This window comes from Salmo trutta, chromosome 2 (assembly GCF_901001165.1).
Source record: "Salmo trutta chromosome 2, fSalTru1.1, whole genome shotgun sequence".
Lineage (NCBI taxonomy): Eukaryota > Metazoa > Chordata > Actinopteri > Salmoniformes > Salmonidae > Salmo > Salmo trutta.
Window position 1 is genome coordinate 43,400,922 of NC_042958.1, and position 72,089 is coordinate 43,473,010.

Consider the following 72,089-nt stretch of genomic DNA (forward strand, 5'->3'; position numbering starts at 1 on the left):
TCTCAAAATCAGCATCAGATATTTTTTGTTGTGCAGTCATGATAGCGAAGAGGGCTAGGGATAGGGTTAGAAGTTACCATGGTTACAATAACACTGCTCTGTCTCCCCATATTACAAGGTTAAAATAACAGTCCTACTGCTCTCTGTTTGTCTCTGTCCCGCAGTCATCTCCTTGTCAACCAGAGGAATCAGACTTCCCAGAACCCTTAGCCTTTTCAGACTGCATAGGAGACCAGTGTAACCTACGGTGTGTGTATTGGACACAGTTTCACTCTCACAATAGAACTAGAGCTAAAATAGCAGCAATCCCATTATCTTGGTAACGTTAATGAGCCCCTTTCAGATTTTTGACAATAAACCACTAATATGCTGGTTCACATCCTCTGCTCTGATACTCAGCAGACAGGATAAACATAAACAGGAATCTTGAGCCTCAGGTCACACCGCTGAGCTCCTGCTGCTGTGTAGTGAGCAGGGGAGTGTGTAGTGTGTGCAGGGTAGTGTGTAGTGTAATCTGTGTAGTGTGCAGGGTAGTGTGTAGTGTAATCTGTGTAGTGTGCAGGGGAGTGTGTAGTGTGTAGGGTAGTGTAATCTGTAGTGTGTAGTGTAAAATGTGTAGTGTTCAAGGTATTGTGCAGTGTAATCTGTGTAGTGAGCAGGGTATTGTGCAGTGCAATCTGTGTAGTGAGCATGGTATTGTGCAGTGTAATCTGTGTAGTGAGCAGGGTATTGTGCAGTGCAATCTGTGTAGTGAGCATGGTATTGTGCAGTGTAATCTGTGTAGTGAGCAGGGTAGTAAGTAGTGTAATCAAATCAAATGTTATTTGCCACATGCGCCGAATACAACAAGTGTAGACTTTACCGTGAAATGCTTATTTACAAGCCCTTAACCAACAGTGCGGTTCAAGAAGAAGAAAATATTAACCAAGTAGACTAAAATAAAAAGTAATAATAAAAAGTAGCACAATAAGAATAACAATAATGAGGCTAAATACAGGGTAATGTGTTATGTGCAGGGTAGTGTGTAAAGTGCAGGTTAGCATGTAGTGTGCACGGTAGTGTGTAATGTGTGGTGTGTAGGGTAGTGAGTGGTGTGTAGGGTAGTGAGTAGTGTGCAGGGTAGTGTGTAATGTGTGGTGTGTAGGGTAGTGAGTAGTGTGTAGGGTAGTGTGCAGGGTAGTGTGTAGTGTGCAGGGTAGTGTGTAGTGTGCAGGGTAGCGTGTAGTGTGCAGGGTAGCGTGTAGTGTGCAGGGTAGCGTGTAGTGTGCAGGGTAGAGTGTAGTGTGCAGGGTAGTGTGTATTGTGCAGGGTAGTGAGTAGTGTGGGGGTAGTGTGTAGTGTGCAGGGTAGTGTGTAATGTAGTATGTAGTGTGCAGGGAAGTGTGTAGTGTGCAGGGTAGTGTGTAGTGTGCAGGGTAGTGTGTAGGGTAGTATGTAGTGTTCAGGGTTGTGTATAGTGTGCAGGGTAGTATGTAGTGTGCAGTGTATTGTGTAGTGTGCAGGGTAGGGTATGTGTGCAGGGTAGTGTGTAGGGTAGTGTGCAGGGTAGCATGTAGTGTGTAGTGTGCAGTGTAGCATGTAGTGTGTAGTATGTAATGTGCAGCGTAGTGTGTAGGGTAGGATGTAGTTTAATCTGTGTAGTGTAGTGTGCAGGGGAGTGTGTAGTATGCTGGGGAGTGTGTAGGGTAGTGTGTAGTGTAATCTGTGTAGTGTGCAGGGTAGTGTGTAGGCTAGGTGTGTGTAATAATGAGGTCCATGTGTGTGTAATGATGAGGGCAAGGTGTGTGTAATGATGAGGTCAAGGTGTGTGTAATGATGAGGACCAGGTGTGTGTAATGATGAGGACCAGGTGTGGGTAATGATGGGGATCAGGAGCATGTAATGATGGTTGCCAGGACCAGTTGTTAGTAGACTGGCGACATTGAGCGCTGGAGAGGGGGGAGAGGGAGTTAGCATGACAGTACCCCCTCCCGAAGCGGCTCCATTCGCAGGACGACGCCGGCCAGGAGTACGGCCCCGAGGGCGAGGAGCGGGCCGGTCCGGACGGCGGAGATGGAAATCCCTAACGATGTTGGGGTCCAGGATGTCGGCCACCATGACCCAACAGCACTCCTTCGGACCTTACCCCTCCCAATCCACCAAATACTGAAGCCGTCCCCCACAACGCCGAGAGTCCAGTCGGGACCTGACGGCATAGGTGGTGGTTCCATCGGTTTACAGGGAGGCAGAGGGGTGTCGTGGGTGTATGGCATCAGCCAAAAGACCAAGAACCACCGGCCTGTGGAGGAAAACATTAAAAGAGGATGAGATCCGGTAGTTGGTGGGGAGTTATAAGTGATATGTTACCTCTTTGACCCTCCGGAGGACCTTGAAGGGCCCCACAACCTGGGGGCTCAGCTTCCAGCAGGGCAAGCGAAGCGGGAGGTTCCCGGTGGAGAGCCAGACGCGATCACCAGGATGGAACACAGGAGCCTCACTGTGGCAGTGGTCCGCCTGCTCCTTCTGGAGGTGGAACCCCTCATCCACCGCAGGGGCTTCGGTCTGGCTCAGGGTCCACGGGGCCAGGGCCGGCTGATATCCCATTACGCACAGGGATATCAGCCCGGTGGAGCAGTGACGAAGTGAATTCTGTCCGTACTTCGCCCAGGGAAGGAACCGGGCCCACTCCCCCTGCCGGTCCTGTCAGTGGCTTTCTTGGCGCATGGGTCCCACTGTGAGGGTGAGTGGTGCTGTGATGTGCGTGATTGCGCCGGATCCCAACGGTCGATTATCCAGGGCTTGGACCGGAAAGGGAAAGGAGAGCAGGTACGAGGTGATGTTCAGGGAGAAGGCGAGGGCCTGGTCAATGAAATTCCCACAGCACCGGAGTCCACTAGAGCAGTAGAGACAACACCTGAGGGACAGCCAGCCAGTGAAAATGATGATGATGGAATACTCACGCCTACCCTGTGAGACGGAAGATCACGGGGCCGCCCCTCTGCTCTAGTGGACCTGGGGTTGGGACGCACCGGACACCGCTTAAGCTGGTCCCCCTCCTGGCCGCAATAGGGACACAATAGGAACCCAGCTCTTCCTCTCCTCTCTCCCAGACAGCTGTAGCCACTCAAATGCCCTCCCCGGTCAGCAGGGAAAATACTGTGTCAACCTTGGACCTCTCGGTGGTGGGGGTTCCCATCTGATGGACGAAATATGGGGAGAACTGGAGTAGGAAGCCACGGCATTTGGATGGAGTCCTGTCATACTTGTCTGGGAGGGACAGTCGGGGATTGCCTCCCTGGGCGGAGAGCTAGGTAGGTTGGGGGTCTGGCTCGCTGAGACGACTCATGGTAGGAAGCCCTCCTAGCGCCGACTGCTGGCTAAGCTGGGGGGCTGGCTCGCTGAGACGACTCATGGTGGGAAGCCCTCCCTCCCTGGGCAGACTGCTGGGTAGGCTAAGGGGCAGGAACCCTGGGTGGACTGCTGGGTAGGCTGAGGGGCAGGAACCCTGGGTGGACTGCTGGGTAGGCTGGGGGGCTGGCTCGCTGAGTCGACTCATGGTAAGAGGCCCTCCGCTCGTTTTGGGCAGTGTCGAAGCGGTGGAGGACCTCATCCATAGCCACATCCAGTTGTGCCAGCTCATCATGGTGTTAGTGGAGTAGGTGTCCCTGTTCACCGACTGTCTGGGAGATGTCTTTCTCTTCTGCTGCCGACTGTCTGGGAGATGTCTTTCTCTTCTGCTGCCGACTGTCTGGGAGATGTCTTTCTCTTCTGCTGCCGACTGTCTGGGAGATGTCTTTCTCTTCTGCTGCCGACTGTCTGGGAGATGACTTTCTCTTCTGCTGCCGACTGTCTGGGAGATGTCTTTCTCTTCTGCTGCCGACTGTCTGGGAGATGTCTTTCCTTTCTGCTACTTCCATATAGTGAGGCAATATTCTGTAACGTATACGCTGGTAGTCATGTGAGTTTAATGACGACAGAAGGCAGGTAAACAAAACAGGAGAAGCGTACTGAACGTGACCAAAATAAATTCTGCCTGACGACTGAGGATACTGAGGGCTAAATAAAGGGAGATTAATCAAGGTGATGATGAGGTCCAGGTGTGTGTAATGATGGTGCCAGGACCGGTGGTTAGTAGACCGGTGACATCAAGCGCTGGAGATGGGGAGCGGGAGTAGATGTGACACTTCTAAAGAAAAGTCATCTAGATTCTACAGCTCTTAGCAATTTTCAGTCAATCTCCAACCTTCCATTTTTAAGAAAAATTCTGGAAAAATTGTTTTTCAAACAGCTAAATTATTTATCAAGTGGAAATTGTATGTTTGAAAAAATTCCAATCTGTTTTTTGAGCCCACCACAGCACAGACAGCCTTAGTTAAAATGCCAGTGCCAAACTATCTCAAAGTCTAGGACCAAGAGGCATGGAGAGGCAGCCTTTAGTTACTATGCCCCCTGCTTCTGGAATAGCCTGCCAGAGAACCTGAGGGGGGCCAAGAGGCATGGAGAGGCAGCCTTTAGTTACTATGCCCCCAGCCTCTGGAATAGCCAGCCAGAGAACCTGATGGGGGGCTGAAACTGTAGACATATTTAAAATAGATCTTAAATCACACCTTTTTAGCTTTGCTTTTTAATGATTATTTTTAATTGTTATTCTTTAGTTTTTTATCCTCTTAAGTTTGTTGTGAAGTAATATTTCTGTTTTTATTTTCATAGTTTTTTCTTCGTTTTTTTTCCTGTGAAGCGCATTGTGTTGCATTCATGTTGTCTGAAATTAGCTAAATAAATAAGTCTTGATTTGATTATTCACTTAGGGGGCTGATTCAGACTTAGGAAATGTACACCTTTCCTATGCACGCCTCAGTATTTGGTATTCAGACTTACCTTATTCAGTCGCGTAACGCGTTCTACAGGTGTGGCTACCGATTTTGAATACATTTCAGTCAACTGCTGAAAACCCTCCCACTTGCTGACCAACATATTTTCTCATGGAGTTTTCATTCAGTAGGGGTTTCAGTAGTTTTATCTTAAGCCATCCCTTTAAGTGCGGTGTACCTTTAATTAGAAGTTTGCCGACAGACAATATTAGGGATCAATAAAAGAAAGCCATCTAAGTATAGGCATATTCATCTCTGTTTCAGCACCGATTGGTAGATTTAAAAATACTCTGATTTTGTAGATTATTTAGTCAAGTATTTATCAACCAATAACAAACAGGTTTAGAAATCAAATCAAATGTATTTATATAGCCCTTCTTAGATCAGCTGATATCTCAAAGTGCTGTACAGAAACCCAGCCTAAAACACCAAACAGCAAGCAATGCAGGTGTAGAAGCATGGTGGCTAGGAAAAACTCCCTAGAAAGGCCAAAACCTAGGAAGAAACCTAGAGAGGAACCAGGCTACGAGGGGTGGCCAGTCCTCTTCTGGCTGTGCCGGGTGGAGATTATAACAGAACATGGCCAAGATGTTTAAATGTTCATAAATGACCAGCATGGTCAAATAATAATAATCACAGTAGTTGTCGAGGGTGCAACAGGTCAGCACCTCAGGAGTAAATGTCAGTTGGCTTTTCATAGCCGATCATTGAGAGTATCTCTACCGCTCCTGCTGTCTCTAGAGAGTTGAAAACAGCAGGTCTGGGACAGGTAGCACATCCGGTGAACAGGTCAGGGTTCCATAGCCGCAGGCAGAACAGTTGAAACTGGAGCAGCAGCACGGCCAGGTGGACTGGGGACAGCAAGGAGTCATCATGCCAGGTAGTCCTGAGATATGGTCCTAGTGCTCAGGTCCTCCGAGAGAAAGAAAGAAACAAAGAAAGAAAGAAAGAAAGAAAGAAAGAGAGAGCATACTTAAATTCACACAGAACACCGGATAAGACAGGAGAAATACTCCAGATATAACAGACTGACCCTAGCCCCCCGACACATAAACTACTGCAGCATAAATACTGGAGGCGGAGACAGGAGGGGTCTGGAGACAATACCCTCGGACAGGGCCAAACAGGCAGGATATAACCCCACCCACTTTGCTAAAGCACAGCCCCCACACCACCAGAGGGATATCTTCAACCACCAACTTACCATCCTGAGACAAGGCCGAGTATAGCCCACAAAGATCTCCGCAACGGCACAACCCAAGGGGGGCGCCAACCCAGACAGGAAGATCACGTCAGTGACTCAACCCACTCAAGTGACGCACTCCTCCTAGGGATGGCATAAACGCACATAAACGCTCACTCATTCGGGAATAATTGCAATCAATATATATATTTACGCTCAGTGTGTCATCGTGATCTCTGTTGGAAAGTTTGTCCGCCCTCGCTCTCTTTCTCTTCCGTGGTTAGAATGGATACTTCAGAGTCCCATTTAGAAATATTCTTATAGGTAGATGTTTCACGTTTAATGATTCATTCATGTCGTTATAGAATAGATGTTTCGGCGGTTGTCGGTCTTCGCGTTCAATGATACCGAATTCCTAGCTGCAGACTAGTAATTACTATCAAAGATTTGTTCTTATTCTGTCGGTATCGATAGTCTCAGAGTTTCAACAACCATTACAACCTTAGCTTATACTCAGGTTTATGGTAACTACTCAAACCTTAGCCCTCTCGGTAAACGAGGTAAGCTGGTCTAAAGGTAAATCCTTCAGGTGAGGGTTATATTCGTAACAGCAGAAAAGGGCTGTCCCATGACGCCAGGTCAATGTCTGTGCTCATGGGGCGGGCCTATGACTTAGTTAAACTCCAAAGGGAATTGGAGTTTCCTTCATTAAGCAGTTTATAATCACATTACATAATTGCACAAATAGTTTCATCTTTACTCATTCATTTTATACAACAATTAGATGCAAGCCTCACAACTGAGACTCTTGTATAAACAGAGTTATGGTAATGTGGCTGTATTGTGTCTCATGAGTTTCACAAACATTAAACGAAATGGACAGGTCGTAGCTGGATTCACCCCCGACCGTGTACACATTCTCCAAAACATGGACATTGTTCAGTTCTCAAGTTCTGTGATGTGGAAGAGGTTCCTTTGTCCTCCTGTGAAACTTTCTCTCTCTATACAGTCTGGCCATGAGAGAGACTCCTCTAGGAATTGATAACCTTCCTAACAGAGCCTGGGTGTAGGGGGAAGAGAGAGAGGTGGTGAGAGAGAGAGGGGTATGATGCAGAGAGAGGGGGATGGTGCTCGCTGTACCCAAAGAGGTCCACGTCATGACAGTAGGCAGACCATTCCATAAAAATTGAGCTCTATAGGAGAAAGCCCTGCCTCCAGCTGTTTGCTTAGAAATACTAGGGACAGTTAGGAGGCCTGCATCTTGTGACCATAGCGTACATTTAGGTATGTACGGCAGGACTAAATCGGAAAGATGGGTAGGAACAAGCCCATGTAATGCTTTGTAGGTTAGCAGTAAAACCTTGAAATCAGCCCTTGCCTTAACAGGAAACCAGTGTAGGGAGGCGAGCACTGGAGTAATATGATCACATTTTTTGGTTCTTGTCAAGATTCTAGCAGCCGTGTTTAGCACTAACTGAAGTTTATTTAGTGCCTTATCTGGGTAGCCGGAAAGTAGAGCATTGCAGTAGTCTAAGTTTGGGAAAGGCGTGGCGCTAGCGGGACACCTCGACAACATCCGGTGAAATTGCAGAGCGCCAAATTCAAATTAAATTACGATAAATATTTAACTTTCATAAAATCACAAGTGTAATACATCAAAATAAAGCTTAACTTGTTGTTTATCCAGCCGCCATTTCAGATTTCAAAAAGGCTTTACGGCGAAAGCAAACCATGCGATTATCTGAGGACAGCGCCCCGCATACCAACACATGAAAAACATATTTCAACCAGGCAGGTGCGACACGAAAGTCAGAAATAGCGATATAAAAAATGCCTTACCTTTGATGATCTTCTTCTGTTGGCACTCCAAAAGGTCCCAGTTACATCACAAATGGTCCTTTTGTTTGATAATGTCCTTCTTTATATCCATGAAAACTCAGTTTAGCTCGCGCGCTTCAGTCAATAATCCATCCAGTTTCCCTCCATCAAAATGCATACAAAATTAATCCCAAATTTTACTAATAAACTTTTCCAAACAAGTCAAACAACATTTATAATCAAACCTTAGGTATCCTGATACGCAAATAAACAATACAATTTAAGAATGAGAATAGTATGTTCATTACCGGAGATAAATAAGAAAGAACACGCTTTCTTTCACGCGCTTGAAAACACTACAGCCAAAATGGGAGCCACCTAGAAAAACTACAATTTCTAGGTCATTTTTCCAAAAACCAGTCTGAACCTCTTTCTAAAGAAGGTTGACATCTAGTGGAAGCCCTAGGAACTGCAATCTGGGAGGACTTGGGGTTATAATTATAGTACTAGCCATTGAAAATAGTGGTAAGCTGAAAATATTTGTGGGGGGGATGGTTTGTCCTTGGGGTTTTGCCTGCCATATCAGTTCTGTTATACTCACAGACATTATTCAAACAGTTTTAGAAACTTCAGTGTTTCTATCCACATCTACTAATAATATGCATATCCTAGCTTCTGGGCCTGAGTAACAGGCAGTTTACTTTGGGAACGCTTTTCATCCGGACATGAAAATACTGCCCCCTATCCCAATGAAGCTAACCTAGAAGTGACAAAAGCATGGATTAATTTTTCTACATTATTTTTGGGCAGAAAGTTTCTGATTTTTGCAATGTTAAGTAGATGGAAAAAGCTGTCCTTGAAACAGTCTTGATATGTTCGTCAATGGAGAGATCAGGGTCAAGAGTAACGTAGAGGTCCTTCACAGTTTTATTTGAGACGACTGTACAACCATTAAGATTAATTGTCAGATTCAACAGAAGATATCTTTGTTTCTTGGGACCTAGAACAAACATCTCTGTTTTGTCCGAGTTTAAAAGTAGAACATTTGCTTATGTCTGAAACACAGGCCTCCAGCGAGGGCAATTTTGGGACTTCACCATGTTTTATCTAATATTTATTTATGTATCGATACTTTACGACATGTAATTGTTTTAAAACCAGTCGGGATACTTTTCCTATTGGAGTTTCGTTGTTTAGGTGGGATATATAGCATTTTGCCACAAAACATGATTATTTGTCTATCTAAAATTAAAACATGATTATTTGTCTCTCTAAAAGTAAAAACATGATTATTTGTCTCTCTAAAATTAAACATGTAACCTCAGCAAAAAAAAAAAGCCCCTTTTTCAGGACCCTGTCTTTCAAAGATAATTAGTAAAAATCCAAATAACTTCACAGATCTTCATTGTAAAGGGTTTAAACACTGTTTCCTATGCTTGAACCATAAACAATTAATGAACATGCACCTGTGGAATGGTCGATAAGACACTAACAGCTTACAGACGGTAGGCAATTAAGGTCACAGTTATGAAAACTTAAGACACTAAAGAGGCCTTTCTACTGACTCTGAAAAACACCAAAGAAAGATGTCCAGGGTTCCTGCTCATCTGCGTGAACGTGCCTTAGGCATGATGCAAGGAGGCATGAGGACTGCAGATGTAGCCAGGAAAATAAATTGCAATGTCCGCACTGTGAGACGCCTAAGACAGCACTACAGGGAGACAGGATGGACAGCTGATCGTCCTCGCAGTGGCAGACCACGTGTAACAACACCTGCACAGGATCGGTACATCCGAACATCACACCTGCGGGACAGGTACAGGATGGCAACAACAACTGCCCGAGTTATACCAGGATCGCACAATCCCTCCATCAGTCCTCAGACTGTCTGCAATAGGCTCAGAAAGGCTGGACTCAGGGCTTGTAGGCCTGTTGTAAGGCAGGTCCTTACCAGACATCACCGGCCACAACGTTGCCTATGGGCACAAACCCACCGTCGCTGGACCAGACAGGACTGGCAAAAAGTGCTCTTCACTGACGAGTCACGTTTTTGTCTCACCAGGGGTGATGGTCAGATTTGCGTATATCATCGAAGGAATGAGCATTACACCGAGGCCTGTACTCTGGAGGGGATCGATTTGGAGGTGGAGGGTCCGTCATGGTCTGGGGCAGTGTCACAGCATCATCGGACTGAGCTTGTTGTCATTGCAGGCAATCTCAACGCTGTGCGTTACAGGGAAGACATCCTCCTCCCTGATGTGGTACCCTTCCTGCAGGCTCATCCTGACATGACCCTCCAGCATGACAATGCCACCAGCCATACTGCTCGTTCTGTGCGTGATTTTCTGCAAGACAGGAATGTCAGTGTTCTGCCATGGCCAGTGAAGAGCCCAGATCTCAATCCCATTGAGCACGTCTGGGACCTGTTGGATCGGAGGGTGAGGGCTAGGGCCATTCCCCCCCAGAAATGTCCGGGAACTTGCAGGTACCTTGGTGGAAGAGTGCGGTAACATCTCACAGCAAGAACTGGCAAATCTGGTGCAGTCCACGAGGAGGAGATGCGCTGCAGTACTTAATGCAGCTGATGGCCACACCAGATACTGACTGTTACTTTTGATTTTAACCCCCACCTTTGTTCAGGGACACATTATTCCATTTCTGTTAGTCACATGTCTGTGGAACTTGTTCAGTTTATGTCTCAGTTGTTGAATCTTATGTTCATACAGATATTTACAAGTTTGTTAAGTTAACTGGAAATAAACGCAGTTGACAGTGAGAGGACGTTTATTTTTTTTGTTTGCTGTAACAAACAATCATGCTATCACTTTGCTGTAGACCCAACAAATAATCATGCTATCACTTTGCTGTAGACCAAACAAACAATCATGCTATCACTTTGCTGTAGACCCAACAAATAATCATGCTATCACTTTGCTGTAGACCAAACAAACAATCATGCTATCACTTTGCTGTAGACCAAACAAACATCATGCTTTGAGACATTCTAAAGATCTGCAACAACTCTTTTCTGTGTGTGTGTGTGTGTGTGTGTGTGTGTGTGTGTGTGTGTGTGTGTGTGTGTGTGTGTGTGTGTGTGTGTGAGAGAGAGAGAGTGATTGTAAGGAAGACATTCAGTGTGTGGTTGTGGAGAATGAATGAAGGAGTGCCTGAGGGGTGTGGAGCTGAGCGTGCTGTGACCTGCTGCGAGGGAGAGAGATATGTTTATTTATTTTCCCATTTGTACATCGTTAAAACACTTTATATTTACATAATATCACATTTGTAATGTCTTTATTATTTTGGAACTTCTGTAAGTGTAATGTTTACTGTTCATTTTTATTGTTTATTTCACTTTTGTGTATTATCTACTTCACTTGCTTTGGCAATGTTAACATATGTTTCCCATGCCAATAAAGCCCTTAAATTTAATTGAATTGAGAGCCAGAGAGAGACAGAGACAGACAGAGACAGAGAGACAGACGGAGACAGAGAGACAGACGGAGACAGAGAGACAGACGGAGACAGAGAGACAGACGGAGACAGAGACAGACGGAGACAGAGACAGACGGAGACAGAGACAGACGGAGACAGAGACAGACGGAGACAGAGACAGACGGAGACAGAGAGAGACAGACAGAGAGAGAGTCAGAGAAAGCGAAAGAGACAGACAGACAGGACCCTGATACAGCAGCCTAGCTGAAGCTCAGACATACAACACTACAGGCTCTGAGGAATGAGGCCAGCATGAATGGATTTCTCTGTGTCACAATGACTGTAACACTCAGGGTATGTACACACACACACACACACACACATATCAGGAAACACAAACATACACCTTGCAAACACAAGCATGCACACACGCACACACACACACCTCAGGGAATGGTCAGAGGGCCCTGCATGCTCCAAGCGTGTGTGTGTCGTGTGAATGTGTGCAGTGTTCATACTCTAAGGAATGACTCAGAGGAATGTCAGGATACATGCCAAAGACAAAGAATGTGATCCATGTTGTGCTCTGCCTTAAGCTGTTAGAATACGTTTTTCCCTTGATAGATTTCCCTGACAGCAGCGAAGGAAAGCTAATAACAAGTCATCCTAATAACAAGTCATCCTAATTAGAGGTCGGCCGATTATGATTTTTCAATGCCGATACCGATTATTGGAGCACCAAAAAAGTCGATACCGATTAACCGGCCGACATTTATATATACTGCTCAAAAAAATTAAGGGAAAACTAAAATAACACATCCTAGATCTGAATGAATGAAATAATCTTATTAAATACGTTTTTCTTTACATAGTTGAATGTGCTGAAAACAAAATCACACAAAAATAATCAATGGAAATCCAATTTATCAACCCATGAAGGTCTGTATTTGGAGTCACACTCAAAATTCAAGTGGAAAACCACACTACAGGCTGATCCAACTTTGATGTAATGTCCTTAAAACAAGTCAAAATGAGGCTCAGTAGTGTGTGTGGCCTCCACGTGCCTGTATGACCTCCCTACAATGCCTGGGCATGCTCCTGATGAGGTGGCGTATGGGCTCCTGAGGGATCTCCTCCCAGACCTGGACTAAAGCATCCGCCAACTCCTGGACAGTCTGTGGTGCAACATGGTGTTGGTGGATGGAGCGATACATGATGTCCCAGATGTGCTCAATTGGATTCAGGTCTGGGGAACGGGCGGGCCAGTCCATAGCATCAATGCCTTCCTCTTGCAGAAACTGCTGACACACTCCAGCCACATGAGGTCTAGCATTGTCTTCCATTAGGAGGAACACAGGGTCAACCGCACCAGCATATGGTCTCACAAGGGGTCTGAGGATCTCATCTCGGTACCTAATGGCAGTCAGGCTACCTCTGGCGAGCACATGGAGGGCTGTGCGGCCCCCCAAAGAAATGCCACCCCACACCATGACTGACCCACCGCCAAACCGGTCATGCTGGAGGATGTTGCAGGCAGCAGAACGTTCTCCACGGCGTCTCCAGACTCTGTCACGTCTGTCACGTGCTCAGTGTGAACCTGCTTTCATCTGTGAAGAGCACAGGGCACCAGTGGCGAATTTGCCAATCTTGGTGTTCTCTGGCAAATGCCAAACGTCCTGCACGGTGTTGGGCTGTAAGCACAACCCCCACCTGTGGACATCGGGCCCTCATACCACCCTCATGGAGTCTGTTTCTGACCGTTTGAGCAGACACATGCACATTTGTGGCCTGCTGGAGGTCATTTTGCAGGGCTCTGGCAGTGCTCCTCCTGCTCCTCCTTGCACACAGGCGGAGGTAGCGGTCCTGCTGCTGGGTTGTTGCCCTCCTACGGCCTCCTCCACGGCTCCTGATGTACGGGCCTGTCTCCTGGTAGCGCCTCCATGCTCTGGACACTACGCTGACAGACACAGCAAACCTTGCATTGATGTGCCATCCTGGATGAGCTGCACTACCTGAGCCACTTGTGTGGGTTGTAGACTCCGTCTCATGCTACCACTAGAGTGAAAGCACCGCCGGCATTCAAAAGTGACCAAAACATCAGCCAGGAAGCATAGGAACTGAGAAGTGGTCTGTGGTCCCCACCTGCAGAACCACTGCTTTATTGGGGGTGTCTTGCTAATTGCCTATAATTTCCACCTGTTGTCTATTCCATTTGCACAACAGCATGTGAAATTTATTGTCAATCAGTGTTGCTTCCTAAGTGGGCAGTTTGATTTCACGGAAGTGTGATTGACTTGGAGTTACATTGTGTTTAAGTGTTCCCTTTATTTTTTTGAGCAGTGTGTGTGTATGTATGTATGTATGTATGTATGTATGTATATATTTGTAATAATGACAATTACAACAATACTGAATGAACACCTTTATTTTTAACTTAATATAATACATCAATAAAATCAATTTAGTCTCAAATAAATAATGAAACATGTCCAATTTGGTTTAAATAATGCAAAAACAAAGTGTTGGAGCAGAAAGTAAAAGTGCAATATTTGCCATGTAAAAAAGCTAATGTTTAAGTTCCTTGCTCAGAACATGAGAACTTATGAAAGCTGGTGGTTCCTTTTAACATGAGTCTTCAATATTCCCAGGTAAGAAGTTTTAGGTTGTAGTTATTATAGGAATTGTAGGACTATTTATCTTTATACGATTTGTATTTCATATACCTTTGACTATTGGATGTTCTTATAGGCACTATAGTATTGCCAGCCTAATCTCGGGAGTTGATAGGCTTGAAGTCAAACAGCGCAATGCTTGAAGCACAGCGAAGAGCTGCTGGCAAATGCAGGAAAGTGCTGTTTGAATGAATGCTTACGAGCCTGCTGCTGCCTACCACTGCTCAGTCAGACTGCTCTATCAAATAGCAAATCATAGACTTAATTATAATATAATAACACACAGAAATACGAGCCTTAGGTCATTAATATGGTCAAATCCAGAAACTATCATTTCGAAAACAAAACGTTTATTCTTTCAGTGAAATACGGAAATGTTCCGTATTTTATCTAACGGGTGGCATCCCTAAGTCTAAATATTCCTGTTACATTGCACAACCTTCAATGTTATGTCAGAATTATGTACAATTCTGGCAAATTAATTACGCTCTTTGTTAGGAAGAAATGGTCTTCACACAGTTCGCAACAAGCCAGGCAGCCCAAACTGCTGCATATACCCTGACTCTGCTTGCACAGAACGCAAGAGAAGTGACATAATTTCCCTAGTTAAAGACATTCATGTTAGCAGGCAATATTAAGTAAATATGCAGGTTTAAAAATATTTGCTTGTGTATTGATTTTAAGAAAGGCATTGATGTTTATGTTTATGTTTAGGTACACGTTGGTGCATCGACAGTGCTTTTTTCGCAAATGATTTCGCAAAATCATCACCCGTTTGGCGAAGTAGGCTGTGATTCGATGATAAATTAACAAGCACCGCATCGATTATATGCAACGCAGGACACGCTAGATAAACTAGTAATATCATCAACCATGTGTAGATAACTAGTGATTATGTTAAGATTGTTTTTTATACGATAAGATTAATGCTAGCCAGCAACTTACCTTGGCTCCTTGCTACACTCGCATAACAGGTAGTCAGCCTGCCACGCAGTCTCCTCGTGGAGTGCAATGTAATCGGTCATAATCGGTGACCAAAAATGCCGATTACCGATTATTATGAAAACTTGAAATCGGCCCTAATTAAATCGGCCTTTCCGATTAATCGGTCGACCTCTAATCCTAATAACAAGTCATCCTAATAACAAGTCTTCCTAATAACAAGTCAAGTCATCCTAATAAGTCAAGTCATCCTAATAACAAGTCTAGTCATCCTAATAACAAGTCTAGTCATCCTAATAACAGGTCATCCTAATAACAAGTCATCCTAATAACAGGTCATCCTAATAACAAGTCAAGTCATCCTAATAACAAGTCATCCTAATAACAGGTCATCCTAATAACAGGTCATCCTAATAACAGGTCATCCTAATAACAAGTCATCCTGATAACAAGTCATCCTGATAACAAGTCATCCTGATAACAAGTCATCCTGATAACAAGTCATCCTGATAACAAGTCATCCTGATAACAAGTCATCCTAATAACAGGTCATCCTAATAACAGGTCATCCTAATAACAAGTCAAGTCATCCTAATAACAAGTCATCCTAATAACAAATCATCCTAATAACAGGTCAAGTCATCCTAATAACAAGTCAAGTCATCCTATGAGAAAATTAAATATAGGAAGTACATTTTCTCTGACATGTCACTTCATGTTTTTTATTTAAACATTTATATCACAATATTTTTCCCGTACAGCTGTATTCACACATTTCCTATTCTTGCTTTCTTCTGGGCTGAATCCTAACTTGAGATGAGTGGCTCAATCAATGTTTTTGGCTCAAATCTCTGATCAATATATCAATCGACGAATGATTTAAGCCAATCATGATGATTTAGTTTGACTGTGGGTCCCATCTCAAGTTAGCATCTAGTCAGAAACAAATCAACCAATCAGCGACAACGATCATGGACACCCAACAATTTTGGGACATAAAGCTACAGCTTAATAAATACTCTACAAAAATAACGCAGGCTTTTTATATCGGCGATAATTATCTGGAGGGAGGAATCAATACGGAAGAGGGGAGATTGGTAAAGAAGAAGAAAAACAGCATGCTAAATAAACAAGCTTATAAGCATACATGGGAACCTGAATATTACAGCTACCGATGGGCAGAATGCTAACCCATCGCTCTGTAGCTTCTGGATGTTACAAGACTCCTCTACCGATGGGCAGAATGCTAACCCATCGCTCTGTAGCTTCTGGATGTTACAAGACTCCTCTACCGATGGGCAGAATGCTAACCCATCACTCTGTAGCTTCTGGATGTTACAAGACTCCTCTACCGATGGGCAGAATGCTAACCCATCGCTCTGTAGCTTCTGGATGTTACAAGACTCCTCTACCATACACTCAGTTACAACTGTGATATCCACAGCACAAAGACACTGATAGGTCAGGGATCTCTCTCTCTCTTCTGATAGGTCAGGGATGTCTCTCTCCTGATAGGTCAGGGATGTCTCTCTCTCTCTCTTCTGATAGGTCAGGGATGTCTCTCTCCTGATAGGTCAGGGATGTCTCTCTCTCTTCTGATAGGTCAGGGATCTCTCTCTTCTGATAGGTCAGGGATCTCTCTCTTCTCATAGATCAGGGATGTCTCTCTCTCTCTTCTGATAGGTCAGGGATGTCTCTCTCTCTCTCTTCTGATAGGTCAGGGATGTCTCTCTCTCTCTCTTCTGATAGGTCAGGGATGTCTCTCTCTCTCCTGATAGGTCAGGGATGTCTCTCGCTCTCTCTTCTGATAGGTCAGGGATGTCTCTCTCTCTCTCTCTTCTGATAGGTCAGGGATCTCTCTCTCTCTTTCTTCTGATAGGTCAGGGATCTCTCTCTTTCTTCTGATAGGTCAGGGATGTCTCTCTCTCTCTTTTCTGATAGGTCAGGGATGTCTCTTCTGATAGGTCAGGGAAGTCTCTCTCTCTCTCTCTTCTGATAGGTCAGGGATCTCTCTCTCTCTTCTGATAGGTCAGGGATGTCTCTCTCCTGATAGGTCAGGGATGTCTCTCTCTCTCTCTTCTGATAGGTCAGGGATGTCTCTCTCCTGATAGGTCAGGGATGTCTCTCTCTCTTCTGATAGGTCAGGGATCTCTCTCTTCTGATAGGTCAGGGATCTCTCTCTCTCTCTCTTCTCATAGATCAGGGATGTCTCTCTCTCTCTTCTGATAGGTCAGGGATGTCTCTCTCTCTCTTCTGATAGGTCAGGGATGTCTCTCTCTCTCTTCTGATAGGTCAGGGATGTCTCTCTCTCTCTTCTGATAGGTTAGGGATGTCTCTCTCTCTCTCTTCTGATAGGTCAGGGATGTCTCTCTCTCTCTCTTCTGATAGGTCAGGGATGTCTCTCTCTCTCCTGATAGGTCAGGGATGTCTCTCGCTCTCTCTTCTGATAGGTCAGGGATCTCTCTCTCTCTTTCTTCTGATAGGTCAGGGATCTCTCTCTTTCTTCTGATAGGTCAGGGATGTCTCTCTCTCTCTTTTCTGATAGGTCAGGGATGTCTCTTCTGATAGGTCAGGGATGTCTCTCTCTCTCTTCTGATAGGTCAGGGATGTCTCTCTCTCTCTTCTGATAGGTCAGGGATCTCTCTCTCTCTTTCTTCTGATAGGTCAGGGATGTCTCTCTCTTTCTTCTGATAGGTCAGGGATGTCTCTCTCTCTCTTTTCTGATAGGTCATGGATGTCTCTCTCTCTCTTTTCTGATAGGTCAGGTGGGTGGGACTCAAAACATGGAGATTCGGATCTGATCATTCAGCCAATTAAGAATCCCTGGGCTCTCCTTTTGGCCAATCAGAAACAAACAAAAAAACTTACAAACAAAACTAAAACATGAAAAGTAATTTTCCCTTTTTATGAAGCTACACCAAGCTATCCCTTTTAAACCAAACATTTATAGAATTATCAGAAAAAATATTGTCAAAATCCATCATACAGTTTTACTTTGAATATCATTTGATTTGAGGCATATGTCATAGAAATGAAGACCTAACATGACTTATAGACTGTGATTATGGTGAAAACAAGAACAGTTCCTTGTGTCCAAGTGAGATAAGTTGTCTCTTTATCACGTTGGCTGATAACAGACAGTCCTGTTCATATGGCATCTAGTTCCAAAGTCTAAAAACACTCATGGATGGTTTGAAGCACCAATTGAAGTACCAGATTCATAAACATTTCTCAGATTCACATGTTCATCTCTCCAGTTCTAAAACTCTCGAGCATCCTCCACCTGCTTGTGGTAATCCTCATCCAGCGGGTTGTCTGGACACTTCTGCCCGTTGTTAGGAGGCCTGACCTGGTTATAGCGACTCCAATCCCCTTTACAGATGATCCAGGGCAGGATGTCTACCTTGTAGTGAAGGTCAGCAGAGAACTCATTGCTGATGAGGTTGGGTGTTCCAACTCCTTTACCCCGGGTGATGAGCTTCATGTTGTCATTGTAGCAGCAGTGCTGTGCGGCCAGAGTAGTGGACTCTAGAGTTAACATAGAGCGGATGCAGTACCGAGCCGTGGGTTTGTAGATCTCTAGCTTCTCCTTGGGGCCGCTGGCGTCTTTCCAGCGGAAGTCCCGGCGTGTGGCGGGGTCGGGGACGTCGGCCGTGCTGTAGGCCACCTCGGTAGGGTAGGAGCAGGGGCAGCTGGGGAGGTCGTTGGACACTTTGGTCATGTATTTCTTCAGGAACTCAGACTTACAGCTCATCCAGCGCTCACAGCTGTCTGTGTCTAGAAGACATTAGAGACAGAGTTAGTTTGTCTGGATCTATCCCTACTGCTGTCTGTGTCTAGAAGACATTAGAGACAGAGTTAGTTTGTCTGGATCTATCCCTACTGCTGTCTGTGTCTAGAAGACATTAGAGACAGAGTTAGTTTGTCTGGATCTATCCCTACTGCTGTCTGGGTCTAGAAGAGACATTTAGTTAGTCACCCCCCCATCCTCTCTTTCTCTTTATTTCTCACCCCCCCACCCTCTCTTTCTCTTTATTTCTCACCCCCCCACCCTCTCTTTCTCTTTATTTCTCACCCCCCCACCCTCTCTTTCTCTTTATTTCTCACCCCCCCACCCTCTCTTTCTCTTTATTTCTCACCCCCCCACCCTCTCTTTCTCTTTATTTCTCACCCCCCCATCCTCTCTTTCTCTTTATTTCTCACCCCCCCATCCTCTCTTTCTCTTTATTTCTCACCCCCCCATCCTCTCTTTCTCTTTATTTCTCACCCCCCCACCCTCTCTTTCTCTTTATTTCTCACCCCCCCATCCTCTCTTTCTCTTTATTTCTCACCCCCCCCATCCTCTCTTTCTCTTTATTTCTCACCCCCCCACCCTCTCTTTCTCTTTATTTCTCACCCCCCCCATCCTCTCTTTCTCTTTATTTCTCACCCCCCCCCCACCCTCTCTTTCTCTTTATTTCTCACCCCCCCACCCTCTCTTTCTCTTTATTTCTCACCCCCCCACCCTCTCTTTCTCTTTATTTCTCACCCCCCCATCCTCTCTTTCTCTTTATTTCTCACCCCCCACCCTCTCTTTCTCTTATTTCTCACCCCCCCACCCTCTTTCCTCTTTATTTCTCACCCCCCCACCCTCTCTTTCTCTTTATTTCTCACCCCCCACCCTCTCTTTCTCTTTATTTCTCACCCCCCCCATCCTCTCTTTCTCTTTATTTCTCACCCCCCCATCCTCTCTTTCTCTTTATTTCTCACCCCCCCATCCTCTCTTTCTCTTTATTTCTCCCCCCCCCCACCCTCTCTTTCTCTTTATTTCTCACCCCCCCATCCTCTCTTTCTCTTTATTTCTCACCCCCCCCACCCTCTCTTTCTCTTTATTTCTCACCCCCCCACCCTCTCTTTCTCTTTATTTCTCACCCCCCACCATCCTCTCTTTCTCTTATTTCTCACCCCCCCACCCTCGCTTTCTCTTTATTTCGCACCCCCCCCACCCTCTCTTTCTCTTTATTTCCTCACCCCCCACCCTCTCTTTCTCTTGAGTTCGCTACCCCCCCATCCTCTCTTTCTCTTTATTTCGCACCCCCCCACCCTCTCGTTCTCTTTATTTCTCACCCCCCCCACCTCTCTTTCTCTTTATTTCTCACCACCCCCCATCCTCTCTTTCTCTTTATTTCTCAACCCCCCCACCCTCTCTTTCCTCTTTAGTTCTCACACCCCCCCACCCTCTCTTTCTCTTTATTTCTCACCCCCCCCACCCTCTCTTTCTCTTTATTTCTCACCCCCCCACCCTCTCTTTCTCTTATTTCTCACCCCCCCATCCTCTCTTTCTCTTTATTTCTCACCCCCCCATCCTCTCTTTCTCTTTATTTCTCACCCCCCCATCCTCTCTTTCTCTTTATTTCTCACCCCCCCACCCTCTCTTTCTCTTTATTTCTCACCCCCCCATCCTCTCTTTCTCTTTATTTCTCACCCCCCCATCCTCTCTTTCTCTTTATTTCTCACCCCCCCCACCCTCTCTTTCTCTTTATTTCTCACCCCCCCCATCCTCCTCTTTCTCTTTATTTCTCACCCCCCCCACCCTCTCTTTCTCTTTATTCTCACCCCCCCCACCCTCTCTTTCTCTTTATTTCTCACCCCCCCACCCTCTCTTTCTCTTTATTTCTCACCCCCCATCCTCTCTTTCTCTTTATTTCTCACCCCCCACCCTCTCTTCTCTTTATTTCTCACCCCCCCACCTCTCTTTCTCTTTATTTCTCAACCCCCCCACCCTCTTTCTCTTATTTCTCACCCCCCCACCCTCTCTTTCTCCTTTTTTCTCAACCCCCCACCCCTCTCTTTCTCTTTATTTCTCACCCCCCCATCCTCTCTTTCTCTTTATTTCTCACCCCCCCCATCCTCTCTTTCTCTTTATTTCTCACCCCCCCATCCTCTCTTTCTCTTTATTTCTCACCCCCCCACCCTCTCTTTCTCTTTATTTCTCACCCCCCCATCCTCTCTTTCTCTTTATTTCTCACCCCCCCCACCCTCTCTTTCTCTTTATTTCTCACCCCCCCACCCTCTCTTTCTCTTTATTTCTCACCCCCCCCATCCTCTCTTTCTCTTTATTTCTCACCCCCCCCACCCTCTCTTTCTCTTTATTTCTCACCCCCCCACCCTCTCTTTCTCTTTATTTCTCACCCCCCACCCTCTCTTTCTCTTTATTTCTCACCCCCCCATCCTCTCTTTCTCTTTATTTCTCACCCCCCCACCCTCTCTTTCTCTTTATTTCTCACCCCCCCACCCTCTCTTTCTCTTTATTTCTCACCCCCCCATCCTCTCTTTCTCTTTATTTCTCACCCCCCCCACCCTCTCTTTCTCTTTATTTCTCACCCCCCCACCCTCTCTTTCTCTTTATTTCTCACCCCCCCACCCTCTCTTTCTCTTTATTTCTCACCCCCCCACCTCTCTTTCTCTTTATTTCTCACCCCCCCCCCCCCTCTTTCTCTTTATTTCTCACCCCCCCCCCTCCTCTTTCTCTGTTTTCCTCACCCCCCATCCGCGTCTTTCTCTTATTTCTCACCCCCCCCCCCTCCTCTTTCTCTTTATTTCTCACCCCCCCCACCCTCTCTTTCTCTTTATTTCTCCCCCCCCCCACCCTCTCTTTCTCTTTATTTCTCACCCCCCCATCCTCTCTTTCTCTTTATTTCTCACCCCCCCATCCTCCTCTTTCTCTTTATTTCTCACACCCCCACCCTCTCTTTCTCTTTATTTCTCACCCCCCCACCCTCTCTTTCTCTTTATTTCTCACCCCCCCACCCTCTCTTTCTCTTTATTTCTCACCCCCCCACCCTCTCTTTCTCTTTATTTCTCACCCCCCCACCCTCTCTTTCTCTTATTTCTCACCCCCCCACCCTCTCTTTCTCTTTATTTCTCACCCCCCCATCCTCTCTTTCAATTCAATTCAATTCAAGGGGATTTATTGGCATGGGAAACATATGTTAACATCGCCAAAGCAAGTGAAGTAGATAATATACAAAAGTGAAATAAACAATAAAAATTAACAGTAAACATTACACATACAGAAGTTCCAAAAGAATAAAGACATTACAAATGTCATATTATGTATATATACAGTGTTGTAACGATGTGCAAATAGTTAAAGTACACAAGGGAAAATAAATAAGCATAAATATGGGTTGTATTTATAATGGTGTTTGTTCTTCACTGGTTGACCTTTTCTTGTGGCAACAGGTCACACATCTTGCTGCTGTGATGGCATATCCCCCACCCTCCCTCTCTCTTTATTACTCAACCCCACCCTCTCTCTCTTTATTTCCCACCCTCTCTCTTTATTACTCACCCCCTCTCCCTCTCTTTATTACTCACCCCCTCTCCCTCTCTTTATTACTCACCCCCTCTCCCTCTCTTTATTACTCACCCCCCCACCCTCCCTCTCTTTATTACTCAACCCCACCCTCTCTCTCTTTATTTCCCACCCTCTCTCTTTATTACTCACCCCCTCTCCCTCTCTTTATTACTCAACCCCACCCTCCCTCTCTTTATTACTCACCCCCTCTCCCTCTCTTTATTACTCAACCCCACCCTCCCTCTCTTTATTACTCACCCCCTCTCCCTCTCTTTATTACTCAACCCCACCCTCCCTCTCTTTATTACTCAACCCCACCCTCTCTTTATTACTCACCCCCTCTCCCTCTCTTTATTACTCAACCCCACCCTCCCTCTCTTTATTACTCAACCCCACCCTCCCTCTCTTTATTACTCACCCCCTCTCCCTCTCTTTATTACTCAACCCCACCCTCCCTCTCTTTATTACTCAACCCCACCCTCTCTTTATTACTCACCCCCTCTCCCTCTCTTTATTACTCACCCCCTCTCCCTCTCTTTATTACTCACCCCCTCTCCCTCTCTTTATTACTCAACCCCACCCTCCCTCTCTTTATTACTCAACCCCACCCTCTCTTTATTACTCACCCCCTCTCCCTCTCTTTATTACTCACCCCCTCTCCCTCTCTTTATTACTCAACCCCACCCTCTCTTTATTACTCACCCCCTCTCCCTCTCTTTATTACTCACCCCCCCCTCCCTCTCTTTATTACTCACCCCCTCTCCCTCTCTTTATTACTCACCCACCCTCTCCCTCTCTTTATTACTCACCCCTCTCCCTCTCTTTATTACTCACCCCACCCTCTCTTTATTACTCACCCCCACCCTCCCTCTCTTTATTACTCACCCCCTCTCCCTCTCTTTATTACTCAACCCCTCCCTCTCTTTATTACTCAACCCCACCCTCTCTTTATTACTCACCCCCACCCTCCCTCTCTTTATTACTCACCCCCTCTCCCTCTCTTTATTACTCACCCCTCTCCCTCTCTTTATTACTCACCCCACCCTCCCTCCTCTTTATTACTCACCTCCCCCTCTCCCTCTCTTTATTACTCACCCCCTCTCCCTCTCTTTATTACTCACCCCCTCTCCCTCTCTTTATTACTCACCCACCCTCTCCCTCTCTTTATTACTCACCCCTCTCCCTCTCTTTATTACTCACCCCCTCTCCCTCTCTTTATTACTCACCCACCCTCTCTTTATTACTCACCCCCACCCTCCCTCTTTTTATTACTCACCCCCTCTCCCTCTCTTTATTACTCAACCCCTCCCTCTCTTATTACTCAACCCACCCTCTCTTATTACTCACCCCCACCCTCCCTCTCTTTATTACCACCCCCCCTCTCCCTCTCTTTATTACTCAACCCCTCCCTCTCTTTATTACTCAACCCCACCCTCTCTTTATTACTCACCCCCCCCCCTCCCTCTCTTTATTACTCACCCCCTCTCCCTCTCTTTATTACTCACCCCCTCTCCCTCTCTTTATTACTCACCCCACCCTCCCTCTCTTTATTACTCACCCCCTCTCCCTCTCTTTATTACTCACCCCCTCTCCCTCTCTTTATTACTCACCCCCCCACCCTCTCTCTCTTTATTACTCACCCACTCTCCCTCTCCCTCTCTTTATTACTCACCCACTCTCCCTCTCCCTCTCTTTATTACTCACCCCCTCTCCCTCTCCCTCTCTTTATTTCTCACCCCCTCTCCCTCTCCCTCTCTTTATTACTCACCCACTCTCCCTCTCCCTCTCTTTATTACTCACCCCCTCTCCCTCTCTTTATTACTCACCCCCTCACCCTCTCTTTATTACTCACCCCCTCACCCTCTCTTTATTACTCACCCCCCTCCCTCTCTTTATTACTCACCCCTCTCCCTCTCTTTATTACTCACCCCCCCTCTCCCTCTCTTTATTACTCACCCCCCTCTCCCTCTCTTTATTACTCACCCCCTCTCCCTCTCTTTATTACTCACCCCACCCTCCCTCTCTTTATTACTCACCCCCCTCTCCCTCTCTTTATTACTCACCCCCTCTCCCTCTCTTTATTACTCACCCCCTCTCCCTCTCTTTATTACTCACCCACCCTCTCCCTCTCTTTATTACTCACCCCTCTCCCTCTCTTTATTACTCACCCCCTCTCCCTCTCTTTATTACTCACCCCACCCTCTCTTTATTACTCACCCCCACCCTCCCTCTCTTTATTACTCACCCCCTCTCCCTCTCTTTATTACTCAACCCCTCCCTCTCTTTATTACTCAACCCCACCCTCTCTTTATTACTCACCCCCACCCTCCCTCTCTTTATTACTCACCCCCTCTCCCTCTCTTTATTACTCACCCCCTCTCCCTCTCTTTATTACTCACCCCACCCTCCCTCTCTTTATTACTCACCCCCCCTCTCCCTCTCTTTATTACTCACCCCCCTCTCCCTCTCTTTATTACTCACCCCCCCACCCTCTCTCTCTTTATTACTCACCCACTCTCCCTCTCCCTCTCTTTATTACTCACCCACTCTCCCTCTCCCTCTCTTTATTACTCACCCCCTCTCCCTCTCCCTCTCTTTATTTCTCACCCCCTCTCCCTCTCCCTCTCTTTATTACTCACCCCACTCTCCCTCTCCCTCTCTTTATTACTCACCCCCTCTCCCTCTCTTTATTACTCACCCCCCTCACCCTCTCTTTATTACTCACCCCCTCACCCTCTCTTTATTACTCACCCCTCTCCCTCTCTTTATTACTCACCCCTCTCCCTCTCTTTATTACTCACCCCCTCTCCCTCTCTTTATTACTCACCCCCTCTCCCTCTCTTTATTACTCACCCCCTCTCCCTCTCTTTATTACTCACCCCTCTCCCCCTCTTTATTACTCACCCCCTTTCCCTCCCTTTATTACTCACCCCCTCTCCCTCTCTTTATTACTCACCCCCCTCTCCCTCTCTTTATTACTCACCCCCTCTCCCTCTCTTTATTACTCACCCCCTCTCCCTCTCTTTATTACTCACCCCCTCTCCCTCTCTTTATTACTCACCCCCTCTCCCTCTCTTTATTACTCACCCCCTCTCCCTCTCTTTATTACTCACCCCTCTCCCTCTCTTTATTACTCACCCCCTCTCCCTCTCTTTATTACTCACCCCCTCTCCCTCTCTTTATTACTCACCCCTCTCCCTCTATTACTCACCCCTCTCCCTCTCTTTATTACTCACCCCTCTCCCTCTCTTTATTTCTCACCCACCCTCTCCCTCTCTTTATTACTCACCCCCTCTCCCTCTTTCTCTCTCTTTATTACTCACCCCCTCTCCCTCTCTTTATTACTCACACCCTCTCCCTCTCTTTACTACTCAGCCCCTCTCCCTCTCTTTATTTCTCACCCACCCTCTCCCTCTCTTTATTACTCACCCCCTCTCCCTCTTTCTCTCTCTTTATTACTCACCCCCTCTCCCTCTTTCTCTCTCTTTATTACTCACCCCCTCTCCCTCTTTCTCTCTCTTTATTACTCACCCCCTCTCCCTCTCTTTATTACTCACCCCCTCTCCCTCTCTTTACTACTCAGCCCCTCTCCCTCTCTTTATTACTCACCCCCTCTCCCTCTTTCTCTCTCTTTATTACTCACCCCTCTCCCTCTTTCTCTCTCTTTATTACTCACCCCCTCTCCCTCTTTCTCTCTCTTTATTACTCACCCCTCTCCCTCTCTTTATTTCTCACCCACCCTCTCCCTCTCTTTACTACTCAGCCCCTCTCCCTCTCTTTATTTCTCACCCACCCTCTCCCTCTTTCTCTCTCTGTCTCTGTCTCATACAAGATGGGAATGGGAGGATGCAGATGTGTGCTAGCCTAGCTATTTATTTGATGGGTGCTTTTCTCCTGGCTAACTGAGGATTTTGGAACAGACACAGAGAGCAGAACATTACAGAATGCTGTGATGCACTTGGCTCTCTTCCTGTCTTGATGCACAATGAGAAAGAATGATGACTGGGCCCAGGTAGGACTGGGCCATAGAAATGTATTGACTAGAACAGACATATCCTCACAAATCAATGGGCTGTCTGGGAGAACTGGTCCATAGAAATGTATTGACTAGAACAGACATATCCTCACAAATCAATGGGCTGTCTGGGAGAACTGGGCCATAGAAATTTATTGACTAGAATAGACATATCCTCGCCAATCAATGGGCTGTCTGGGAGGACTGGGCCAGTGTTTGAGGTCAATTCAGAAAGTAACCCTGACCTGGACATTAATGCTGAATAGAATTGCTGTTGCGTTTGACAGTGGATGAAACCTGATGTTTAGATACATGAGGGAAAAAGGACTGAAAAGACTACTGAAAGAAGAGTCTTACCGACACCAAAGAGCTCTGTAGCGTTGAACTCATCTGTTCCAGCCAGCAGACTGACCTCAGTGGCGGCTGTCTTGAACGCATCTTCAATACCTGTAGACAGATACACGGTCAGTTAATGATGCAACAGGAACAAAGATGTAAGGACAGTAAACACACCGTGTACTTCCTGATTCCTGTTTCACACACTGTGTACTTCCTTCTTCCTGTTTTACACACTGTACTTCCTGTGTCACTCTGACCTCCTATAACACTGAAGTGCTGTTAAAAAAATGTACAGGTATTTATCATCTGTAAAAAAAATTACAGGTATTTATCACCCGTAAAAAAATCTACAGGTATTTATCACCCGTAAAAAAAATCTACTGGTATTTATCACCCGTAAAAAAATAAAAACCTGTAAATAGAACAGTGACCATTTTAAACATACCTTAAACATGTGACCTGGATCCACTGACACAAATTAAGAAAAATAGGTTCAGACCACACAGCCTGTCATACTCTCCTCACCTGGGCAGTTCAGCAAGCTGCCTTAATCAGGGGGTTTAGACCACACAGCCTGTCATACTCTCCTCACCTGGGCAGGTCAGCAAGCTGCCTTAATCAGGGGGTTTAGACCACACAACCTGTCATACTCTCCTCACCTGGGCAGGTCAGCAAGCTGCCTTAATCAGGGGTTCAGACCACACAGCCTGTCATACTCTCCTCACCTGGGCAGTTCAGCAAGCTGCCTTAATCAGGGGGTTTAGACCACACAGCCTGTCATACTCTCCTCACCTGGGCAGGTCAGCAAGCTGCCTTAATCAGGGGGTTTAGACCACACAACCTGTCATACTCTCCTCACCTGGGCAGGTCAGCAAGCTGCCTTAATCAGGGGTTCAGACCACACAGCCTGTCATACTCTCCTCACCTGGGCAGGTCAGCAAGCTGCCTTAATCAGGGGTTCAGACCACACAGACTGTCACTCTCCTCACTTGGGCAGGTCAGCAAGCTGCCTTAATCAGGGGGTTTAGACCACACAACCTGTCATACTCTCCTCACCTGGGCAGGTCAGCAAGCTGCCTTAATCAGGGGTTCAGACCACACAGCCTGTCATACTCTCCTCACCTGGGCAGGTCAGCAAGCTGCCTTAATCAGGGGGTTTAGACCACACAGCCTGTCACTCTCCTCACTTGGGCAGGTCAGCAAGCTGCCTTAATCAGGGGGTTTAGACCACACAGACTGTCATACTCTCCTCACCTGGGCAGTTCTGCAAGCTGCCTTAATCAGGGGGTTTAGACCACACAGCCTGTCATACTCTCCTCACCTGGGCAGGTCAGCAAGCTGCCTTAATCAGGGGTTCAGACCACACAGCCTGTCATACTCTCCTCACCTGGGCAGGTCAGCAAGCTGCCTTAATCAGGGGTTCAGACCACACAGCCTGTCACTCTCCTCACTTGGGCAGGTCAGCAAGCTGCCTTAATCAGGGGGTTTAGACCACACAGACTGTCACTCTCCTCACTTGGGCAGGTCAGCAAGCTGCCTTAATCAGGGGTTCAGACCACACAGACTGTCACTCTCCTCACTTGGGCAGGTCAGCAAGCTGCCTTAATCAGGGGTTCAGACCACACAGACTGTCACTCTCCTCACTTGGGCAGGTCAGCAAGCTGCCTTAATCAGGGGGTTTAGACCACACAGACTGTCATACTCTCCTCACCTGGGCAGGTCAGCAAGCTGCCTTAATCAGGGGTTCAGACCACAGCCTGTCACTCTCCTCACCTGGGCAGGTCAGCAAGCTGCCTTAATCAGGGGTTCAGACCACAGCCTGTCACTCTCCTCACTTGGGCAGGTCAGCAAGCTGCCTTAATCAGGGGTTCAGACCACACAGCCTGTCATACTCTCCTCACCTGGGCAGGTCAGCAAGCTGCCTTAATCAGGGGTTTAGACCACAGACTGTCACTCTCCTCACCTGGGCAGGTCAGCAAGCTGCCTTAATCAGGGGTTCAGACCACACAGACTGTCACTCTCCTCACCTGGGCAGGTCAGCAAGCTGCCTTAATCAGGGGTTCAGACCACACAGACTGTCACTCTCCTCACCTGGGCAGGTCAGCAAGCTGCCTTAATCAGGGGGTTCAGACCACAGCCTGTCATACTCTCCTCACCTGGGCAGGTCAGCAAGCTGCCTTAATCAGGGGTTTAGACCACAGCCTGTCATACTCTCCTCACCTGGGCAGGTCAGCAAGCTGCCTTAATCAGGGGTTTAGACCACACAGCCTGTCACTCTCCTCACCTGGGCAGGTCAGCAAGCTGCCTTAATCAGGGGTTTAGACCACACAGCCTGTCATACTCTCCTCACCTGGGCAGGTCAGCAAGCTGCCTTAATCAGGGGTTTAGACCACACAGCCTGTCACTCTCCTCACCTGGGCAGGTCAGCAAGCTGCCTTAATCAGGGGTTTAGACCACACAGCCTGTCACACTCTCCTCACCTGGGCAGGATGGCATGTCACAGGTCCGTGACTCAGTGGCGGTGCAGGCGTAACCACATGACCTGGTCCTCTTCTGGTTCCCGTTCCTACAGGTTACACTGCATGGAGACCAGTTACTCCAGTCACCCTCTCCGTCTATATAGTTTGGAGAGGAGCGCGAGAGAGGGGGGACGAGAGAGAGAGATCAACAACAACAAAAAGTGTCGACTTTACAGTGAAATGCTTACTTACGAGCCGTTTCCCAACAATGCAGTTAAAAAGTATGAAAATTAACAAATAGATAAAAAGAAAAGAAAATAGTACCATAATAAATAACAATAACGAGGCTATATACAAGTAGTACCGGTACTGAGTCAGTGTACTGGGGTACGAGGTAGTAGTGATTCAGTGTACTGGGGTACGAGGTAGTAGTGAGTCAGTGTACTGGGGTACGAGGTAGTAATGAGTCAGTGTACTGGGGTATGAGGTAGTAGTGAGGCAGTGTACTGGGGTACGAGTAAGTAGTGAGTCAGTGTACTGGGGTACGAGGTAGTAATGAGTCAGTGTACTGGGGAACGAGGTAGACATGAGTCAGTGTACTGGGGTATGAGTCAGTGTACTGGGGTACGAGGTAGTAATGAGTCAGTGTACTGGGGAACGAGGTAGACATGAGTCAGTGTACTGGGGTATGAGTCAGTGTACTGGGGTACGAGGTAGTAATGAGTCAGTGTACTGGGGAACGAGGTAATAATGAGTCAGTGTACTGGGTACGAGGTAGATATGAGTCAGTGTACTGGGGTGTGAGTCAGTGTACTGGGGTACGAGGTAGTATTGAGTCAGTGTACTGGGGTACGAGGTAGTATTGAGTCAGTGTACTGGGGTACGAGGTAGTATTGAGTCAGTGTACTGGGGTACGAGGTAGTAGTGAGTCAGTGTACTGGGGAACGAGGTAGTAATGATTGAGTGTACTGGGGTACGAGGTAGTAGTGAGTCAGTGTACTGGGGTACGAGGTAGTAACGAATCAGTGTACTGGGGTACGAGGTAGTAACGAGTCAGTGTACTGGGGTACGAGGTAGTAACGAGTCAGTGTACTGGGGTACGAGGTAGTAACGAGTCAGTGTACTGGGGTACGAGGTAGTAACGAGTCAGTGTACTGCGGTACGAGGTAGTAACGAGTCAGTGGACTGGGGTACGAGGTAGTAGTGAGTCAGTGGACTGGGGTACGAGGTAGTAGTGAGTCAGTGGACTGGGGTACGAGGTAGTAGTGAGTCAGTGTACTGGGGAACGAGGTAGTAATGAGTCAGTGTACTGGGGTAGTTGGGGTGATTGATTGAGGTAATATGTACAAGTAGGTTTATGTTTAAAGAGAGAGACTGTCAGCATAAGGCAAAATTGAGATTTTGTGTCTGAAAATTCACTGTTCAACCAATGCTTTTCAATAGGAGTCATCTATTCGATGTATAATGGACAACAGAGACGATTGTCCAAATTGGCAGACAGATATATATATATTTATATATATTTTTATACACGCAACTGGTCCCGAAAATACTTGGCTTGAGTTTAACCTTTGACGGGAAAAAAATACTCTGTGTGGTCGTAGTATAACACTATATTTCGGAAACACTGTTGTAGAGGGTGGGGGTCATGGAGGGTGGGGGCCATGGATGGGGTGTGGGGGGTCATGGATGGGGTTTTGGGGGTCATGTTGGGGGGGTGGGGGTCATGTTGGAGGGGCGGGGGTCATGGGGTCATGGATAGGGTGTGGGGGGTCATGGTGGGGGCCATGTTGGGGGGGCGGGGGTCATGGATGGGGTGTGGGGTCAGGTCATGGTGGGGGGGTGGGGGTCTTGGAGGGGGGATAACAGTTCCCTTTGACTTTGACTCTCAGACAAACATACACACTCACTCACACACACAGGGCAGAGTGAGTGAGTGTTTTCAGTGTTTACTAAAAAACACACCAGGAAGCATTTGGCAAAAAAAACGAATATTTTCCTGGAAAGTTCTACTCCTAACCAGGGAGGTTAACACACTGTAATAATTTCAAATGAGGTGTAAAAAATCGAATCAAATAGTTTTGTTTTAGCATAAGATACATTCAAATGAGTCTGGGCTGCTTCAGTCTAGTGTTTTTCTGGAAGTGGGGGCTGAAATGGAAAGAAGTCCTCGTTACTTCCAATTATCATTACATTTTAGTCATTTAGCAGACGCTCTTATCCAGAGCGACTTACAGTAGTGAATACATACATTTCATACATTTTTTTTTTTCTTCCCGTTCTGGTCCCCCGTGGGAATCGAACCCACAACCCTGGCGTTGCAAACACCATGCTCTACCAACTGAGCCACACGGGACCACATTAAAGGGATCAGTTTAATAACAATACATGGAAACATTTCCTCTGCCCGGGCTCAATGTTTTTCACATGTAGAGTTTTCTTACATGTGAACCTGCAAATGTGATTTTCACATGTGAATGTTTTCACGTGAAACTGCATAATCGATTCTCATGTGAAAGTTTTTAACGTGAAACCGCACATTTCAAACTGCAATTCACATGTGAGGTGAAAACATGTTATTTTCCACACATGTGAAAAGATGCTGTTAACATGTGAACTCGAAATGTAAATACATTACATGTGAAATTTAAGCTCAACATGTGAAAACAGTTATATCACGTGTTTTTTGTTGTTGTAAGGGCAGCTGTGAGATCACAGACTATCTCCTGTTTCTGTAGTGAGACAGCTTGATGTACAGGACACCCCCTGGACAGGACACTAGTCCATCTCCTGTTTCTGTAGTGAGACAGCTTGATGTACAGGACACCCCCTGGACAGGACACTAGTCTATCTCCTGTTTCTGTAGTGAGACAGCTTGATGTACAAGACACCCCCTGGACAGGACACTAGTCTATCTCCTGTTTCTGTAGTGAGACAGCTTGATGTACAGGACACCCCCTGGACAGGACACTAGTCTATCTCCTGTTTCTGTAGTGAGACAGCTTGATGTACAGGACACCCCCTGGACAGGACACTAGTCTACCACAGGTCAGTCCAATATTAGTTGACTAGATAGTTGTCCATCCTCTGTGATTAAACATTGGATTTCAGTTTGAACAGGAATGTAACAGATGGATAAATGATATTTCTTGTCTCTCCATAATACCCACATTCCTGTGTAACTGTTGTTATGTTGGAGTCAGTGGACAGGCTGAGACACGGCGAGGACGTACGGCTTCACGAGGAGGGTGAATTCTTCTACAGCAGATTTATCTACCTAAGCGGACCAGTTGTGGAGCTTGTCGGGAGAATGTTATGAGTGTTTGTGTGGCAGCGCTAACAGAAGTGGTCTGTTCTAAACACTAGGGAACCAAGGTGTCATCTGGGACACGGTCCTGGTGTTGACCGGGTTCCTGTCAGGGGACGTTGATGTTCCACGGGCATCTAAACTCTGCGGACGCACACACACAAACACACATAAACACACACACAGATACACACACACAGACACACGCTCAGCTCAGCTCCACGGACAAATCCAACTCATGGAACTAAAGAATGTTAAAAGCTTCAATCACAGCCCAGTCTGGCCAGAGAGGACTGGAACCAGTGCACTGTAGTTATTATGGTGTCAGCTTGCTGCTAACTATACTGTAGTTATTATGGTGTCAGCTATCCGCTAACTATACTGTAGTTATTATGGTGTCAGCTATCTGCTAACTACACTGTAGTTATTATGGTGTCAGCAAGCTGCTAACTATACTGTAGTTATTATGGTGTCAGCTCTCTGCTAACTACACTGTAGTTATTATGGTGTCAGCTAGCTGCTAACTACACTGTAGTTATTATGGTGTCAGCTAGCTGCTAACTACACTGTAGTTATGATGGTGTCAGCTATCTGCTAACTACACTGTAGTTATTATGGTGTCAGCTATCTGCTAACTACACTGTAGTTATTATGGTGTCAGCTATCCGCTAACTATACTGTAGTTATTATGGTGTCAGCTAGCTGCTAACTATACTGTAGTTATTATGGTGTCAGCTTGCTGCTAACTATACTGTAGTTATTATGGTGTCAGCTATCTGCTAACTACACTGTAGTTATTATGGTGTCAGCTATCCGCTAACTATACTGTAGTTATTATGGTGTCAGCTATCTGCTAACTACACTGTAGTTATTATGGTGTCAGCTATCTGCTAACTACACTGTAGTTATTATGGTGGCAGCAAGCTGCTAACTATACTGTAGTTATTATGGTGTCAGCTCTCTGCTAACTACACTGTAGTTATTATGGTGTCAGCTAGCTGCTAACTACACTGTAGTTATTATGGTGTCAGCTATCTGCTAACTACACTGTAGTCATTATGGTGTCAGCTAACTACACTGTAGTTATTATGGTGTCAGCTATCTGGTAACTACACTGTAGTTATTATGGTGTCAGCTAACTGCTAACTATACTGTAGTTATTATGGTGTCAGCTATCTGCTAACTACACTGTAGTCATTATGATGCCAGCTAACTACACTGTAGTTATTATGGTGTCAGCTAACTACACTGTAGTTATTATGGTGTCAGCTATCTGCTAACTACACTGTAGTTATTATGGTGTCAGCTATCTGCTAACTACACTGTAGTCATTATGGTGTCAGCTAGCTACACTGTAGTTATTATGGTGTCAGCTATCTGCTAACTACACTGTAGTTATTATGGTGTCAGCTAACTGCTAACTATACTGTAGTTATTATGGTGTCAGCTATCAGCTAACTACACTAGTTATTATGGTGTCAGCTCTCTGCTAACTACACTGTAGTTATGATGGTGTCAGCTGTCAGCTAACTACACGGTAGTTATTATGGTGTCAGCTAGCTGCTAACTACACTATAGTTATGATGGTGTCAGCTATCTGCTAACTACACTGTAGTTATTATGGTGTCAGCTATCTGCTAACTACACTGTAGTCATTATGGTGTCAGCTAGCTACACTGTAGTTATTATGGTGTCAGCTATCTGCTAACTACACTGTAGTTATTATGGTGTCAGCTAACTGCTAACTATACTGTAGTTATTATGGTGTCAGCTATCAGCTAACTACACTAGTTATTATGGTGTCAGCTCTCTGCTAACTACACTGTAGTTATGATGGTGTCAGCTGTCAGCTAACTACACGGTAGTTATTATGGTGTCAGCTAGCTGCTAACTACACTATAGTTATGATGGTGTCAGCTATCTGCTAACTACACTGTAGTTATGATGGTGTCAGCTAGCTGCTAACTACACTGTAGTTATTATGGTGTCAGCTATCTGCTAACTACACTGTAGTTATTATGGTGTCAGCAAGCTGCTAACTATACTGTTGTTATTATGGTGTCAGCTCTCTGCTAACTACACTGTAGTTATTATGGTGTCAGCTAGCTGCTAACTACACTGTAGTTATTATGGTGTCAGCTAGCTGCTAACTACACTGTAGTTATTATGGTGTCAGCTAGCTGCTAACTACACTGTAGTTATGATGGTGTCAGCTATCTGCTAACTACACTGTAGTTATTATGGTGTCAGCTATCAGCTAACTACACTGTAGTTATTATGGTGTCAGCTATCCGCTAACTATACTGTAGTTATTATGGTGTCAGCTAGCTGCTAACTATACTGTAGTTATTATGGTGTCAGCTTGCTGCTAACTATACTGTAGTTATTATGGTGTCAGCTATCTGCTAACTACACTGTAGTTATTATGGTGTCAGCTATCCGCTAACTATACTGTAGTTATTATGGTGTCAGCTATCTGCTAACTACACTGCAGTTATTATGGTGTCAGCTATCTGCTAACTACACTGTAGTTATTATGGTGTCAGCTATCTGCTAACTACACTGTAGTTATTATGGTGTCAGCTATCTGCTAACTACACTGTAGTTATTATGGTGTCAGCTAGCTGCTAACTACACTGTAGTTATTATGGTGTCAGCTATCTGCTAACTACACTGTAGTTATTATGGTGTCAGCTATCTGCTAACTACACTGTAGTCATTATGGTGCCAGCTAACTACACTGTAGTTATTATGGTGTCAGCTAACTACACTGTAGTTATTATGGTGTCAGATATCTGCTAACTACACTGTAGTTATTATGGTGTCAGCTATCTGCTAACTACAGTGTAGTCATTATGGTGTCAGCTAACTACACTGTAGTTATTATGGTGTCAGCTATCTACTAACTACAATGTAGTTATTATGGTGTCAGCTAGCTGCTAACTACACTGTAGTTATTATGGTGTCAGCTAGCTGCTAACTACACTGTAGTTATGGTGTCAGCTATCTGCTAACTACACTGTAGTTATGGTGTCAGCTATCAGCTAACTACACTAGTTATTATGGTGTCAGCTCTCTGCTAACTACACTGTAGTTATTATGGTGTCAGCTATCAGCTAACTACACTGTAGTTATTTTGGTGTCAGTTATCTGCTAACTATACTGTAGTTATTATGGTGTCAGCTATCTGCTAACTACACTGTAGTTATTATGTTGTCAGGTAGCTGCTAACTACACAGTAGTTATTATGGTGTCAGCTATCTGCTAACTACACTGTAGTTATTATGGTGTCAGCTATATGCTAATTACACTGTAGTTATTATGGTGTCAGTTATCTGCTAACTACACTGTAGTTATTATGGTGTCAGCTGTCTGATAACTACACTGTAGTTATTATGGTGTCAGCTATCTGCTAATTACACTGTAGTTATTATGGTGTCAGCTAGCTGCTAACTACACTGTCGTTATTGTGGTGTCCGCTAGCTGCTAACTACACTGTAGTTATGATGGTGTCAGCTAGCTGCTAACTACACTGTAGTTATTATGGTGTCAGCTAGCTGCTAACTACACTATAGTTATGATGGTGTCAGCTATCTGCTAACTACACTGTAGTTATTATGGTGTCAGCTAGCTGCTAACTACACTGTAGTTATTAAGGTCTCAGCTAGCTGCTAACTACACTGTAGTTATTATGGTGTCAGCTAGCTGCTAACTACACTGTAGTTATTGTGGTGTCAGCTAGCTGCTAACTACACTAGTTATTATGGTGTCAGCTATCTGCTAACTACACTGTAGTTATTATGGTGTCAGCTATCTGCTAACTACACTGTAGTTATTATGGTGTCAGCTATCTGCTAACTACACTGTAGCTAGGCCCCATCAGAACCAGGACTCTATGCTGTCTATTTAGCTAGGTACCATCAGAACCAGGCCTCCAGACTATTTGGCTAGGTCCCATCAGAACCAGACCTCCAGACTGTCTATTTAGCTAGGTCCCATCAGAACCAGACCTCTATACTGTCTATTTAGCTAGGTCTAATCAGAACCAGACCTCTTTACTGTCTATTTAGCTAGGTCCCATCAGAACCAGACCTCTATACTGTCTATTTAGCTCGGTCCCATCAGAACCAGACCTCTATACTGTCTATTTAGCTAGGTCCCATCAGAACCAGACCTCTATACTGTCTATTTAGCTAGGTCCCATCAGAACCAGACCTCTATACTGTCTATTTAGCTAGGTCCCATCAGAACCAGACCTCTATACTGTCTATTTAGCTAGGTACCATCAGAACAAGGACTCCAGACTATTTAGCTAGGTCCCATCAGAACCAGGCCTCCAGACTGTCTATTTAGCTAGGTACCATCTGGCTAAATATTCTCAATGAGTGATTCTCATCACACTGTCAAACACACACACACACTTGGAACACACACACACACACACACATATACACGTCCCTTCACAAACAAACACACATACATGTCCTCTCTCCCTTCTTCCGTCAGTCCCCCTCACACACACACACACACAACACTCACCATATTCAGTCTGAGCCTTGCTGGTGCCTCCTCCGCCTCCTCCTGTGCCTCCTCTCCTCTCCCAGTCCCCAAGTGGCTTTAGGAAGTTACTATCCTCTGTGTTACCAACTCCTCCTTTACCTCCCCCTCGTCGTTCTCCTTCTCCCCTGTAGGGCGGCTGCTGCTCCCTAGTCGGCTCCTCGGGCCTGCGGGGGGTCGAGACCGAGGAGGAGGTGGAGGAGGTCTGCCACCAGTTCCTCCAGTTGGGAGCAGCCCATCCTGGTTTGTTCTCTTTCTTCAGGCCTTTCTCGGGCTCTGCTGCCTCTAGACCGTCCACCACCTCTATGGTCACCTGGAGGAGAGAGAGAGAGGAGCAGGGTCAAAGGTCAGAGTCTGTCTGGAGAAACAACTGTCCGTTATGTATTTGAGTTGTACTTCACGAATGTCTGCATTGTTTCCTTCTAATACTACATTCTAGATATTTCTGACACAAAGTACCAGTTGCTCTGATCTGACGATCACCCCTGAGCAGTCCCACTGAGTCCATCTGGGTAGCAGCAGTCAAATTTGATGTGGTCCTGACTCCCTCCCCCTCCTTCCCTTCTGTCCTTCCTAACTCCTGTGCCTCCCAGAAGAGAGGGGCGAACCTCCACCCCAATACAATGCCCCAACTACCCCTCACCCACCTCAATCCTCTCCACCTAAACAGTGAGTTCAAAGGGTCTGCTCAGCCTTCTCCAGAACATGAAGGATCTGCTCAGCCTTCTCCAGAACATGAAGGGTCTGCTTAACCTTCTCCAGGACATGAAGGATCTGCTCAACCTTCTCCAGAACATGAAGGATCTGCTCAACCTTCTCCAGAACATGAAGGATCTGCTCAGCCTTCTCCAGAACATGAAGGGTCTGCTTAACCTTCTCCAGAACATGAAGGATCTGCTCAGACTTCTCCAGAACATGAAGGATCTGCTCAGACTTCTCCAGAACATGAAGGATCTGCTCAGACTTCTCCAGAACATGAAGGATCTGCTCAACCTTCTCCAGAACATGAATGATCTGCTCAACCTTCTCCAGAACATGAAGGATCTGCTCAACCTTCTCCAGAACATGAAGGATCTGCTCAACCTTCTCCAGAACATGAAGGATCTGCTCAGACTTCCCCAGGACATGAAGGATCTGCTCAACCTTCTCCAGAGCATGAATCTTAGGATCAAAGAGGTCCCCCATACTCTCCTCCTCCTCTCCCCCTCTCCTCTCACAGACCCCTCACTCATTGGTTCAATCGCTCCCTCTCCCCAGACCTGCTCCCTCTCTTCCTGCATCTTGGGATACCTATACCCTGTACTCCCTCTGTCTTATTGTTGACTCTTCTCCTCGTCTCCTCCTATACCCTGAACCCCCTCTGTCTTATTGTTGACTCTTCTCTTCATCTCCTCCTATACCCTGAACCCCCTCCGTCTTATTGTTGACTCTTCTCCTCGTCTCCTCCTATACCCTGTACTCCCTGTCTTATTGTTGACTCTTCTCCTCGTCTCCTCCTATACCCTGAACCCCCTCTGTCTTATTGCTGTGCCCAATTCGCCTCTGGAATCTAAGTACTTTAGATTTATCACACTGTATCGCTATTGGATTAGCTGACTCTCCCACGGCCGGTGAAATGGTCTCTCCCTCTGAAGGCTTCTCTCCTTGGCTCTTCTTTGGTAGCTAACTTAGCCGTCAACCGCTCTCTCTACTTTATATCAGCTGGCTTTACATCTGCTGTGTTAGACTAGTTGGTGTTGTTCTCTGGCGTACTACTTAGCCATGTCGACCGTGTGTCACGCCCTGATCTGTTCCACCTGTCCTCGTTATTGTCTCCACCCCCTCCAGGTGTTTCCTGTCTCTCTGTACCAGTGTATTTATCCCTGTGTTTCCTGTCTCTCTGTGTATTTATCCCTGTGTTTCCTGTCTCTGTGCCAGTGTATTTATCCCTGTGTTTCCTGTCTCACTGTACCAGTGTATTTATCCCTGTGTTTCCTGTCTCTCTGTGCCAGTGTATTTATCCCTGTGTTTCCTGTCTCTCTGTGCCAGTGTATTTATCCCTGTGTTTCCTGTCTCTCTGTGCCAGTGTATTTATCCCTGTGTTTCCTGTCTCTCTGGGCCAGTGTATATATCCCTGTGTTTCCTGTCTCTCTGTGCCAGTTTGTCTTGTATGTCCTAGCCTAAAAGCATTTTTTCTTGTTCTCCTGCCTTTGCTATTTCTCCTTTTTCCTAGTCCTCCCAATTTTGACCCTTGCCTGTTTCTGGACTCTGTACCCGCCTGCCTGTCCATTCTGCCTGCCTTGACCACGAGCCTGCCTGCCACTCTTTACCTCCTGGACTCTGATCTGGTTATGACGTTTTGCCTGTCCACGACCATTCTCTTGCCTATTCCCTTTGGATTTATTAAACATCTTTAAACTCCAACCATCTGCCTCATGTGTCTGCATTTGGGTCTCGCCTTGTGTCATGATATCGTGGTGGTTGGCTAATTTGTTTTTAATTTTTAATTTTATTTCACCTTTATTTAACCAGGTAGGCTAGTTGAGAACAAGTTCTCATTTACAACTGCGACTTGGTCAAGATAAAGCATAGATAAAGGGTTACTAACTAGGCTAGTAAGATGACTAGCTAGCTAGCGGGCTAAAATAACCAACTTTAGCTGGACTAACATTAGCAGGCTAGTTGGCTAGCAAACTTACAAGCTGATTTGTAACAATACATTCAAAGTATTTGCTTGTGAGTTGGCTGAAATGTTTATTGAAACCAGTGTTCATGAGTGCAAACGATTTAGTTTCATTTGTAGTGCTGAGCAAGTAACAGAAATATCTGTCATTTTTAGTTTTTTAAACAACTAAATGACAGATGTTGGTTCAATGATTTGAATTCCATTTTTTTGGGGGGGGGGGGGGGGTTTGTCAGACAGCAGCTCTATAGAGATGAGATGACTTGGAATGAAATAATAAAGACATCAAAAAGACCTGAAACAAATGTAATAAACACCACAACTGGAATATTTTATTAAAGTAATGTGAGTAAATGATGGTTAATAAGTGATCAGCAGTAATGGACAGTCACTACCATCATGGGACTTTTATTCATTGTTTTAGTCTGTGTTGTTACAGCATTCAACCCACATAGTGCATAGTGCAATTTAATGTCTAAAAAAATGTTTTTTTTGTTGAAAAAACGAAATTGAAAACCGTGATGACTTTTTAATAATCTAATCGAAACAGAACCGACTTCAAAAAGCACTACTTGCTCAGCACAATCCATGTGAAGGTGTACAGTTGAAGGATACACCAATAGGCTTGCTGGATTCTCCATATTACATCACACTTCCAGCATTCTGATCAGTTTTATGGAAGAAATATATACAGATTGTTTTTTATACAAATGCAAATCCATATGTTACAAGTGGTTACGTATATGCTACATACCCTTTAAGAAGAGGAAGGGAGGGAGGGAGCGAGGACAATGGATGGGGGAGAGAAGAAAGGTATAGAGAGTGGGAGAGAGAGAGAGAGAGAGAGAGAGAGAGAGAGATACAGAGAAAGGGGGTAGTGATGTGCACCAGGTTATTCTGCCTCTTCCTGTTTGCTCTTCCTGCTCGGTGTGCTTGGGCAGCCATGTGGTCACACACACACACACACACACACACACACATATGTTCTCATGGGGACCTAAAATGTATTTCCATTCAAAATCCTATTTTCCCTAATCCCTAAACCTAACCCTTACCATAACACTAACCTTGATCGGTAACCCTAATTGTAACCCTAAACCTAACACATAAGCTTAAAATAGCCTTTGTCCTCATGGGGATGGAGGAAATGTCCCCACGAGGGAGAATTTTCCTTGTTTCAATACCCTTTTGGGGATTTTAGGTCCCACACGGATAGAAGAACCAACACACACACACCCTCTCCCCTTTATTCATCTGTCTGTGTCTTAGTGTTACCTGTATGTTGGGGTTCTGTCTGTTTATATCAGCCTTGGAGAGGTCAGGGAAGTTGTGGAGGTCTAGGAGGAAGGCCCCAGGCCCGTCTCTCTGCAGGCTGCCTCCGGTAGCCTGACTCTGGGCCCAAGGGAGGGCAGCAGGCCGCTGGGCTGACCGGTGCTCTGGTCCTCTCCGCTCCCCTGGACCCTGGTGGGCTGATGAACTGCTCTCTTCTCTGACATTATTCTAGAAGACAGGGAGGGAGAGAGAAAGAGAGAAGGAGCAAGAGGGAGCGAGAGAGAGAGCGGGGGTAGCAAGAGAGAGAGAGAGAGAGAGAGGGAGCGAGAGAGAGAGGGAGCGAGAGAGAGAGGGGGGAGCGAGAGAGGGAGAGGGGGGGAGCGAGAGGGAGAGGGGGGAGCGAGAGAGAGAGGGGGGAGCGAGAGGGAGAGGGGGGAGTGAGAGAGAGAGGGGGGAGCGAGAGAGAGGGGGGGAGCGAGAGAGGGGGGGAGCGAGAGAGGGAGTGGGGGGGCGAGAGAGAGAGAGAGAGAGAGAGGGGGGAGCGGGAGAGGGAGAGAGACATTCCTTTAGATTACTTGATCATAAGGATGCATATTTCCTTAATGTAAAGAATGGTCCAATCTACAATATACAGTTGAAGTCGGAAGTTTACATGCACCTTAGCCAAATATATTTAAACTCAGTTTTTCACAATTCCTGACATTTAATCCTAGTAAAAATTCCCTGTTTTAGGTAAGTTAGGATCACCACTTTATATTAGGAATGTGAAATCTCAGAATAATAGTAGAGAATAAATTATTTGAGTTTTTATTTCTTTCATCACATTCCCAGTGGGTCAGAAGTTTACATACACTCAATTAGTATTTAGGAGCATTGCCTTTAAATTGTTTAACTTGGGTCAAATGTTTCGGATAGCCTTCCACAAGCTTCCCACAATAAGTTGGGTGAATTTTGGCCCATTGCTCCTGACAGAGCTGGTGTTACTGAGTCAGGTTTGTAGGCCTCCTTGCTCACACGTGCTTTTTCAGTTCTGCCCACAAATTTTCTACAGGATTGAGGTCAGGTTTTTGTGAGGGCCACTCCAATACCTTGACTTTGTTGTCCTTAAGCCATTTTGCCACAACTTTGGAAGTATGCTTGGGGTCATTGTCCATTTGCAAGACCCATTTGCGACGAAGCTTTAACGTCCTGACTGATGTCTTGAGATGTTGCTTCAATATATCCACATAATTTTCATTCCTCATGATGCCATCTATTTTGTGAAGTGCACCAGTCCCTCCTGCAGCAAAGCACCCCCACAACATGATGCTGCCACCCCCGTGCTTCAAGGTTGGGATGGTGTTCTTCGGCTTGCAAGCCTCCCCCTTTTTCCTCCAAACATAACGATGGTCATTATGGCCAAACAGTTCTATTTTTGTTTCATCAGACCAGAGGACATTTCTCCAAAAAGTATGATCTTTGTCCCCATGTGCAGTTGCAAACCGTAGTCTGGCTTTTTTTATGGCAGTTTTGGAGCGGTGGCTTCTTCCTTGCTGAGCGGCCTTTCAGGTTATGTCGATATAGGACTCATTTTACTATGGATATAGATACTTTTGTACCTGTTTCCTCCAGCATCTTCACAAGGTCCTTTGCTGTTGTTCTGGGATTGATTTGCACTTTTCACACCAAAGTACGTTCATCTCTAGGAGACAGAACACGTCTCCTTCCTGAGTGGTATGACAGCTGCGTGGTCCCATGGTGTTTATACTTGCGTACTATTGTTTGTACAGATGAACGTGGTACCTTCAGGCGTTTGGTATATTGCTCACAAGGATGAACCAGACTTGTGGAGGTCTACAAATTTTTTTCTGAGGTCTTTGCTAATTTCTTTTGATTTTCCCATGATGTCAAGCAAAGAGGCACTGCGTTTGAAGGTAGGCCTTTAAATACATCCACAGGTACACCTCCAATTGACTCAAATTATGTCAATTAGCCTATCAGAAGCCATGACAACATTTTCTGGAATTTTCCAAGCTGTTTAAAGGCACAGTCAACTTAGTGTATGTAAACTTCTGACCCACTGGAATTGTGATTCAGTGAATTATAAGTGAAATAATCTGTCTGTTAACAGTTGTTGGAAAAATTACTTGTGTCATGAACAAAGTAGATATCCTAACCGACTTGCCAAAACTATAGTTTGTTAACAAGAAATTTGTGGAGTGGTTGAAAAACAAGTTTTAATGACTCCAACCTAAGTGTATGTAAACTTCCGACTTCAACTGTACTATCTGAAAATGCTTATCATGCTACGAAGAAAGAACACACAGTCAACTGCAAGTCATCTGGACAAAGTTCAGTTCATTCAACTACGTGAATTATCTGAAGTCAGACAAATCAAGGGTTAGTGAACGATTTTTTTGTTATTCACCTGTATTTAAGCAGGTAAGCCAGTTGAGAACAAGTTCTCATTTACAACTGCGACCTGGCCAAGATAAAGCAAAGCAGTGCGATACAAACAATAACATAGAGTTACACATAAACAAACGTACAGTCAATAACCCAATTGAAAAATCTGTATACAGTGTGTGCAAATGTAGTAAGATTAGGGAGGTAAGGGTAACCACTGTGTCGGGGTGAAAGACAACGTACGAAGTCAATTTGACCTTCCTTAAACCAAAAGAGAGAACCATTTCTTATGGCTCAGGTATCCTGTTATTTCTGTGCCAGTTTGGGGATGGGGGGGTCAGTCTCTTCCTGTACAGCTGCCCCCCACAGAGACCTAGCGAACCTGACCCCCATAAAGAAACACTTAGTATTAGATTGATATTTCAGGATGACAGGGATACATGGTTCACATGGACATGACAGAGGGCACAGGGTTCAACCAGTCCAAACCAGCTGACCCAGTCTCACACTAGAGGGCAGAGGGTTCAACCAGTCCAAACCAGCTGACCCAGTCTCACACTAGAGGGCAGAGGGTTCAACCAGTCCAAACCAGCTGACCCAGTCTCACACTAGAGGGCAGAGGGTTCAACCAGTCCAAACCAGCTGACCCAGTTTGACACTAGCAGTGTCCCAGGTCTGTTCATGGCCCAACTTCTACGACCATCTTAATTGGTATGAAAATGACCACAAGAGCTGGCAAGACACCCTTAACCCTAACCCCTACCCCTTACCCTTAACCCTAACCCCAACCCTAACCCTAACCCCTAAACCCTAACCCCAAACCCTTAACCCTAACCCCAACCCTAACCCCTAACCCCTAACCCCTTACCCCTAACCCTTAACCCCTTACCCCTAACCCTTAAGCCTAACCCTAACCCTTAACCCTAACCCCTAACCCACAAATAGATCTGGGACCATGTCAGGGTTTTCGTATTCCAAACCATAACTGTCCTTTAACATACACCAGACATAACATTATATCCTGGTACCACAACAGACATGAGAAAACATTGCAACAATATTGCCTCTTTTGGGTGGAGAGAAAACCCCTCCTCAGTCCTCTGTCTGACAGAAACACACGCACGCAAGGAAGTTGATCAGAACTATGGGACAATATGGGCTCTGTAGGGGCCCTAAAGGAAGTTGCTCTGCACTCTGGGACAATATGGGCTCTGTAGGGTCCCTAAAGGAAGTTGCTCAGCACTCTGGATGCATTACAAATGTAGACTACATGCGGGTACATCAGCAGCCTGGACATAGGCCTAGAACGAGAGAAGGGCATCACACTCTGGTCCTCACAGTGACACTTTCACTAGACATACTGGACAACCTTAGCCATGCAGGATGATCTCTGTGTATCACTTGTTGTGCTACACATTATTAGACAGGTGCTATTTCTCCTTGTAGTTTAATAAAGGGCTTTCAGACAAGACAAGTGGGGGGAAAAAACAGACCTTCCCTATAATCGAAGGAAGGACATGAACTCTAACCAAAGCTCCTCTATCTCAATCAAACACAGAATGTCATCATTTTGATCACCAAATCGTACAAACAAAGTCATTAAAATGCAAAAGATGGAAGTGCGGCAATTGAAACATTTAGAATATGAGAAGAACGACGCAAATCTGTCACCACAAAGAGCCTTTAATACCAGGATTGGCTGGGAGCTAAACAGGATATGGTAAGGGCTCATTTCAGCACTGCAGGACACACACACACAGCCCTGGCCCCAGCCACTGTCCACCCCTCCATATGAACATCACAGGAACCTCTGTGGTTGTTCAGGGTGGTCTAAGATCAGATGGCCATGTGATAACCTTCTCTTCCTGGCCCTCAGAAGTCCCTGTTTGTAATTGAACTCCTGAGAGAGTAAAGAAGGGCTCTTCTGGACAGGCACACTCATTTCATTCTACAGATATCTGGAGAAACAGGAAAAAGTCTCCTACAGATATCTGGAGAAACAGGAAAAAGTCTCCTACAGATATCTGGAGAAACAGGAAAAAGCCTCCAACAGATATCTGGAGAAACAGGAAAAAGTATCCAACAGATATCTGGAGAAACAGGAAACAGTATCCAACAGATATCTGGAGAAACAGGAAACAGTCTCCAAACGATATCTGGAGAAACATGAAAAAGTTTCCAACAGATATCTACCTTCAAATGACTTCATGGGGAACGATCATGCAGCCTATCTTTGGGCCAATCCAGTTATCCCAGTGTATTAGAGCCTTTTAGACCCATTCTTCATGCTAGGTCTTCCCCCTTTCCTCACCACCAAGGAAGTGTTTTCATTTGAAGATCAAAACAATTTCTCAGGTAATCTGGGGCCTCCCAGGATTCTGTTACCCTCCCCTATCCTCACACCCTGAAAACCCATGAATGAAACTCCACACACACAGCAGTCCTATTTTTACCCCCTTTTCCTGCTTCCTCCCTTTTTCACTTTGCCAGGAGACGAGGAGGAGAAAGAGGAGGCAGAGAACACGAGTAGATGAGGAGGAAAGAGAAGTGGAGAAGATGAGGACGAGAAAAGGGGATGAGGAGGAAGAGGAGAGGAGGAGAAGGAGGAGAAAAGGGGATGAGGAGGAAGAGGAGAAGGAGGATGTTTTCAATGGGTAACCACTCAGGGGGCAGTCCCCCCCGGGGAAAGGGACAGGAAATGAAAGCAGGGTACACTGGGCCCAGATGCTGCTGCTCAACCAGCTAGCCCCCTACGTGTTTCCTTTCTGTCTCATCTCTCAAACTTGGTAAACTGTATATTTTGTTTTAAAATATTTGTCTTTAATCAATTAAAGCTACAATAAGTAACTTTTTGGATGACCTAACCCCAAATTCACATAGAAATGTGAGTTATAGATCTGTCATTCTCATTGACAGCAATGTCTGAGAGGCGGTAGATCTGTTCTATGTGTGCTATTTCTGTGCTTCCCGTTCATAAGTTTTGTTTTTGAATCTTGTACTTTTGGTTTTGTACACCAGCTTCAAACAGTTGAAAATACAATATTGTTGGTTATGGAAAGTATATTTCATCGCGGTTTAGATGGTACAATGATTCTCTACACTATACTTACTTGTTTTGTCACAAACTCAAATTAGGCCAACTATTAGATTCGAATTATAGCAACCAGGAAATGGAGGAGCACTTTCTGCATAGTGCATCTTTAATACAAGAAGGAGGACATCGCATTTGCAGATTGTAAATCACTTGACTATTACGGTGTGGAGATCAACTGGGAAGAAATGCATACCCCGATTCCAATGTCAACTCATACAAGGTGAATAGGTTGTATATGCCTAAATAAGCTGTTAATGTGTTATTGTTCCTCAGTGGAAGGCTCATCTTCCTGTGAGTCACTGGTGAGGATATTGTTCTCCTGTCACCACACTTCCTGTGCGCCAGCGCTGGGGTCTAAAAGATCTATTCTCCATTCTACAGCCGTTCTCTACAGGTGCACACAGCCCCATCCTGTCCATTTGTGTCTCCGTGAATGGGCTCTTTAAATATGACACCTTCCCATGAAAACAACCCCCTGGGCCGTGACAAGGCAGGGGGAGAGATGACATCATCGTCTTCAGTGGTAGACCAGTCAACCAGATCTGGACATCACTGCCAGAGCAGAGCAAGTCTTTCACAGAACACAAAACCCATTCTATTCTAACAACAGAACTCAGGTTCACTATGCAGCAAAGTTTTATGCGGACTGGTGCAATGTTAAACTCACTGTGCGGCAGAGAGGTGGCTGACTCATTTCCTATAAGAAATTAAAAAATGTTTTCATGAATTTCTATTTTCTACAGTATTTTAAATAGTGGGACAGTTTTCCGACTCAGATTAAGCCTACTTCTAAACTAAAAAGCATGTTGATTGGAGATTCTACATTAAAAGTGCCTCTTATTTCAGGACTAGGTTTAATCTGAGTCCGGGAAACCAGCCCTTTATGTTTAGTAGAATTCATACATCAATGTTGCACAGTGTTAGGTGTCATCTCTAGCCAGGTTAGGGTGGATATTTGGGGGTTCAACCAGTCCAAACCAGCTGACCCAGTCTCACACTAGAGGGCAGAGAGTTCAACCAGTCCAAACCAGCTGACCCAGACTCACACTAGAGGGCACAGGGTTCAACCAGTCCAAACCAGCTGACCCAGTCTCACACTAGAAGGCAGAGGGTTCAACCAGTCCAAACCAGCTGTCCCAGTCCAAACCAGCTGACCCAGTCTCACACTAGAGGGCAGAGGGTTCAACCAGTGCAAACCAGCTGACCCAGACTCACACTAGAGGGCAGAGGGTTCAACCAGTGCAAACCAGCTGACCCATTTTGACACTAGCCGTGTCCCAGGTCTGTTCATGGCCCAACTTCTACGACCATCTAAATTGGTATGAAAATGACCACAGGAGCTGGCAAGACACCCTAACCCTAACCCCTAACCCTTACCCCTAACCCTTACCCCTAACCCCTAACCCTAACCCTAACCCACAAATAGATCTGGGACCATGTCAGGGTTTTCTTATTCCAATCTGTAACTGTCCTTTAACATACACCAGACATAACATTATATCCTCTCCTGCCAGGTTTGGGGTGGTATTTAGGGGTGATATTTAGGGGTGGTATTTAGGGGTGATATTTGGGGTGATATTTAGGGGTGATATTTGGGGTGATATTTAGGGGTGGTATTTTGGGGTGATATTTGTGGTGTTATTTAGGGGTGATATTTAGGGGTGGTATTTTGGGGTGATATTTGGGGTGTTATTTAGGGGTGGTATTTAGGGGTGATATTTAGGGGTGATATTTAGGGGTGATATTGGGGGTGATATTTAGGGGTGATATTTAGGGGTGGCATTTAGGGGTGATATTGGGGGTAATATTTAGGGGTGATATTTGGGGGTGATATTTAGGGGTGATATTTGTACTTTAACTGGCCCAAGTGGCCCTCTTCTCTCTTGGAATGGCTTCCCTTGGCTTCCATTCTCCACTCTTGCTCTTGTGCGTAGTGTTGGAACAGCCATAAACTATTCCAGGTCTGTTCCAACATTCTGCAGTGCGACACACACTCTGTAAATTCCTGGGATATTTCCTATTCCTGCGGCTCTGCAGAATATGCTGCAGCTAGCCAATCAAATCACAAAGAGAAGACTACTATACCTGAATCTATTTGTGTTGTTGATATATTTACTGTTGTTTTAATCTATTATAAACATGACGAGCAGCAGAACATTCATGTACATCAAAGCTCCTCCAAGTTTCAAGTTGTATTAGTCATATGTACGGTACACATCGTCCAACTAAATGCTTGCCTGCAGATTCCTTCTTGACAATGTAACGACAATAAGAAACAATAAAAGATAAGAATATGAACATAAAGTAAATGGCATTAGAATAGAATAAACATTTTAGCATAAGTATAATACAGGAAGGCACAATTATAGTCCAATATTTGGAGAGGACCCGGGGCGGCATGCAGAATTTCTTTACCGCCTTAGGAAGTAGAGGCGCCGTTGCACCCTCTTGACCAGAGTGGTGGTGGTGTTGTTCTGTGTCAAGTCCTCTGTGATGTGGACGCCAAGGAACTTAATACTGCTGACTCTCTCTACTGCAGTACCGTTGATGTGGACCGGGGCATGTTCCCTCCTCTGCTTCCTGAAGCCAACAATCAACTCCTTTGATTTGTCACCATTAAGGGAGAGGTTGGTGTCCTGGCACCACAATGCCAGCTCACTTACCTCCTCCCTATAGGCTGACTCGTCATTGTTGGTTATCAAGCCTACAAATGTGATGTCGTCAGCAAACTAGATGATGGAGTTGGTGTCGTGAAATGCCACACAGTCGTGGGTGAACAGGGAGTATAGCAGAGGACTGAGGACACACCCCTGTGGGGCACCTGTGTTAAGAGTCAGTTGTGGGTGAACAGGAAGTACAGCAGAGGACTGAGGACACAACCCTGGGGGGCTCCTGTGTTAACCTGTTGAGGACAGACGTTCCGCTAGCGGAACCCCGTTCCGCCTGCGGAACCCCTAGCCAACAGCCAATAGCATCGCACGGCGCGAAATACAAAACCAACTAAAATACCACAATTCAATTTTCTCAAACAATCAACTATTTTACACCATTTTAAAGATAAGACTCTCGTTAATCTAACCACATTGTCCGATTTCAAAAAGGCTTTACAGCGAAAGCAAAACATTAGATTATGTCAGGAGAGTACATAGACACAAATAATCACACAGCCATTTTCCAAGCAAGCATATATGTCACATAAACCCAAACCACAGCTAAATGCAGCACTAACCTTTGATGATCTTCATCAGATGACACTCCTAGGACATTATATTATACAATACATGCATGTTTTGTTCAATCAAGTTCATATTTATATCAAAAAACTGCTTTTTATATTAGCATGTGATGTTCAGAACTAGCATACCCACCGAAAACTTCCGGTGATTTTACTAAATTACTCATGATAAACGTTGACAAAATACATAACAATTATTTTAAGAATTATAGATACAGAACTCCTTTATGCAATCGCTATGTCCGATTTTAAAATAGCTTTTCGGCGAAAGCACATTTTGCAATATTCTGAGTACATAGCTTGGCCATCACGGCTAGCTATTTTGACATCCGCCAACTTCGGGGTCACCTAAACTCAGAATTACTATTAGAAAAATTGGATTACCTTTGCTGTTCTTCGTCAGAATGCACTCCCAGGACTTCTACTTCAACAACAAATGTTGTTTTGGTTCCAAATAATCCATAGTTATATCGAAATACCTCCGTTTTGTTCGTACGTTCAGGTGCATTTCGTGACAAAGAGTGCATTTCGTGACAAAAAATGCAAAATATTCCATTACCGTACTTAGAAGCATGTCAAACGCTGTTTAAAATCCATTTTTATGCTATTTTTTTCGTAAAATAGCGATAATATTCCAACCGGGCAACGTTGTATTCATTCAAAGAGAGAAAGAAAAACATGGCGAGTTCTCGTGACAGCGCATCTCCAGTCTCACTGTCCCCAGGCTGACCACTTACAAACTCTGCTCCTATACTTTGCCCAGAGACAGCAGACACCCCATTCCACTTTCTGGCGGCTTTAGAGAGCCAATGGAAGCCTTAGAAAGTGTCACGTTACAGGACAACAAATTGTCAGACAGGGCACTTCCTGCATGGAATCTTCTCAGGTTTTGGCCTGCCATATGAGTTATGTTATACTCACAGACACATTCAAACACTTTTAGAAACGTTAGAGTGTTTTCTATCCAAATCTACTAATTATATGCATATTCTAGTTTCTGGGCAGGAGTAGTAACCAGATTAAATCGGGTATGTTTTTTATCCGGCCGTGAAAATACTGCCCCTTATCCCAAAGAAGTTGAGAGTCAGTTGTGGGTGAACAGGAAGTACAGCAGAGGACTGTGGACACACCCCTGGGGGGCTCCTGTGTTAAGAGTCAGTGTAGAGAAGGTGTTGCCAATCCTCACAGCCTGTAGTCTGCCAGTCAGGACGTCCAGAATCCAGTTGCAGAGGGTAGTGTCCAGACAGCATTCTCACATAGGTGTTCCTCTTGTCCTGATGTGTTACGGCCGTGTGAATAGTGAAGGAAATGGCATCTTCCGTGGATCTGTTGCAGCAGTAGGAAAATTGGATCAGCGTCGGAGAGTGAAAGCACCTGGTCGTCCGGAACAACGAGAGTCCTCCTGGATGACTTGGTACTGTCTGCCTTGAAGCGAGCATAGAATGTGTTAAGCTCATCTGGGAGGGAGGCTTCTGTGAGCAACGCACAGCTGGATTTGTGTTTGTAGTCTGTGATAGTCTGTAGTCCTTGCCATGTGCTGCAAGCCTGAGTTGTCGAACATCAATTCAAGTTTGAGTCTGTATTGTCTCCTCTGTCCTCAGCGCCTCACTATTCTCTGTGTTGGTGGCTCCCTCTAGAGTTGCTGCTTGTAGGCGGGGTGTAGGAACAGAGAGACGTGATCTAATTGGCCGAATTGGGGGTGGGGTATGGCTTTGCATCATGGATGTTTGTGTGTACATGGCAAAGCACACTGGATCCTCCTGTGGGGGAGGATACATGTTGGTGATATTTTGGGAAATATTGTTTTTGGTTAAAGTCACCCGTGACAATAAAGACTGCCTCTGGGTGAGAGGATTCTTGCTGGATAATGAGCTTTTACAGTTCGCTGAGTGCTGCCTTGGTGTTTGCTTGTGGCGGTATGTACACAGCTGTGATAATAACACACGTGAAGTCCCTCGGCACGTGGAGAAGCAATCTGGTTGAATAGCAGGGTCGAGTTTATTGTCTGTAAGCCACGTCTCAGTAAAAACAAAGACAGCATTCCCTGATGTCCCATGTGTGACGTTCTGTTCATCTCCATATTTTACGCCATTAATTCTTTCCACTTACTTCTCACTTCCTTTCACACCAAAGGTGTCCCTTTAGAAAGAACACCTTTCTTAGCTCACCCCTAACCCACCAACCACCAGGCATAAATCAGTCCTGGATTAAAACATTATTTGAAATCCTTTGAAGTGCCAGGTGGGTGGGGTTTTTGGGGACTATTGAATTCATTGCAACAGGTCAGGTCAATAAAGCACAGCTAAAGTATTTGAAATGATTTCAAGTAGTATTGAACCCATGTCTGGCATGAATCCCCATTTATCATGCTTGTTGTGAAGCAGGGCAGTGAGTGACAAGGGTATTTCAGTGGCATGCTATAAATACATCAAACAGAGCTGATGGAGCGAGGAAGGGGGAAGGCTGCTTAATGTAACAGCATCCCTCAGAACCGCCCTGTTGATTCTAGACCCCTCTTAACCCTGAGGTTGGATTCTGGGCTGCGTCCCAAATAGCATCCTATTCCATGTATAGTGCACTACTGGCTGCAACAGACGTCTAACCCTCTGTCCTGTCCTGTCCTGTACTGAAGAGTTAAACCAGCCTTCTGGCTGCTATAGACGTCTAACCCTCTGTCCTGTCCTGTACTGAAGAGTTAAACCAGCCTTCTGGCTGCTACAGACGTCTAACCCTCGGTCCTGTCCTGTCCTGTCCTGTACTGAAGAGTTAAACCAGCCTTCTGGCTGCTACAGACGTCTAACCCTCGGTCCTGTCCTGTCCTGTACTGAAGAGTTAAACCAGCCTTCTGGCTGCTACAGACATCTAACCGTCGGTCCTGTCCTGTCCTGTCCTGTACTGAAGAGTTAAACCAGCCTTCTGGCTACTACAGACGTCTAACCCTCGGTCCTGTCCTGTCCTGTCCTGTACTGAAGAGTTAAACCAGCCTTCTGGCTGCTACAGACGTCTAACCCTCTGTCCTGTCCTGTCCTGTACTGAAGAGTTAAACCAGCCTTCTGGCTGCTACAGACGTCTAACCCTCGGTCCTGTCCTGTCCTGTACTGAAGAGTTAAACCAGCCTTCTGGCTGCTACAGACGTCTAACCCTCGGTCCAGTCCTGTCCTGTCCTGTACTGAAGAGTTAAACCAGCCTTCTGGCTGCTACAGACGTCTAACCCTCGGTCCTGTCCTGTCCTGTCCTGTACTGAAGAGTTAAACCAGCCTTCTGGCTGCTACAGACGTCTAACCCTCTGTCCTGTCCTGTCCTGTACTGAAGAGTTAAACCAGCCTTCTGGCTGCTACAGACGTCTAACCCTCGGTCCTGTCCTGTCCTGTACTGAAGAGTTAAACCAGCCTTCTGGCTGCTACAGACGTCTAACCCTCGGTCCTGTCCTGTCCTGTCCTGTACTGAAGAGTTAAACCAGCCTTCTGGCTGCTACAGACGTCTAACCCTCGGTCCTGTCCTGTCCTGTACTGAAGAGTTAAACCAGCCTTCTGGCTGCTACAGACGTCTAACCCTCTGTCCTGTCCTGTCCTGTACTGAAGAGTTAAACCAGCCTTCTGGCTGCTACAGACGTCTAACCCTCGGTCCTGTCCTGTCCTGTCCTGTACTGAAGAGTTAAACCAGCCTTCTGGCTGCTACAGATGTCTAACCCTCTGTCCTGTCCTGTCCTGTACTGAAGAGTTAAACCAGCCTTCTGGCTGCTACAGACGTCTAACCCTCTGTCCTGTCCTGTCCTGTACTGAAGAGTTAAACCAGCCTTCTGGCTGCTACAGACGTCTAACCCTCGGTCCTGTCCTGTCCTGTCCTGTACTGAAGAGTTAAACCAGCCTTCTGGCTGCTACAGACGTCTAACCCTCGGTCCTGTCCTGTCCTGTCCTGAAGAGTTAAACCAGCCTTCTGGCTGCTACAGACGTCTAACCCTCGGTCCTGTCCTGTCCTGTCCTGTACTGAAGAGTTAAACCAGCCTTCTGGCTGCTACAGACGTCTAACCCTCTGTCCTGTCCTGTCCTGAAGAGTTAAACCAGCCTTCTGGCTGCTACAGACGTCTAACCCTCTGTCCTGTCCTGTCCTGTCCTGTACTGAAGAGTTAAACCAGCCTTCTGGCTGCTACAGACGTCTAACCCTCTGTCCTGTCCTGTCCTGTACTGAAGAGTTAAACCAGCCTTCTGGCTGCTACAGACGTCTAACCCTCGGTCCTGTCCTGTACTGAAGAGTTAAACCAGACTTCTGGCTGCTACAGACGTCTAACCCTCGGTCCTGTCCTGTACTGAAAAGTTAAACCAGCCTTCTGGCTGCTACAGACGTCTAACCCTCGGTCCTGTCCTGTCCTGTCCTGTACTGAAGAGTTAAACCAGCCTTCTGGCTGCTACAGACGTCTAACCCTCTGTCCTGTCCTAAACTGTGGCTCTTTTAGATGTTCTGCTAAAACCACAGAATTAGAAGGACTGATTTTAGAGTTAGAATGGATGTCATTCTAATTCTAGAACAGGGGGATATCAGTTCAAGTGATTCTGGTGGTGGTGAGTCCTACTGGCAGCAAGTAGCCTAGTGGTTAGAGCTGTTGGACTAGTAACCAAAAGGTTGCTAGATCGAATCCCTGAGCTGACAAGGTTAAAATCTGTTGTTCTGCCCCTTAACCCACTATGTCGTCATTGTATATAAGAATTTGTTCTTAACTGACTTGCCTAGTTAAATAAAGGTTCAAAATAAATAAATACTAGGGTATTAACGATACTGACCTGGTTAAAACCACACCAACGTAACAGATGGATGCAAGGGTCTGCCTGAACAAACAGACACATTTTCAGTTATCAGAGGGGAGAAAATATGAGTAAAAAGGGGGAGACAAAAAAATATGTTTTCATTTGGCTGTAAAACTGCAGTGCAACAGTGGATTAAAATTAAGGCAAAAACAGTGTGGTGCAAGTGTGGGAGAGAGAGCGCTCTAACTGAAGGGCTCCAACAGAAGGGCTCCAAATGAAGGGCTCTAACTGAAGGGCTCTAACTGAGGGGTTCTAACTGAAGGGCTCCAACTGAAGGGCTCTAACTGAAGGGCTCTAACTGAGGGGTTCTAACTGAAGGGCTCTAACTGAAGGGCTCTAACTGAAGGGCTCCAACAGAAGGGCTCTAACTGAAGTGCTCTAACTGAAGGGCTCTAACTGAGGGGTTCTAACTGAAGGGCTCTAACTGAAGGGCTCTAACTGAAGGGCTCCAACAGAAGGGCTCCAACTGAAGGGCTCTAACTGAAGGGCTCTAGCTGAAGGGCTCCAACTGAAGTGCTCTAACTGAAGGGCTCTAACTTAAGGGCTCCAATTGAAGGGCTCTAACTGAAGGGCTCCAACTGAAGGGCTCCAACTGAAGGGCTCTAACTGAAGGGCTCCAACAGAAGGGCTCCAACTGAAGGGCTCCAACTGAAGGGCTCTAACTGAAGGGCTCCAACTGAAGGGCTCCAACTGAAGGGCTCCAACTGAAGGGCTCTAACTGAAGAGCTCCAACAGAAGGGCTCCAGCTGAAGGGCTCCAACTGAAGGGCTCCAACTGAAGGGCTCTAACTGAAGGGCTCCAACAGAAGGGCTCCAGCTGAAGGGCTCCAACTGAAGGGCTCCAACTGAAGGGCTCTAACTGAAGGGCTCTAACTGAAGGGCTCCAACTGAAGGGCTCTAACTGAAGGGCTCCAACTGAAGGGCTCTAACTGAAGGGCTCCAACTGAAGGGCTCTAACTGAAGGGCTCCAACAGAAGGGCTCTAACTGAAGGGCTCCAACTGAAGGGCTCTAACTGAAGGGCTCCAACTGAAGGGCTCTAACTGAAGGGCTCTAACTGAAGGGCTCCAACTGAAGGGCTCTAACTGGAGGGCTATTACTGAAGGGCTCTAACTGAAGGGCTCCAACTGAAGGGCTCCAACTGAAGGGCTCTAACTGAGGGGTTCTAACGGAAGGGCTCTAACTGAAGGGCTCCAACTGAAGGGCTCTAACTGAAGGGCTCTAACTGAAGGGCTCCAACTGAAGGGCTCTAACTGGAGGGCTCTAACTGAAGTGCTCTAACAGAAGGGCTCCAACTGAAGGGCTCCAACTGAAGGGCTCTAACAGAAGGGCTCCAACTGAAGGGCTCTAACTGAAGGGCTCTAACTGAAGGGCTCCAACAGAAGAAGACAGTGAATGTTTCTGAGTAGCAGAGTTACAGTTTTGACTTAAATCTACTTGGTAAGAGCTGAAAATGGCAGTCCAGCAATGATCAACAACCAATTCGGCAGAACTTTAAGAATTTCGAAAATAATAAATCAGCAAATATTGCACAATCCAGGTGTGGAAAGCCCTTAGAGATTTACCCAGACAGACTCACAGCTGTAATCCCTGCCAATAGGTGCTTCTAGAAAGTATTGACTCAGGGGTGTGAATACTTATGTAAATGAGATATTTCTGTATTTCATTTTAAATACATTTGCTAAAATATCTAAAAACATGTTTTCCACTTTGTAATAATGGGGTATTGTGTGTAAATGGGGGCAAAAAAAAACAACATATGTAATCCATTTAGATCGCAGGGTATAACACAACAAACTGTGTAATAAATCAAGGGGTATGAATCCTTTCTGAAGGCACTGCCAAAATCACAAAGTATCCCTTTAAATGGTTCTATGCAGTTTAAAAAATTATATTTATAGTGATGCGCGAGTTGACTCATAACCCACAGTGGGTTGAATAAAGAGATAACGATACCTTAAAAAAAATCTGAAATGTATCATTCTTGTGCAATTTATATCTATAGGCTACATTGAGGGTTTTCTTTCACAGTTTTAACTGAATTATAATATTTTGATTTATTTATTTAATTAATCTTTATTTAACTAGAAATGTCAGTTAAGAACAAATTCTTATTTACAATGACGGCTTACCCCGGCCAAACCCGGAGGACGCTGGGCCAATTGTACACTAAATTTAGACTACCAAACACCAAACGCCTATTTAAACCCAATCACCATCTCTCCAAAAAAGTTACTAAATGTAGTGAGTTTGTAAACATTCTTTGTGAAATGGGCTTTTAAACGATGTGAAACTTTCAAATGTTTGATGTATGTTCATTTTAAGTGTGGTTAAAATTCATGAGCATCTGTATGATTGTAGCATGATAAACGTAAAGAAAATATACATTTTCATCACGTTTTTGACATTTTCTATGTTTACTTTTTGAAAATACTAACATTAATAGAACAAAATACCAACAAATCTCAAAAAGGATAAATAAATGGCTAAATGTCATTTCAGCCTGTGCTGCCTGGCCGTAACACCTATGTTGTTAAAGTGCCCAATTCATTTAAAATGTACAGGGGACAGACTGGAGTGGTGGCTAGTCTTCAACTTTTAATGGTTGAGCATTTTGCCATGTCCTTTTGGTCTGTTTTGCCCTGTAGTCGCTGCCAGTTTGGAAGACTTTGTTAAGGCCTGTAGAAGTGCAAGTGATATAAAAACACCAAATATTCATTAATATGCTGTAATGTGTAAACACTTTACCTAGCTAGCACCAATCATTTGTAATTATAGGAAAAACTGTGAAATACAAACCCCTCCCGTCAATGAATTTCATACATCCATTAATTCCGATTACAGTAGAATTTACTTGTCTTTTTTTAAAAAGTATAATACAGTCAATTTTACAGTATTTTACTGTGTGTCATTACACATTACTTGCTTTGATACCGTATATATATTACAGTTGTTGTACTGTAATATTAAATACAGAATGTTACTTTCCTGTAAATTGCTGTCAAATTCATGGTAACACCTTTACAGTGTAGTCTTAACCCCTTTACAGTGCAGTCATTACCCCTTTACAGTGTAGTCATTACCCCTTTACAGTGTAGTCAATACCCCTTTACAGTGTAGTTATTAACCCTTTACAGTGCAGTCAATACCCCTTTACAGTGTAGTCAATACCCCTTTACAGTGTAGTCAATACCCCTTTACAGTGTAGTCATTAATCCTTTACAGTGTAGTTATTAACCCTTTACAGTGTAGTCATTATCCCTTTACAGTGTAGTCAATACCCCTTTACAGTGTAGTCCTTAATCCTTTACAGTGTAGTCAATACCCCTTTACAGTGTAGTCATTAATCCTTTACAGTGTAGTCAATACCCCTTTACAGTGTAGTTATTAACCCTTTACAGTGTAGTCATTAATCCTTTACAGTGTAGTCAATACCCCTTTACAGTCTAGTCAATACCCCGTTACAGTGTAGTTATTAACCCTTTACAATGTTGTAATTATCCCTTTACAGTGTAGTCATTATCCCTTTACAGTGTAGTCAATACCCCTTTACAGTGTAGTCAATACCCCTTTACAGTGTAGTTATTAACCATTTACAGTGTAGTCATTATCCCTTTACAGTGTAGTCATTATCCCTTTACAGTGTAGACAAAGAGCCCCTGTCAACTGATGCTGGGGTCTATCAACTCCTGCTGAATAGAAGATAAAGGTTTATTCCCCATTTTAAGCCCAAACTCAATAGCCTAAAGAGCCCCATCTATATATACTACAGGTTCTGATAGAATGGAACAAATTAATAAATAGCACTCACCTCTGCGAGCACCGTATCCTGCTGATCCTGGCTCAAAGTAAAATTCCCTTGGTGCAGCGGGCTGCTCCGTAACACAGTGATGTGTAAGGTAAGAAGTAGAAGTCCTAAAAGCAACAAGAGTTCTGCCGCCAATCGAACCATCCTTTTCACCTGACCGGTCTTTGGTCCCTGCGGTGTGGCAGGGGGTCCTCCGCCAGCTCCTCCCGCTGCAGGCGCTCCCAGCTCCGGATCCGCTGCGGGCGAGGAGCCGCAACACCACTTCGGAGCCACTTCTGGATTCCGAATTACAATTTTAAAGGGAAAAAAGGGGGGGAAAGGAGAATAGAGGAATCAAGAAAACAAATCGGTCAAAATGTCAAGTTTGGGACCACGTGGTTATGTTAGGTTCATTTACATCAGATCAGCTTCGGTGGAGAGCGGTCTTCAAGTGGAACAAAAAGTGGATTCGGATTCAATGTCTAAAAACTATCAAAGTTAAAAGGTTCATACAGCGAGGTTCGGGTTTCCTTTTGGTATTGGATGATATGCTACTTCTATGTCGGCGTGGGTCTCCAAAATGTATTTCTCCAAATGCTGTCAGGGCGACTGTGTAAAACTACACATGGGTAAAGTAATGAAATAACCACGGAACTTTTTTTGTTGTTGTTGCGCCCAACGTGTATACTATGTTAAAAACATGTAGTCTATCGGGTGTTGCACTCCAGGTAGAGTCAGGAGTCAGGAGACTTTCAGCCCGGTGTTTCCGGCGCCAAGTTCTCTACCTTTTACCAGAATTAAACCTTTTCCTCGCCTTACAATCAAACCGTGTCGCTCTCTTCTCTCTCATCTGTGGTACGCAGGACTCCTTGGTTTTGATGTTTTGGACACATTCTCCCTCCCGCCCATTATCTGGGCTATCATCTATCCCAAAACGTCATGTTGAATTCGCACAGGCAATTAACGCGTTAGTGTGGTACACCTTCGGTACACCATCACACCACCCAAAAAGTGGATCCCCCCGGGAAAAAAACGACTAGTTTGAGGAGTTCTCCCTAACAAGCACAACCGTTATCCATCCAGTCGCAAATCCAGACATGCTGCTGGCTTTTCTCCGCAGTATAAAACCAGTAGCTTTCCGATCCAAGCGTCAAGTGCGTCCCTCAACTCTCACCGTGTCCAAAAAGTGTAAACCAAACAACAGTCTGTCCACACTATATAACCGCTGTTTTTCTCTCCCAGCACTTTCCTGTAGGCGAAAGTGTTTTTATACGCCCCTCTTCTGGTTTGCTGTCAAGCTTTCCCCCCCTTCTTAATTTAACCCTTTCTATCCTTTCAGCACCGGTGACACGGGAGGGACGGGGGCAATGCAACTCACCATGGTGCGAATAACAGGCAAGCCACAGTCAACCCACTGGCCACTCTGTAGCCCCGGCATACAAGGCATCTGTAGCCCCGGCATCTATCTGTAGCCCCGGCATCTATCTGTAGCCCCGGCATCTATCTGTAGCCCCGGCATCTATCTGTAGCCCCGGCATCTATCTGTAGCCCCGGCATCTATCTGTAGCCCCGGCATCTATCTGTAGCCCCGGTATCTGCACATGTTCTGTGCTCCATGTTGTTGCAGGAACTGAACATATTGATTTTAAAAGTGAAGATATTACTAATTATACATGATACGTTGAAGATATTAGGCTACATTAGCAAAATAAATTGTGTCGCCAGCCTTCTAGGCTACACTGGGTGACTGAGTGACTCTGTTACTGCTAGGCTACAGTGGGTGACTGACTCTGTTACTGCTAGGCTACAGTGGGTGACTGAGTGACTCTGTTACTGCTAGGCTACAGTGGGTGACTGAGTGACTCTGTTACTGCTAGGCTACAGTGGGTGACTGACTGACTCTGTTACTGCTAGGCTACAGTGGGTGACTGACTGACTCTGTTACTGCTAGGCTACAGTGGGTGACTGACTGACTCTGTTACTGCTAGGCTACAGTGGGTGACTGAGTGACTCTGTTACTGCTAGGCTACAGTGGGTGACTGAGTGACTCTGTTACTGCTAGGCTACAGTGGGTGACTGACTGACTCTGTTACTGCTAGGCTACAGTGGGTGACTGACTGACTCTGTTACTGCTAGGCTACAGTGGGTGACTGACTGACTCTGTTACTGCTAGGCTACAGTGGGTGACTGAGTGACTCTGTTACTGCTAGGCTACAGTGGGTGACTGACTGACTCTGTTACTGCTAGGCTACAGTGGGTGACTGACTGACTCTGTTACTGCTAGGCTACAGTGGGTGACTGACTGACTCTGTTACTGCTAGGCTACAGTGGGTGACTGAGTGACTGTTACTGCATGGCTACAGTGGGTGACTGAGTGACTGTTACTACTAGGCTACAATGGGTGACTGACTCTGTTACTGCTAGGCTACAGTGGGTGTCTGACTCTGTTACTACTAGGCTACAATGGGTGACTGACTCTGTTACTGCTAGGCTACAGTGGGTGACTGACCGACTCTGTTACTGCTAGGCTACAGTGGGTGACTGACTGACTCTGTTACTGCTAGGCTACAGTGGGTGACTGACTGACTCTGTTACTGCTAGGCTACAGTGGGTGACTGACTGACTCTGTTACTACTAGGCTACACTGGGTGACTGAGTGACTGTTACTGCATGGCTACAGTGGGTGACTGAGTGACTGTTACTGCTAGGCTACAGTGGGTGTCTGACTCTGTTACTACTAGGCTACAATGGGTGACTGACTCTGTTACTGCTAGGCTACAGTGGGTGACTGACCGACTCTGTTACTGCTAGGCTACAGTGGGTGACTGACTGACTCTGTTACTGCTAGGCTACAGTGGGTGACTGACTGACTCTGTTACTGCTAGGCTACAGTCGGTGACTGAGTGACTCTGTTACTGCTAGGCTACAGTGGGTAACTGACTGACTCTGTTACTGCTAGGCTACAGTGGGTGACTGACTCACTGACTGTTACTGATAGGCTACAGTGGGTGACTGACTGACTCTGTTACTGCTAGGCTACAGTGGGTGACTGACTGACTGTTACTGCTAGGCTACAGTGGGTTACTGACTGTTACTACTAGGCTACAGTGGGTGACTGACTCTGTTACTGCTAGGCTACAGTGGGTGACTGACTCTCTTACTGCTAGGCTACAGTGGGTGACTGACTCTGTTACTGCTAGGCTACAGTGGGTGGCTGACTGACTCTGTTACTGCTAGGCTACAGTGGGTGACTGAGTGACTATTACTGCTAGGCTACAGTGGGTGACTGACTCTGTTACTGCTAGGCTACAGTGGGTGACTGACTGTTACTGCTCGGCTACAGTGGGTGAGTGACTGACTCTGTTACTACAAGGTTACAGTGGGTGACTGACTGACTCTGTTACTACTAGGCTACAGTTGGTGACTGACTGACTCTCTTACTACTAGGCTACAGTGGGTGACTGACTGACTCTCTTACTGCTAGGCTATAGTGGGTGACTGACTGACTGTTACTGCTAGGCTACAGTGGGTGAGTGACTGACTCTGTTACTGCATGGTTACAGTGGGTGACTGACTGACTCTGTTACTGCTAGGCTACATTGGGTGACTGACTCTGTTACTGCTAGGCTACAATGGGTGACTGACTGACTCTGTTACTGCTAGGCTACAGTTGGTGACTGACTGACTCTGTTACTGCTAGGCTAGAGTGGGTGACTGACTGACTCTGTTACTGCTAGGCTACAGTGGCTGACTGACTGACTCTGTTACTGCATGGCTACAGTGGGTGACTGACTGACTCTGTTTCTGCTAGGCTACATTGGGTGACTGACTCTGTTACTACTAGGCTACAGTGGGTGACTGAGTGACTCTGTTACTGCTAGGCTACAGTGGGTGACTGACTCTGTTACTGCTAGGCTCCAGTGGGTGACTGAGTGACTCTGTTTCTGCTAGGCTACATTGGGTGACTGACTGACTGTTACTGCTAGGCTACAGTGGGTGACTGACTGACTCTGTTACTGCATGGCTACAGTGGTTGACTGAGTGACTGTTACTGCTAGGCTACAGTGGTTGACTGATTGACTCTGCTACTGCTAGGCTACAGTGGTTGACTGAGTGACTCTGTTACTGCTAGGCTACAGTGGGTGACTCTGTTACTGCTAGGCTACAGTGGGTGACTGACTGACTCTGTTACTGCATGGCTACAGTGGGTGACTGACTCTGTTACTGCATGGCTACAGTGGGTGAGTGACTGACTCTGTTACTGCTAGGCTACAGTGGTTGACTGAGTGACTCTGTTACTGCTAGGCTACAGTGGGTGACTCTGTTACTGCATGGCTACAGTGAGTGACTGACTGACTCTGTTTCTGCTAGGCTACATTGGGTGACTGACTGACTGTTACTGCTAGGCTACAGTGGGTGACTGACTGACTCTGTTACTGCATGGCTACAGTGGGTGACTGACTCTGTTACTGCATGGCTACAGTGGGTGACTGACTGACTCTGTTACTGCTAGGCTACAGTGGTTGACTGAGTGACTCTGTTACTGCTAGGCTACAGTGGGTGACTCTGTTACTGCTAGGCTACAGTGGGGGACTGAGTGACTCTGTTACTGCTAGGCTACAGTGGGTGACTGACTGACTGACTCTGTTACTGCTAGGGTACAGTGGGTGACTGACTCTGTTACTGCTAGGCTACAGTGGGTGACTGACTGACTGTTACTGCTAGGCTACAGTTGGTGACTGACTGACTCTTTTACTGCTAGGCTACAGTGGGTGACTGACTCTGTTACTGCTAGGCTACAGTGGGTGACTGAGTGACTGTTACTGCTAGGCTACAGTGGGTGACTGACTGACTCTGTTACTGCTAGGCTACAGTGGGTGACTGACTGACTCTGTTACTGCTAGGCTACAGTGGTTGACTGAGTGACTCTGTTACTGCTAGGCTACAGTGGGTGACTGTTACTGCTAGGCTACAGTGGGGGACTGAGTGACTCTGTTACTGCTAGGCTACAGTGGGTGACTGACTGACTGACTCTGTTACTGCTAGGGTACAGTGGGTGACTGACTCTGTTACTGCTAGGCTACAGTGGGTGACTGACTGACTGTTACTGCTAGGCTACAGTTGGTGACTGACTGACTCTTTTACTGCTAGGCTACAGTGGGTGACTGACTCTGTTACTGCTACGCTACAGTTGGTGACTGACTGACTGTTACTGCTAGGCTAGAGTGGGTGACTGACTGACTCTGTTACTGCTAGGCTACAGTGGGTGACTGACTGACTCTGTTACTGCTAGGCTACAGTGGTTGACTGAGTGACTCTGTTACTGCTAGGCTACAGTGGGTGACTCTGTTACTGCTAGGCTACAGTGGGGGACTGAGTGACTCTGTTACTGCTAGGCTACAGTGGGTGACTGACTGACTGACTCTGTTACTGCTAGGGTACAGTGGGTGACTGACTCTGTTACTGCTAGGCTACAGTGGGTGACTGACTGACTGTTACTGCTAGGCTACAGTTGGTGACTGACTGACTCTTTTACTGCTAGGCTACAGTGGGTGACTGACTCTGTTACTGCTACGCTACAGTGGGTGACTGACTGACTGTTACTGCTAGGCTAGAGTGGGTGACTGACTGACTCTGTTACTGCTAGGCTACAGTTGGTGACTGACTGACTCTGTTACTACTACGCTACAGTGGGTGACTGACTGACTGTGTTACTGCTAGGCTACAGTGGGTGACTGACTGACTCTGTTACTGCTAGGCTAGAGTGGGTGACTGACTGACTCTGTTACTGCTAGGCTACAGTGGCTGACTGACTGACTCTGTTACTGCATGGCTACAGTGGGTGACTGACTGACTCTGTTTCTGCTAGGCTACATTGGGTGACTGACTCTGTTACTGCTAGGCTACAGTGGGTGACTGACTCTGTTACTACTAGGCTACAGTGGGTGACTGAGTGACTCTGTTACTTCTAGGCTACAGTGGGTGACTGACTCTGTTACTGCTAGGCTACAGTGGGTGACTGAGTGACTCTGTTACTGCTAGGCTACAGTGGGTGACTGACTGACTCTGTTACTGCTAGGCTACAGTGGGTGACTGAGTGACTCTGTTTCTGCTAGGCTACAGTGACTGACTGAGTGACTGTTACTGCTAGGCTACAGTGGGTGACTGACTGACTGTTACTGCTAGGCTACAGTGGGTGACTGACTGACTCTGTTACTGCTAGGCTACAGTGGTTGACTGAGTGACTCTGCTACTGCTAGGCTACAGTGGGGGACTGAGTGACTCTGTTACTGCATGGCTACAGTGGGTGACTGACTCTGTTACTGCATGGCTGCAGTGGGTGACTGACTGACTCTGTTACTGCTAGGCTACAGTGGTTGACTGAATGACTCTGTTACTGCTAGGCTACAGTGGGTGACTCTGTTACTGCTAGGCTACAGTGGGTGACTGACTGACTCTGTTACTGCATGGCTACAGTTGGTGACTGACTCTGTTACTGCATGGCTACAGTGGGTGACTGACTGACTCTGTTACTGCTAGGCTACAGTGGTTGACTGAGTGACTCTGTTACTGCTAGGCTACAGTGGGTCACTCTGTTACTGCTAGGCTACAGTGGGGGACTGAGTGACTCTGTTACTGCTAGGCTACATTGGGTGACTGACTGTTACTGCTAGGCTACAGTGGGTGACTGACTGACTGACTCTGTTACTGCTAGGGTACAGTGGGTGACTGACTCTGGTACTGCTAGGCTACAGTGGGTGACTGACTGACTGTTACTGCTAGGCTACAGTTAGTGACTGACTGACTCTTTTACTGCTAGGCTACAATGGGTGACTGACTCTGTTACTGCTAGGCTACAGTGGGTGACTGACTGACTGTTACTGCTAGGCTAGAGTGGGTGACTGACTGACTCTGTTACTGCTAGGCTACAGTGGGTGACTGACACTTTTATTGCTAGGCTACAGTGGGTGACTGACTGACTCTGTCACTGCTAGGCTACAGTTGGTGACTGACTGACTCTGTTACTACTACGCTACAGTGGGTGACTGACTGACTCTGTTACTGCTAGGCTACAGTGGGTGACTGACTGACTCTGTTACTACTAGGCTACAGTGGGTGACTGACAGACTCTCTTACTTCTAGGCTACAGTGGGTGACTGAGTGACTCTGTTACTGCTAGGCTAGAGTGGGTGACTGACTGACTCTGTTAGTGCTAGGCTACAGTTGGTGACTGACTGACTCTGTTACTGCTAGGCTACATTGGGTGACTGACTCTGTTACTACTAGGCTACAGTGGGTGACTGACTCTGTTACTGCTAGGCTACATCGGGTGACTGACTGACTGTTACTGCTAGGCTACAGTGGGTGACTGACTATTTTTACTGCTAGGCTGCAGTGGGTGATTGAATGACTGTTACTGCTAGGCTACAGTGGGTGACTGACTGACTCTGTTACTGCTAGGCTACAGTGGGTGACTGACTGACTCTGTCACTGCTAGGCTACAGTTGGTGACTGACTGACTCTGTTACTACTACGCTACAGTGGGTGACTGACTGACTCTGTTACTGCTAGGCTACAGTGGGTGACTGACACTTTTATTGCTAGGCTACAGTGGGTGACTGACTGACTCTGTCACTGCTAGGCTACAGTTGGTGACTGACTGACTCTGTTACTACTACGCTACAGTGGGTGACTGACTGACTCTGTTACTGCTAGGCTACAGTGGGTGACTGACTGACTCTGTCACTGCTAGGCTACAGTTGGTGACTGACTGACTCTGTTACTACTACGCTACAGTGGGTGACTGACTGATTCTGTTACTGCTAGGCTACAGTGGGTGACTGACTGACTCTGTTACTACTAGGCTACAGTGGGTGACTGACAGACTCTCTTACTTCTAGGCTACAGTGGGTGACTGAGTGACTCTCTTACTGCTAGGCTAGAGTGGGTGACTGACTGACTCTGTTAGTGCTAGGCTACAGTTGGTGACTGACTGACTCTGTTACTGCTAGGCTACATTGGGTGACTGACTCTGTTACTACTAGGCTACAGTGGGTGACTGACTCTGTTACTGCTAGGCTACATCGGGTGACTGACTGACTGTTACTGCTAGGCTACAGTGGGTGACTGACTATTTTTACTGCTAGGCTGCAGTGGGTGATTGAATGACTGTTACTGCTAGGCTACAGTGGGTGACTGACTGACTCTGTTACTGCTAGGCTACAGTGGGTGACTGACTGACTCTGTCACTGCTAGGCTACAGTTGGTGACTGACTGACTCTGTTACTACTACGCTACAGTGGGTGACTGACTGACTCTGTTACTGCTAGGCTACAGTGGGTGACTGACTGACTCTGTTACTACTAGGCTACAGTGGGTGACTGACAGACTCTCTTACTGCTAGGCTACAGTGGGTGACTGAGTGACTCTGTTACTGCTAGGCTAAATTGGGTGACTGACTGACTCTGTTACTGCTAGGCTACAGTTGGTGACTGACTGACTCTGTTACTGCTAGGCTACATTGGGTGACTGACTCTGTTACTACTAGGCTACAGTGGGTGACTGACTCTGTTACTACTAGGCTACAGTGGGTGACTGACAGACTCTCTTACTGCTAGGCTACAGTGGGTGACTGAGTGACTCTGTTACTGCTAGGCTAGAGTGGGTGACTGACTGACTCTGTTAGTGCTAGGCTACAGTGGTTTACTGAGTGACTCTGTTACTGCTAGGCTACAGTGGGTGACTGAGTGACTCTGTTACTGTTGGGCTACAGTGGGTGACTGAGTGACTGTTACTGCTAGGCTACAGTGGGTGACTGACTGACTCTGTTACTGCTAGGCTACAGTGGGTGACTGACTGACTCTGTTACTGCTAGGCTACAGTTGGTGACTGACTGACTCTGTTACTGCTAGGCTACAGTGGGTGACTGACTCTGTTACTGCTAGGCTACAGTGGGTGACTGACTGTTACTGCTAGGCTACAGTGGGTGACTGACTCTGTTACTACTAGTCTACAATGGGTGACTGAGTGACTGTTACTGCTAGGCTACAGTGGGTGACTGAGTGACTGTTACTGCTAGGCTACAGTGGGTGACTGACTCTGTTTCTGCTAGGCTACAGTGGGTGACTGACTCTGTTACTGCTAGGCTACAGTGGTGGCTGACTGACTCTGCTACTGCTAGGCTACAGTGGGTGACTGAGTGACTATTACTGCTAGGTTACAGTGGGTGACTGACTCTGTTACTACTAGGCTACAGTGGGTGACTGACTCTGTTACTACTAGGCTACAGTGGGTGACTGACTCTGTTACTACAAGGCTACAGTGGGTGACTGACTCTGTTACTACTAGTCTACATTGTGTGACTGAGTGACTGTTACTGCTAGGCTACAGTGGGTGACTGACTGACTCTGTTACTGCTAGGCTACAGTGGGTGACTGACTCTGTTACTGCTAGGCTACAGTGGGTGACTGACTCTGTTACTGCTAGGCTACAGTGGGTGACTGAGTGACTCTGTTACTGCTAGGCTACATTGGGTGACTGACTCTGTTACTACTAGGCTACAGTGGGTGACTGACTCTGTTACTACTAGGCTACAGTGGGTGACTGACAGACTCTCTTACTGCTAGGCTACAGTGGGTGACTGAGTGACTCTGTTACTGCTAGGCTAGAGTGGGTGACTGACTGACTCTGTTAGTGCTAGGCTACAGTGGGTTACTGAGTGACTCTGTTACTGCTAGGCTACAGTGGGTGACTGAGTGACTCTGTTACTGTTGGGCTACAGTGGGTGACTGAGTGACTGTTACTGCTAGGCTACAGTGGGTGACTGTCTGACTCTGTTACTGCTAGGCTACAGTGGGTGACTGACTGACTCTGTTACTGCTAGGCTACAGTTGGTGACTGACTGACTCTGTTACTGCTAGGCTACATTGGGTGACTGACTCTGTTACTACTAGGCTACAGTGGGTGACTGACTCTGTTACTGCTAGGCTACATCGGGTGACTGACTGACTGTTACTGCTAGGCTACAGTGGGTGACTGACTATTTTTACTGCTAGGCTGCAGTGGGTGATTGAATGACTGTTACTGCTAGGCTACAGTGGGTGACTGACTGACTCTGTTACTGCTAGGCTACAGTGGGTGACTGACTGACTCTGTCACTGCTAGGCTACAGTTGGTGACTGACTGACTCTGTTACTACTACGCTACAGTGGGTGACTGACTGACTCTGTTACTGCTAGGCTACAGTGGGTGACTGACTGACTCTGTTACTACTAGGCTACAGTGGGTGACTGACAGACTCTCTTACTGCTAGGCTACAGTGGGTGACTGAGTGACTCTGTTACTGCTAGGCTAGAGTGGGTGACTGACTGACTCTGTTAGTGCTAGGCTACAGTTGGTGACTGACTGACTCTGTTACTGCTAGGCTACATTGGGTGACTGACTCTGTTACTACTAGGCTACAGTGGGTGACTGACTCTGTTACTACTAGGCTACAGTGGGTGACTGACAGACTCTCTTACTGCTAGGCTACAGTGGGTGACTGAGTGACTCTGTTACTGCTAGGCTAGAGTGGGTGACTGACTGACTCTGTTAGTGCTAGGCTACAGTGGGTTACTGAGTGACTCTGTTACTGCTAGGCTACAGTGGGTGACTGAGTGACTCTGTTACTGTTGGGCTACAGTGGGTGACTGAGTGACTGTTACTGCTAGGCTACAGTGGGTGACTGTCTGACTCTGTTACTGCTAGGCTACAGTGGGTGACTGACTGACTCTGTTACTGCTAGGCTACAGTTGGTGACTGACTGACTCTGTTACTGCTAGGCTACAGTGGGTGACTGACTCTGTTACTGCTAGGCTACAGTGGGTGACTGACTCTGTTACTGCTAGGCTACAGTGGGTGACTGACTCTGTTACTACTAGTCTACAATGGGTGACTGAGTGACTGTTACTGCTAGGCTACAGTGGGTGACTGAGTGACTGTTACTGCTAGGCTACAGTGGGTGACTGACTCTGTTTCTGCTAGGCTACAGTGGGTGACTGACTCTGTTACTGCTAGGCTACAGTGGTGGCTGACTGACTCTGCTACTGCTAGGCTACAGTGGGTGACTGAGTGACTATTACTGCTAGGTTACAGTGGGTGACTGACTCTGTTACTACTAGGCTACAGTGGGTGTCTGACTCTGTTACTACTAGGCTACAGTGGGTGACTGACTCTGTTACTACAAGGCTACAGTGGGTGACTGACTCTGTTACTACTAGTCTACATTGTGTGACTGAGTGACTGTTACTGCTAGGCTACAGTGGGTGACTGACTGACTCTGTTACTGCTAGGCTACAGTGGGTGACTGACTCTGTTACTGCTAGGCTACAGTGGGTGACTGACTCTGTTACTGCTAGGCTACAGTGGGTGACTGAGTGACTCTGTTACTGCTAGGCTACATTGGGTGACTGACTCTGTTACTACTAGGCTACAGTGGGTGACTGACTCTGTTACTACTAGGCTACAGTGGGTGACTGACAGACTCTCTTACTGCTAGGCTACAGTGGGTGACTGAGTGACTCTGTTACTGCTAGGCTAGAGTGGGTGACTGACTGACTCTGTTAGTGCTAGGCTACAGTGGGTTACTGAGTGACTCTGTTACTGCTAGGCTACAGTGGGTGACTGAGTGATTCTGTTACTGTTGGGCTACAGTGGGTGACTGAGTGACTGTTACTGCTAGGCTACAGTGGGTGACTGTCTGACTCTGTTACTGCTAGGCTACAGTGGGTGACTGACTGACTCTGTTACTGCTAGGCTACAGTTGGTGACTGACTGACTCTGTTACTGCTAGGCTACATTTGGTGACTGACTCTGTTACTTCTAGGCTGCAGTGGGTGACTGACTGTTACTGCTAGGCTACAGTGGGTGACTGACTCTGTTACTACTAGTCTACAATGGGTGACTGAGTGACTGTTACTGCTAGGCTACAGTGGGTGACTGACTGACTCTGTTACTGCTAGGCTACATTGGGTGACTGACTCTGTTACTACTAGGCTACAGTGGGTGACTGAGTGACTCTGTTACTGCTAGGCTACAGTGGGTGACTGACTCTGTTACTGCTAGGCTGCAGTGGGTGACTGAGTGACTCTGTTACTGCTAGGCTACATTGTGTTACTGACTGACTGTTACTGCTAGGCTACAGTGGGTGACTGACTGACTCTGTTACTGCATGGCTACAGTGGTTGACTGAGTGACTGTTACTGCTAGGCTACAGTGGTTGACTGATTGACTCTGCTACTGCTAGGCTACAGTGGTTGACTGAGTGACTCTGTTACTGCTAGGCTACAGTGGGTGACTCTGTTACTGCTAGGCTACAGTGGGTGACTGACTGACTCTGTTACTGCATGGCTACAGTGGGTGACTGACTCTGTTACTGCATGGCTACAGTGGGTGAGTGACTGACTCTGTTACTGCTAGGCTACAGTGGTTGACTGAGTGACTCTGTTACTGCTAGGCTACAGTGGGTGACTCTGTTACTGCATGGCTACAGTGAGTGACTGACTGACTCTGTTTCTGCTAGGCTACATTGTGTTACTGACTGACTGTTACTGCTAGGCTACAGTGGGTGACTGACTGACTCTGTTACTGCTAGGCTACAGTGGGTGACTGACTCTGTTACTGCTAGGCTACAGTGGGTGACTGACTGACTCTGTTACTGCTAGGCTACAGTGGTTGACTGAGTGACTCTGTTACTGCTAGGCTACAGTGGGTGACTCTGTTACTGCTAGGCTACAGTGGGTGACTGAGTGACTCTGTTACTGCTAGGCTACAGTGGGTGACTGACTGACTGACTCTGTTACTGCTAGGGTACAGTGGGTGACTGACTCTGTTACTGCTAGGCTACAGTGGGTGACTGACTGACTGTTACTGCTAGGCTACAGTTGGTGACTGACTGACTCTTTTACTGCTAGGCTACAGTGGGTGACTGACTCTGTTACTGCTAGGCTACAGTGGGTGACTGACTGACTGTTACTGCTAGGCTACAGTGGGTGACTGACTGACTCTGTTACTGCTAGGCTACAGTGGGTGACTGACTGACTCTGTTACTGCTAGGCTACAGTGGTTGACTGAGTGACTCTGTTACTGCTAGGCTACAGTGGGTGACTGTTACTGCTAGGCTACAGTGGGGGACTGAGTGACTCTGTTACTGCTAGGCTACAGTGGGTGACTGACTGACTGACTCTGTTACTGCTAGGCTACAGTGGGTGACTGACTCTGTTACTGCTAGGCTACAGTGGGTGACTGACTGACTGTTACTGCTAGGCTACAGTTGGTGACTGACTGACTCTGTTACTGCTAGGCTACAGTGGGTGACTGACTCTGTTACTGCTAGGCTACAGTTGGTGACTGACTGACTGTTACTGCTAGGCTAGAGTGGGTGACTGACTGACTCTGTTACTGCTAGGCTACAGTGGGTGACTGACTGACTCTGTTACTGCTAGGCTACAGTGGTTGACTGAGTGACTTTGTTACTGCTAGGCTACAGTGGGGGACTGAGTGACTCTGTTACTGCTAGGCTACAGTGGGTGACTGACTCTGTTACTGCTAGGCTACAGTGGGTGACTGATTGACTCTGTTACTGCTAGGCTACAGTGGTGACTGACTCTGTTACTGCTAGGCTACAGTGGGTGACTGACTGACTGTTACTGCTAGGCTACAGTGGGTGACTGACTGACTCTTTACTGCTAGGCTACAGTGGTGACTGACTCTGTTACTGCTACGCTACAGTGGGTGACTGACTGACTGTTACTGCTAGGCTAGAGTGGGTGACTGACGACTCTGTTACTGCTAGCTACAGTTGGTGACTGACTGACTCTGTTACTACTACGCTACAGTTGCGTGACTGACTGCTGACTGCTAGGCTACAGTGGGTGACTGACTGACTCTGTTACTGCTAGGCTAG

At 46.3% G+C, this 72,089-nt stretch overlaps 2 protein-coding genes and 1 long non-coding RNA gene across 4 annotated transcripts; 2 read left to right on the plus strand and 1 right to left on the minus strand.

The window, feature by feature from the left end:
• The first annotated feature begins 14,789 nt into the window (after positions 1–14,789).
• LOC115155586 (uncharacterized) lies at positions 14,790–17,020 on the plus strand. Its single transcript, XR_003868104.1, has 3 exons — positions 14,790–15,216; positions 15,446–16,358; positions 16,897–17,020. It is a non-coding gene; the product is annotated as an uncharacterized LOC115155586 (long non-coding RNA).
• Positions 17,021–17,374: 354 nt separating this feature from the next.
• ism1 (isthmin 1) lies at positions 17,375–59,406 on the minus strand. The gene is made up of 6 exons (XM_029702333.1): positions 58,172–59,406; positions 40,851–41,075; positions 36,896–37,226; positions 29,071–29,205; positions 26,609–26,698; positions 17,375–18,674 (listed from the first exon to the last, which is right to left on the minus strand). The coding sequence occupies exons 1-6, from the start codon at positions 58,310–58,312 to the stop codon at positions 18,157–18,159; spliced, it is 1,440 nt and encodes a 479-aa protein (XP_029558193.1). The 5' UTR covers positions 58,313–59,406; the 3' UTR covers positions 17,375–18,156.
• LOC115155596 (leucine-rich repeat and coiled-coil domain-containing protein PF07_0014-like) lies at positions 37,173–38,750 on the plus strand. Of its 2 annotated transcripts, none has more exons than XM_029702349.1 (2): positions 37,173–37,259; positions 37,353–38,750. In XM_029702349.1, the coding sequence occupies exon 2, from the start codon at positions 37,619–37,621 to the stop codon at positions 38,234–38,236; it is 618 nt and encodes a 205-aa protein (XP_029558209.1). In that variant the 5' UTR covers positions 37,173–37,259; positions 37,353–37,618; the 3' UTR covers positions 38,237–38,750. The 2 variants fall into 2 exon arrangements, with proteins under 2 accessions (XP_029558209.1, XP_029558220.1); XM_029702360.1 differs by having other exon boundaries at positions 37,183–37,259; positions 37,510–38,750.
• Positions 59,407–72,089: the final 12,683 nt, after the last annotated feature.

Bases quoted from the DNA above. Each gene is read 5' to 3' on its own strand.
- LOC115155596 (XM_029702349.1), top strand. From the start codon at position 37,619: ATGAAGGATCTGCTCAGCCTTCTCCAGAACATGAAGGGTCTGCTTAAC.
- ism1 (XM_029702333.1), bottom strand. From the start codon at position 58,312: ATGGTTCGATTGGCGGCAGAACTCTTGTTGCTTTTAGGACTTCTACTT. The intron at 41,076-58,171 runs GTGAGTGCTATT...CCTGTCTTCTAG, and splicing joins AGGATACGGTGCTCGCAGAG to AATAATGTCAGAGAAGAGAG. The intron at 26,699-29,070 runs GTGAGGAGAGTG...ATCTGTCTACAG, and splicing joins TGACATGCCATCCTGCCCAG to GTATTGAAGATGCGTTCAAG.